The following is a 72,089-nucleotide window of genomic DNA, read 5'->3' on the forward strand; positions in this document are numbered from 1 at the left end:
ATTCTCTAAGAATATTTTTATCTTTATTCAGTCCAAATATTTTTTTATAAGTCTCTCAGGCTTCACTCTAGGGCAATTTTTTTTATAAACTCACACAATTTTATTGTAGTGATTATTTTTTTTTAATGACAGTTAGATGAAAGAACACAAGTAAAACAAATAGATACAAATTCAAAAACTCAATTAAAAAATAATTAAATTTTTTAATTAAAAGTTTTCAAAACCTAAATAAATATCTGACTACTGGTTAGTGGGTACGTTAATTTATTGACTATCGTTAAAAGAAGAGGAAAAATGATAAATTAATACAGTGGTGGACAAATATGTGGTTAGCATTAATATGTCATTTTCTTTTTGATAGAAACATTGCAGCCGCGTGTATGATGACATTTTATCATTCGATCTTAATTTAAAAGTTAAATATTCAGCTTGGGGGGCGCTATCCTTATCATATGTAGGCACCTCTGGTGTACATCTTAACCCTTTATTATACCTCCAATTTGTACCATATGGAATAGTGATATTTCTCAGAACTTTGGTCCTTCCAGGTAAAGTTCTTTGAATTGTAGCACTATATCCCCCTTTGAGTGTGATGGTATTTTTATCAAAGTATTTTTTTTTTCTTTTTTGCTTACTAATTCCGTCATAAATTTGAATGATATTGGATTAATAGGTTTGAGATCCAACCCGTAGATTATTGACTAGTATGACTGGTATATATATTAAAATATTATAAAATATATAATATAATATAATTAACAGAATGTCATCAATCTATATATTTCATATTTCAAATATAACAAATATACTTTTTTTAATAATATATTATATAAACATTGTTTCTGTCATGCATACGCTGGTTTAATGGCAATTAAGCTTCTAAGTACTAGAGGGGCCTGCCTTCGATCCCTTGCTAGACCAAAATTTCTCTCTTATTTTGAAAATTTTCAAAAAACGTGTATGGGTGTGGGCCACCGTGCAATTTTGAAAATTTTCAAAAAACGTGTATGGGTGTGGGCCACCGTGCAACCTGCAGCAACGGGTCTCTCTCAAACCTGTCGATGCCGTACGTACCTATTTTTAAAACACTATTTAAAGGATAACATATATTAGTATTGTCTCCTTAGGAGTAGTAACCTTCTTTTTATCACTCTCTTGTTTGTTTTTTCTAACTCTTTTTCTTATTTTTCTTTTTCCTCTTTTTGTAGAAGCAAAACTTCATGGTGATCCAAAGGTGTTTTGATGATAACAAAAGATGATGACAAAGGTGATGACAAAAAGCTCAAAGATCAATCAAAGAACAACTCAAGTGAATCAAAGAACAACTCAAGTGAATCAAAGATCAATCAAAGAACAACTCAAGTAAATAAAGAAGAATTCAAGACTCAAGAAGAAAGTTTAGAGTCAAGAATCAAGATTCAAGGTTCAAGATCTCAAGAATCAAGATCAAAATTCAACAATCAAGAGAAGGCTCAATCAAGATAACTATGAAAAGTTTTTTCTCAAAAATTGAATAGCACATGATTTTTCTCAAAACATGTTTACCAAAGAGTTTTTACTCTCTGGTAATCGATTACTAGATTGTTGTAATCGATTACCAGTAGCAAAATTGTTTTGAAAAAGTTTTCAAATTGAATTTACAACGTTCCAATTAATTTTAAAATGTTGTAATCGATTACAATGTTTTGGTAATCGATTACCAGTGTCTTTGAACGTTGAAATTCAAATTCAAATGTGAAGAGTCACATCCTTTCACATAAAAGCTTTGTGTAATCGATTACACTTATTTGGTAATCGATTACCAGTGACTATTTCTGAATAAATCAAAAGATGTAACTCTTCAAAAAGGTTTTGACTTTTTCAAATTGGTTTTAAGTTTTTTCTAAAAGTTATAACTCTTCTAAATGGTCTTCTTGGCCAGACATGAAGAGTCTATAAAAGCAAGGTTTTGATTTGCTTTTCAATATACTTTTCACATTCATTTGATCAATCCTTTACAAGCCTTGAATCTCTTTGAACTTCTTCTTCTTCTTTGTACCAAAAGCTTTATGAAGTTTTCTGGTTTTCCAAACCTTGAAAACTTGTGTTATTCATCTTTTCATTCTCTTCTCCCTTTGCCAAAAAGAATTCGCCAAGGACTAACCGCCTGAATTCTTTTTGTGTCTCTCTTCTCCCTTTTCCAAAAGAACAAAGGACTAACCGCCTGAATTCTTTTGTGTCTCCCTTCTCCCTTGTCAAAGAATTCAAAACGACACAGTCTGAAAATTCTTTTGATTCTTCCCATTCCCTAATACAAAAGTGTTCAAAGGACTAACCGCCTGAGAATTCTTTTGTATCCCCATTCACAAAGTATCAAAGGTTTAACAGCCTAAGATCTTTGTCTCAACACATTGGAGGGTACATCCTTTGTGGTACAAGTAGATGGTACATCTATTTGGGTTTGACTGAGAACAAGAGAGGGTACATCTCTTGTGGATCAGTTCTAGTGTAGGGTACATCCACTAGGTTCAAAGAGAACAAGGAAGGGTACATCCCTTGTGGATCTATACTTGTAAAAGGATTTTTACAAGGTTGAAAGAAATCTCAAGGACCGCAGGTCGCTTGGGGACTGGATGTAGGCACGGGTTGTTGCCGAACCAGTATAAAAACTCCTGTGTGTTTGTTTCCTTCTTCCCTACTCTTTTACTTTCCGCTGTGCATTTAATTTCCGTTTTTACTTTCTGTTAAGTTTTTCTTCTACTCCTCATTCTCTTAACATTTTAGTAAAAGCCTTAGAAGAATAATTTTTTAATTAGTAAAGGTTTAGGAATAATTAATTCAATCCCCCCCCTTCTTAATTATTCTGAGGTCACTCGATCCAACACTTCTAACTCTTTATTTTTCTTTTCACTTTTATCTTCTTCACTCCTATTCTCACTCTCATTTTCACTTATTTTTCTCTTTTTACAACATCTTTATCACTCATATTTTAACTCTCATGCCCCATATTCTTACCACTTCTTGTAACAATAGCCTTACAATCTTCATTATTGGGGTTTGTCAAGGTAAAGATTGATATCTCTCTTATGCTTCAATTAAGGCTTCATCATGCATTTGCTGAAATAATGATATGGTTGCTTTACCCCTAAGTGTTTTAGACTTTGAGAAGTATTTTTGAAGAAACTTAGCAACCACATCTTTCCATCTTGACAAGCTATTATGAGGAAAATACCTTAGCCATGCAATAGGATCACCGGTTAAAGAGAATGGGAACAACCAAAGCTTTAAAGCATCATTTGATACGCAATTAATCTTCAGGATGTTGCAAATATCTAGAATACTAGTTCCTTGGGCTTGGGGATCTAGTCCCAGTCCCACTTCCAGTGCGTCCTCGCAACTATAAAAAAAGACATTTAACAACGATTAATTGAGGCATTCAATGACGGTTATAAATCGTCTTTATATCAAACATCATTGAAAGTAAAAAAATTTAACGATGGTTATAAAACAACCGTCGTAGAAAAGTCAAACTTTCTAAGACGATTGCAGTCATCTTAGAAAATATGTTTTCTAAGACAGTTTTCATCCAAGACCCATCTTAGAATATTCACTCTCTAAGATGGTCTTGGATAAGAACTGTCTTAGAAAGTTGTTAGCCTTAGGAATGTTTGTATATTTATCTACAATATTCTCTTTAACAAAAAATCAAAGCATGTCACCAATTTCTTCCCCTTGCGCAGCCCAAGCAAAGTAGTATTATAAAATTTTAAGCAATTATTAATGAACATTTACAATGTATGCTAACTAAACTGCTACTACTAAATATTAGTAATTATTTTTAATTAGTATTATTTTTTAAGAATTCACTTGAATGTAAGATTAACCATGAATCCTTTGCTGCAACATAACAGCATTAACTCAAAGAACAATAATGGCAGCAAATAGATCCAATAAAAATGGAAAAAGACAAAAAGGAACAAAATTGATATTTTTCTTCTATAATTTAAATACTTAAAAATTAAATACCTCTTAAGTTTATTGAAAGTATGCGAGGAGTATATGAAGGGATACCTGGTTTGTGAACGAGTGGGAGAGTGAACGAGTTAAGCATGGGTGAAAACCAATTTCCTTGGTCAGTGAAATAATATGATTGGATACAAATAAGATTATTTTACAAGTACATCAAAACTAAAACCATTTATTTCTATGAATCGAAAGAGGTATGCCTAATTGTTAAAAATAATAAGAAAAAGTAATTATAAATTGTGTTCAATTCAAGTATTAAGAGTAGTTTAATTATTTAATTAATGCAGTGGTTTTCACTTTTCACATGCAGTAGGTCTTATCAATCAATGTATTGATCTAAAGAGAAATTTTCCTTTGTTGATTTTTTCCATTAATTACAAAAATGTTTTTTTAACAACAAAAAACCTAATTGACACCTAGTAAGAAAGATATAAAGATATAAATATAATAAGTAGTATATGATAAAAAGAACAGATAAAATAAATAGTGTTCAAGATTATTTTTTTAATGACCACAACATTGTGGAGTATCCATTAATTTTAATATTATTAAAAAATTTAATTTATCACCTTTAATTGAGTCTCTCTTTCTATGTCATTTATATTTTTTTATCATAAAATTTTCAAACTTGGAGGTTTGCTTAAAGAAACCAAACAATTTTACTAGAAACATTGAAAAAATACACCACTATCATAATGGATCTTCCATATGTTAGGCATATGGATAAGGTTCCAGTTCAGCCTTGAACAAAATTACATTCAATCTTGCCACCATTTTCTTGTAACAATTAGTTTCATGGTAGCCAAATGTGACCTTTATTCTCCCCTATTTCTTGTTATCACCTACTTCACTATACAAACCCTTTTTGACAATTTGGCTGAAATGTTCTTTTAGTTGAAAGGGATGATTTAGATTTTGGATGAAACCACAACTCAATGGCAACTTGCAAGTAAGACACAAAAGCAAACTTAATCAGAATTGTACCCCTTAATTTATGTTTTGTCACTTAAATATGTTTCCAAGGGAGCTTTAATTTTCTACCTTAAAAAAAAGAGCTTTAATTCTCTTTATATATATATATATATATATATATATATATCATGTGAGTTGTAACGACCCGCCTCGTCGTTACGATATAAATACTCTAATATGCGATAATTTCAATTTTTATAAAAAGAATTACCTTAATTTTGCTTATGAAAATAGAAGTAATTTTGTCACAACATACATTCATCCAACAACACGTCATTACTTAAGTGAATATACATAATTATATAGAAATAGTAACTTGGTACACATCATACACATAAATAAAAATTAAATTTGTTCATAAATATAATTAAAATCCAAGTTTTACATCTTTAACTCAACAAAATAAAACTTAAAACCAACTACGGAGGAGTTGATTATAAAACACAACTCTCTCCCAAATAATGCCAACGTCATCACGTCGGCTCGGCAGCCCCTTGCTAGAATCTTACACAACATTCATTATTCAACACTTACATCCAACAATTATTCATCATCCACATTCAACAATTACTCATCATCCAAATTCATCAATTTTTCATCATCCATCCATGGATCCAATTAAGACTGCACAAAATGATGTATGCACCTGACTCAACTCTCAGATGCAATGTGGTACGTACCAACAACCAAATCTCAAGAAATAGCCTAAGCGTATCCACACAAAACTCTCACTTAGGGAACCATGCAGAGTTCGTCGAGACCACACGCTTGTGCGCATAACTGTCCCCCTCCCATAGGTGATCAGCCTGGGAGCCCAAAGGAGTTCCCAACCAGATGACAAGCCCCCTCAGTACAAAGTACACTCTGTCACAACTACTCTATTTCCTGTGTCGTATGAGCTATGAACATGGCCAAAAGTAAGTGTCAAAGACCATGGACCAATTAAAGCGCTTAAGCATCCCCTCAAAAATGCTTAGATTCTCTAACCACGCTTGTCACTCACGTCTGGGCCATCCGACAAGGTCAGTGCACTCTACCCCCCATGACATACACTACATACGATGTATGAATGTGGCCCAAAGCAAGTGCCAAAGACCCTGGAAGGTCAGTGCACTTCGCCCCCCACAAACATACACAACATCCAACGTATGAACGTGGCCCAAAGCAAGTGCCAAAGACCCTGGAAGGTCAGTGCACTTCGCCCCCCACGAACATACACAACATGCACATGCCAATGCATTTCCAACATCAATCAACATTCCATTTCCATGTCATTCTCAACATAAATATCATCTCATCTCAATGACGTTATCAACAACAACAACAATCTCATTTCATATTCACATATTCATCAACAATAACAACAATTCATGTTGACATGGTCTTTATTAACAACGTTGTCTCAAATCAATATCATCATAATTATCATCATCATCACATATCAATTAAAATCCTCAATAGCGACATCAACAACAAATCGCATTCCGCACACATATATTTCTTTCATGCCTGAGATTCACACTCACAGGTCTTCAAACAACACAAATCAAATAAAGACAACAATATCATTCATCACAATATATATATATATATATATATATATATATATATATATATATATATATATATGTATAATATCGCATCCCATTCGTCAAAACATAGTTTTTCCTGAAAAACCAGTATGCATATCAATAACAATTTTTATCGCATCCCATTAGTTAAAAACATTGTTTTCTATAAAAGAAAAATCAGCATGCAACAGGGACAGACATTTATCTTCATAGCTAGGTTCCCTAACCCTAACTATGGTATTAAAACGGTAAATTTTATAATAAACTCCCATCACCTATTGTGAGCTACCCGCGGGTTCCTCGTCACATCACTTGGAGATTTCTTTTTCTTCTCCGCTCGTCGATTTCACGCAATCCTCTAACATACCAAAACAAAGGAGATTTAATATGGATTTTCAGAAAAACAAAGCTAATAACAATGCTCTGGGTGAAACACCCACGTCACTACATAAAAGTGCTGAGAGCATTTCGGGTTTTACAAAGGGACATCATTTGAAAATTCCAACCACGCCAATGTGACTGGGGTTCAGTGTAGGTTACGAAAATAACATGCATTTCATGAAAGGATAACGTTTACAAAGTCTCTTTGCTCTAGGGTTTTTCAAAGGAAGCGTAAGACATGCAATGGTGGTTCCAAAGTCAGAAAAGATGCAAAAACAAGTTGAAACTAACAAGAACCAAGCGTAGAACCATGGTTACCTCGAAGGAAAATGAAAGTTCATATTAGGGTTTTGTTCTCTACAGAAACCGCAAGCCAAGTTTGGATGATTTCGCTTCGTTTGAAGGGTTCCTCTCGGTGTGGGGTTTCAACGAGAACAATGGCGGTTTGTGGTGGCTAATGGTGGTTGTGGGTGATGGAGAAGGAGCTTGGAACGTTGGAAATGGTTTTGGAAGAAAGAAAGGAGAAGAAATGGCATTTTTCCTAAGCTACACGAAAGCAAAGGCTGAAACGCTCAAGTGAGCAATGCTCTCGGGAACGGAAACGTAGTGCACACGCCAGACATCTTCTCAATGATCCCAATGGTCAGATTGTGGAAAATTGTTATGTGAAGCTTCAGACTAAATTTCGAGAAGATGCAACGGTTAACGAAGGCTGGACAGTGTTTTTACCAAGGCAGCTTCATGTAGCTTCCTTGAGAAGCTTCATTAAGAGGCTTCCTCGTGGCTTCTTTAAGAAGCTTTCTCAAGAGGCTTCTTTGAGAAGCTAGATCCTTATCTACCCACACCCCTCTATTAACTAAATTAACCTCCTTGAAAATAATTATGAATAAAATAACACAACAAATATAATCAAACATTAAACATAATTACTAATAATATATAGAGATATATATCAGGGTGTTACATGAGTTGCCTTGGACATATCTAGAATGTAAGCTTAGAACTTATAGTAAATACCAAATATAGGCTTCCCATGGCCCAATTTTTTCATGTCAACACGTAAGTTCTTATCTAGACATGAATGCTTAACAATATTATTGAAAAATAAATTGCTTAATTATATTAAAGTGCAGGTTAACTTGGATTCATTTATTCTAAAAGATAATTTTCGAGATAACTTAAAAAAAATCATTTAATTCTTTCAATTGATTCCTAACCATAGCCTTGGATATACCTTTCAGTTCCCTCAGTTTTAAATTTTTTTTCCATGGCAAGTTGCCAATTCAACATGACAAATGTGGTACACCTAACACAATGAACTAATAACCATTTTGATGTAGTGAATTGTTAATTTACTTTGGTGAAAATGAGTGTACATTGGCCCAGATGTGACCCAATTGGTCCTATGGATTTCATTGTTAATTTACTTTGGTGAAAATGAGTGTACATCGGCCCAGATGTGACCCAATTGGCCCCATGGATTTCGTACTTCTTTCACTACAAAAAATTGATAATTCATTGTGGCAAGAAAAAGTAGAAATGCTTAGCTCAATTAATTACCACTTATTTTGAAGCATTTAAACCATTTTTTTCGATTCTATAGTTTGAGTTTTCTAGCCTTGGCGAGGTTTCCCTCTGCCAAGGTGAGCAATCAAAGAGAAAGTGCCAAGCTTCTATTAAAATCATTCACTATGATAAGGTGTGCCTTTGTCAAGACGAATCAACTAACAAAGCTACCTTGAGACTGAAACCCCAATTCGCTATACCGAGGTTCCCCTCCACTATGGCAAGTATTAGACATCAGAGATATTACAAGGTAAAGAGGCGATTTCACTACAACAAGGTGTCAATTCGCTGCAACGATTTCACCCATACACTCTTGTCTATGATTTGTGCAGAAATTTTTAAAAAAACTTAAAAAGGAATTAAACAACAAATTAATATCCTTGGGTTGCCTCCCAAGCAACACTTCTTTAATGTCATTAGCTTGACATGTGATAGGAAATTCAAGGATCTCCCACCACTTGGGAGCTTCCACTTTATGATTTTCCCTTCAAGGTTTGTTTGAAGGAAGATATAGCAGTTTCTCCCTTGTTTATCTTTGATCTTGAGAAATATTTATGTAGAAAGTTTGCTAACAGTTCATCCCACCTTGATAAGTTGCTTGGAGGTAAGGATCTTACCATGAGATGACATTTCTAGCTAGCAAAATTAGAAACAAATATAAGCACCAAATGTCATATGATACATGATTTATCTTTACGATACAAAATATGTGAATAAAGGTTGACAAATGTGTATATGGATTCTCATGACTATGCTTGTGAAATTGATTATTTTTAATTAAATGGATGAATGATGACTTCATCTCAATATTCACAACATTGGTGAATGCCGACCTTGTAATTTTGTTGAAGTGCAAAGTCTTGTGTAGGTAGCATGATCCTTTAGAGTTACCTTTGGAAGGATGTTCTTTACATCCCTGTTTCTTTCTTGCCTCTTCTTTACGCTTTTATTTTTCTTTAGTATCCTTTCAATCTCTAGATCAAAAATCAATTATTCCTTAGGTGTGTTGCTTCTTAATGCATAGTATATTTCATGTTACAAGCTACACATCTAAGAAACAAAGTCAATTTACAAAAAAATTATGAAATCAAAATCGCAATAATCGGTAAGAATAAAAGAATGAGTTGAATATAAGTTTAAAATAATGAAATCTAACTAACTAATAGATAAAAAAATTTCCAATTGAATAAATGTTGAGACACAAGTTCCCGACAACAATGCCAATTTCTTGTTCGTACTCTTGAGATAGCGAAGTGAACGTAGTCTGCTTGTAATAAGAAATGATAAGTATTTGAGTTATTGTATCCATAAAGACTGTGTACAACAAATAGAAAATCAACATCTGAATTTTAGAAGCATTCATGTATCAAGTTGTTAATTCGCTTTGAATGTCTCAATATTTTATGTTTTTAAGAGAGGTTTTCGCTATATCAAATTAAGAATTCACTATGACAAAAATAAATCATTTTTCATTTTTCTGAAGAAACTTTGGAGCGAAATCAAATTTGAAAGCAGAAAAAATGTTAATCAGATGAAATCCAAAGAATTTTACGTATGCAATTCGTTTGTAATTAATATCACAGTTCAATTCAACCAAGATTCAAACTAAAATGATTAATCCTAATTCCTTTGGTGTTTAATCCTTGAATTTTAAATCAAATCCCTAATTCGTTAGGTGATTTAACCTAAAACTCAAAGCTTGAACATTGAAACTCTACAATGCAAAAAGTGATTTCATTCCTAAATCCAAATCCACATAGAACATCAAAAGATGAATCATAGTTGAAGGAGAGAGAGAGAAAGAGAGAAAAAATATTGAGATTTTATTTTTGCAAGTCACAAAAATGAACTAAAAGCTTTTTTACAATGATGTTACAAGCTCTTATGTAGAAAGTTGAAATTGCATTATTTTTTTTTTGCACAAAAGATTTTCATTTGAGCAAGAATACATCTCACTACAACGAATTTACAATATTCACAAAGGACTTCTCCACTTAAATCTTCATGTTTCTAATCCTTGCTCGTTGGTGTGAGAGATTGACTCACTGTGACAAGTTTCTACTTAACTCAAAATCGTTGGCAAATCTTCACAATTTTCACTTGATCACTAGTCCTCTTTCCATTGTGACACTACTAGAATTTATAGATTTAACATCACCCGATTAATATCGGTTTTTTGAAAACCCAATGTTAAGAAGAGCATGGTGACATTTTTGTAAATAAGTTGAGTTAGTTCACATCGGTTTTGTCAAAACTGATGTTAACTACTTTAGGTTAACATCGGTTATTTAAAATAACCAATGTTAGCCTCAGATAGTTAACATCGGTTTGTTAAAAATCGATGTTAGCCTCGTATAGTTAACATTGGTTTTTTAAAAACCGATGTTAACTATCTGAGGTTAACATCGTTTTATCAAAACCTACATTAACCTCGTATGGTTAACATCGTTTTTTTTAAAAAAAAAAACCGATTTTGTTCATAAATTAAAAACCAATTTTGGCCCCCACGCGCTAAAACCCTCTTTTCCTTTCTCCCGTTTGGTTTCTCCTTTCTCCTTCCTCCCAACAGGGCTACCGCCATTGAAGCTAGCATTGTCGCTAAAGTTGTAACTACCGCAAACGAGTTCGTCTTTGCCGCGATTGATGTTGGAACTATCGCAAACGAGTTCGTCTCCTTTCTCCTTACACAAATGTTGTTTTGTTTGAGTTAAATGCGAGTTCATTTGTATTACAACTCCTAACCCCTCACCATCCTCTTCTTCTCTCTTATACATACCCCTCCATTTTCATTTGTATTCTCAGCTTTGTTAGAAGATTTTGTTTGTGGTTTTTCCCAATTCCAAAGTAGTACGAGTTCGTCGTCAGCCCTTTTATAGGTAAGCTTGACAGTTCACCCTTTTCACTTGACACCGCTTATAATTATTGGTTTGCTTATGTTTACACATAGGATTGTCAATCATTAATTTGAGTTTCATGTATTATACTTCTGTATGCCTTGTTAAATTTTATAATTTTAGTTGTTTTTTTTTAATGAAATTTCTTTGAATCTGATAGTGCAATTTTTATTTGTTGTGGTATGAATTAGGTGGTTTCAATGAACAATTATTGGTTGCAAAAGAGGCATCTTGTGTGGCGGGTACCTTTTTCTTTAATTTGTGGTTGTAAAGGGCATGGTGTGGCAGTTCTGGTGTTTCTGTGACACGAACGATGACACTCATTTCTCATATTGATATTTTCTATATTGTTTTTTGATATGTGCAATGAAGAAGTTGGCTTCGAGGACCAGTGACCTCAAAGGAAAACAAAGATAATATTCAGGAAAGGAAAATTTTCATTCATATCTTGCTTGGTTTATTACATGTTTATTTATACTATTTCCTAGTAACAGAATTGGTATGTTTTGTGCCTCAGAAATATTAGTTTGTTATGCCTGCTCCCTAGTATTCGACAAGCACCAAGCAAGGAGGATTAAGAACCATTCGTAGCTGAATTTCCCATCTCACCCTCAAACATAGTCCTTAAGGTAAGATAGTCTTGAAACTTCCCTCTTGGGCTTTTCCTTTTTTTGCACCTCTACCATTGTTCCTGCCTTTTGTGTTGTTTCTGTTTGCACCTCTACTATTGTTCCTGCATCTTCTGCTTCCTTATCATTTTTTGTTTCGCTTTGTTTTAAAATGCAACACCAGCTCACAATTATGGGCTCTGATTTTGTGATATTGTTATTTCTTGAAGGTTGCTCTGAATAATTTTGTAGGGTAGTGTTATTGTTTGTTCCTGTTCAATTTCAGGTATTTATTTAAACTTTTAAATTTTGATTATAAGTGTAGTACAATAGTTGATTTTCTTGAATTTTTTTTATTAATAATAACAATTATAGAGACAAGGTTCATTATGTTTGCATCATTGAAAACCTAACAAGGACAATCTTCTATGAACCCCACACTTAGCCACTGACTTAGCAAATACAAAGATTGACCTGATTATGCCTAGACCATCAAAAATTTAACAAGGAAACCTCTCTTTGAACCCTAGACCATTAGAATTGAGATTTCCTTTGAGAAGTATGTCATTAGATCCCTGAGATTTGACCAAACAAACATTAGGATGGAATTCAAAAAACACATAATTGTCTTTTGCAAACTAAATTACACTTAGCAGATTTTTAGAGATATTAGTGTCATGCAAGAAATTGTGAAGATTAAGACTAACATTAGAATTGAATGGAGATAAAAATGAAGATGAGTCAATAGATTTAATACGAAAACCTTAACCTTTTATGACTTAATCAAATCCTTCAAGGGGAACACAATGCTTAATGTTTTGATCAGATCCTTCATAAAGCTGTTAAGCTTAAATTTAACCTTCACTCTTTTCCTAAACCTTTCAAAAAATGACAAACTTCACTACCAAACAATATCACAATCCTGAAGCTATGATTGTTGGTTCAACTTCTGACCCATCCAACATTTGGTATCCAAACTTGGGTGGCTTTCATCATGTTACTGCCAATGTTGAGAACATTCAGCAGCGTTCTTGATTTGAGGGTCCCGATCAAGTGATTTTAGGCAATGGTCAAGGTTTGGCCGTCAAATCTATTTGTTCATCTTCCTTATAATCATTCTACTAATTTACTTGTTAATAGAATATTGCATGTTCGAACCATTTATAAAAATTTTGCAAGTGTTAGTCAATTTACAAGGGATAATTCAGTTACCCTTGAATTTCACCCTAATGTGTGCCTTGTTAAATCTCCCATCAGATGGCACGTGAAGTGGAAGACGGCCCGCTCTAAGAAAACTGGGCACATGACGTCTGAGATAGCAAAGGAAATTGTTGAGAAGATTGTAAGTCCTTTTCAATTAAGAATTGTAATTATCTTTGTTTATTCTGTGAGTGACTAAAGAAATATATGTGTTCTGTATAGGATTCTTTGGAAGAGCAGGCATCACAGGGTTCCTTTGTCCCCCATGGACGTCAGAATCTCATGACTGCTGCCATCGAGCGACTAGAACACCCTGGTCATGTGCGTGCTACTGGAGTCGGTGTGACCATGAAGCAATACTTTGGATCAGCTCCACGAACCTCTCGCACTTCTTCCTCCATGGCTCCTGAAGAACTAGAGCAGCTGACTCAACAAATCAAGGACCATCTGGAGGAGTCAATCACAAAAAAAGTGACTCGGTAGCTGATGTTATCCTTCTGCCAGATGCAGTCCCAGTTTCCATCACAGATGCAATCACAGGGACTTGCACTGCCTCCGGAGCCTGAGGTTGGTCCCTATGTTACCCGTGTCAGCACAAAGGAGAGTTGTGTTGATCCCTCAGGGAACAATCCAGACACGGGTGACTCAGACAAATGCGGGTTGTACATCGAAGAAAATTCTCCCCACCTGGTTTCCCTAGGAAGAGTTTATGAGAGATCCACAACTGTTCACAGCATTCCTTTGTTGCATGATCAAGTGAAGGTCGGAGTTGAGGAGGTTAAAGATGTAGATGCTCCAATTCCTATACCCACTAACGAGGTGATATTAGGGGGATAGGCCCTTAACACCTTCCTTGCTTGGTTGACATATCTTGTGAAGCGTTTATTAGAACAAGTATTTTTTTTGTCATTAAATGCTTCTTTTTTCAATTCAATTGTTCACTATAATTGCCTAATGTTAATTAACTCTGTTGGATAAACAGGGAGCTGTAGGACCTGCAAAACCTGGAGATAGGCCGATCATAAGGTCGATGATCCCCTATATTTGATGACATTGACAATCCCACAATGTTTTTTAAAGCCTTTACAGGTTATGTGGGATGCTACCGTGTTCAGGTAGTTTAATCCAGACTTCCCGTTGTACATAAAGCATTGAAATTGCACACGATGGTCAATGTCTCAGCATATCTGTTATACAGTTGTGGATTTTGTAAGTAAATTTAGATTTTTGTTAATTACTTAAGTTATTGTTTTAAATTCATACATAATTAACTTTGTGTTAACAACAATAGGCATCTGACTGAGACAAGTATGCGAGCAGGGAATTCCGATGTGTATGGATTCCTCAAGCCATAGTCCATCCAGAGATCTGGGCAATCGCAATTTGAATCAGAAAGTTACAAGAAGAACTGGATGCAGAATTCAAAACGCGATGTCTACCTAGGAGCCTACCTGAATGGGCAAGTAAAATAGAACAACTGAAATTAAATAATGTATAATACTACAATAACCCATATTGGTCTCCACTGCAGCACAAATAGGCAAATGGTCTTCATTTTGCCTAAGGAAAATCTTGTTGTCTGGTTTTGTTCCTTACATAATAGGCCAAACAACTATCTTAAAGGAATAATTAATAGGTCAATGTTGTTTTTCAATACATTTGCATTACCATTACTCAACAACATCAATATTTTAATGTTCCTTGTATTCAACAGTATTTTGAAAGGACTTGATGATACTCCACAACCTAAATCCAAGGCTGGTGCTAGGTGGATTGTTGTTAAAGTGAGTGATTTAAAGAAAACTTCTATTTATATATATTTTACGTGTGTGTACACTAATTGTAGTTAACGTTTAATATCTAAATTTCATTATGTATTTAGTATAATAGAGAAAAAGGAAGCACTGAGTGTGGCTATTACATGATGCACTGGATATACACTATAATCTTAGGAAGTTTCAGGAATAATTGGGAAATGATAATTGCTTATTTCAAACAAATTTGATTTTCTTATGATTGGTATTACATTATTAACTTATGTTTTATTTTATCATGCAGTATTTTAATCATGTTAGACCATTGGAAGCAGAGAGATTGAAGGCGCTTCGCATCCAATGGGCACAATATTATCTCAAAGTTAGAAATCAAACTTAGGATGTTAGGGAACTTTGTAATTTTAGTTTACTAGCTTCCTTTACATTTTTTTTACCATTGATGTTTCCTTTTAACATTGAATATTATTTATTGAGATAGTTATTAATAAATTATTTATTGATAGTTATTAATTGTAAAAAATCAAGTGATAGTTTACTAGCTAGCTTTCTGCTAAAAACTATTTCAAAGCAGAATGCAAATGATATATATGTTATGTTGTGTGGTCTGATTTGAAAAATTTACATGTTAATTTTTGGGTTTATTGAAAAAACAGACAGTCTATTAAAAAAAATGCTAATAACAACATCAGTTTTTTAAAAAACCAATGTTAATATACAAAAACAACATCAAAAACCGATGTTAACTAACAAAGTTAACATTGATTTTTGGAAAAACTGATGTTGTTTCTGTATATTAACATCAGTTTTTTACAAAACCGATATTAACTTAGTAAACCGTTTACATCGGATTTGTAAAAAAACTGATGTTAACTTCCAAAAGTTAACATCAGTTTTGTACAAAAACTTATTTTAGCTTATATAGGTAACATCGATTTTTGTAGAAAATCGATGTTAACGTTTGGAAGTTAACATCGGTTTTTATAAAAAGAAAATAATGTTAATGTATAACTTAACATCGATTTTACATAAAACCGATGTTAACATTATCAATTAACATCGGTTTTAAACTTAAATCGATGTTAACGGCCAACGCTGATATGAACATTGATACCGTTTTTTGGTGTAATTCTTATTGTATAACATCGGTTATTTAAATAATTGATGTTGTCAATTTTACGTTAACATCAGTTTTAGAAAATCAATGTTAACGATAATACTTTCAACATCGCTACTTTCAACATCAGTTAATAACCGATGTTTAAAGTCCTAAATAATCGATGTAAAAAGCTTATTTTCTAGTAGTCTGACAAGAGTAAGTCTGCAACTCATGGTTCATTTAAACACCAAATTTGTCCTTGTAACATCAAATTTATCACAAAAATGTTTAAAAATTATCTTTTTAGTTTCTAAAACTATTTTACACATTTTATTTATAAAAAACAACAATTATTAACACAAACTCTATAGAAAAACTAGGATAATTATTCACAAAAATAAGGTGTGAAAAACATATTATTAATGGTGTTATGATGCTTTTGCATATAGAATAAGTGTATTTAATTTAGTTTTAAATTTCTTTTTTATTTAAAAATTAAAAAATGAAAGGTGATGGTCCAGTGTCATGGATGTGTACATTTACTAATACTTTTTTTTATAACAATTTTCTCTCTTTTTTTAGTTTAGAAAGTGATAAATAAACTCCTTAATTTGTAAAAACAAAAAAAAAATCCAACTTTCCATTCTTTCCTAATTCATGCCACTCATATTTTTCATAGTTCATGTCATTCACATTTGTGGTTTCAAATAAAATAATTATTTGAACTTATGCTTTCTGACATTAATTTGATTAATATTTCTACCTTTAAAGTTACATGAATCATAAAACTTCCTAGAATAATAGTCATTTTCTATATGAAGCTTTTGAGCATGGAGTTTCTTTAAATAAAAAATATCAAATAACAAATGTTCTTTTTCAAAAAATAAAACTATTTTTTTTAGTAAAATAAATATTTTAATATGAAGCTATATATATTTGCACAATTAATTATATCTATCATTTTTAACAAACGTTGTAAGGTGTTAATATCCTACATAATTGTGAACATATATTTGATTAACAAATGTTGTAAGGGGTTAATACCCTACATAATCGTGAACATATATTTGATTTCAAGGATCGGTTTAAGAAAAGATTTTCTAACATTTTTCCTTTAAAATAAATATTGATGATGATTCCATTGAAAACTATCTTTGCCTTGTCACCCCGATTTTCTAATATTTTGTTGTTTGTATTTCTTTAAATCTCTAGATGCTGCACAAGTAAGTGACAGGACAAATGCAATTTCGAGTGGGCCTATAATTTTCCAATTCTTCCCAAAGCACCTTCAATTCAGTAAAATAATCAGTCACACAATGAATCTTGAAGCTATAAATTTCTTGTTGCAATTCTACTATGCGAACAAGATCATTTTGTGACCACCTTTCTTTTAGGTCTTTACATACATATGCTGCTAAATCCATATACACTATACTTTGTGCGATAGAACTAGAAATTGAACCATGAATGCACAAGATCGGTGAAAACTCATAACTATCAGGCATAGGATACTTGTGATGAAATGGTACATAGAATCCCTATTTATTGTACTCCTCAGCTTACCGGATGATAATAATAATATAGTAAAGATATATTCATAACATATTATCTTATTAAAATAATGATATCATTCTACTATAAGGCCCATGAATCTATACCAATTAAAATAGTATATATATATATATATATATATATATATATATATATATATATATATATATATATATATATGATGAAATTTGAGATAAAATAGAACTATTCATTATTATTACTCTTATCTTTACTGTATTGAGTGATATCTGACTTGAGCTTGAGAGTACTTTCGTAGATGTCTCTCTCCAGCACTTAGACAAAGGTATTGATTGAACATAGACATACAAGTCAGCACAATAAAAGAGAATTACAATTGTATCCTCAAACAAGTACTCCCCTCTGGACACTTAGAGAACGGTAATTAGGGGTGGGTAAACAGGCTCAGGTCCATGGACTGACCCATGGGGCCCGCGGTCTGTGAGGGTTACGGACCAATTTTTTTAAACGGTCCATTGTTATGTCATATTTTTGGGCCCGCCCCGCTTAACCCACGGACTATGCGGGTTTGGCCCGAGAGGTCCACGGGTTGCCCACAGCCCGCATTAGGTTTAATTTGTATGATCCTGACCCAATTATATTAGGTTTGATTTTCTCTTTTTCATTTTAAACTTTTCTTTTAAAATAATAGATAAATAAATATATTAGATAAGATAAAGATATAAAGATAAAAATAAAATATTTAAATTAAAAGATGATAAAGATAAAAAAGGATAAGATAAGAAAAATAAAAAATAACAAAAATAAAAGATTAAGATAAAAAAGATAAGTGATAACCTCCTAAAAATCTTCTTTTTTGATATTTTTTCGATCTTTTTCTCTTTTAATCTATCATTTTCATATCTGAAAGTCATAAATAATAAAAATATCAATTCTTATCATTTAAGCCAAAAATAATTGTTAAATAAATATTTTTAAAGATATTTCAATATATTTTTATCATAAAAAATAGCTCATATCATATTTAGCAGTTGTAGCAAGCTAAGAACATTTTATCTCCTCACGTGTGCTTAACAAATATCGAACTAGGCTTTTTGTTGATAACATACAAGTCTTGATATATACTAAAAATTGGTTACTAGTATTTGATATGCAGGGTTAATAATATGTAATAATTATTATCTTTTAATCACTTAACTTGACTTTATTCTAATATTTATTATTATTTTGAGTTTTAGGAAAAAAAGATGAAGATATGAAGATGGAGAAGGCTCAAGCTACTTCAAATATGGAATCATTTGTTGTTGGAGATGTTTAAATTTCATATTTTAGATTTATTACTTGAATTTTCTTTTGTTAAGACATTATTTATTTTATTGATGTAATTGACTAATTATTGAGATTTTGTTTACCTTTGTATTGAACTTAATTTGATTGTATTATATTTTTATTAAAATTAAAATTCTTTTAAAATTAGGCCCGCGGATCGGCCCGTTTGACCTACAGGGTCCGCGGGGCGGGGGCGGACCAATTTATTTGGTCCGTGTAAGAAACGGTTGCCCTAACGGTAACAAACACGGTCGCAAACATATGGCTCAACACATTAAAAAAGAATTATAGTTGTTCCCTTAGACCGGTACATTTATATCATTGGTCTCTCAGGGAATACCAAAACCCTCTTATAGCTACCTCTACAACTCACTAACAGTCACCTATTAACTATACACATATAATAAGAAGTAAGCTGGCTCCCTAACATAAACACAACAAAATAGACCTAAATTTGGACCCTTAGTAACCAGTAGGTCCTGGTTGGCACTGAAGAAAATTATGCTTGTCTAATTTAATTGGAATCGTGAAAGACAAAGAAATTAGTGCGGCAAGGAGTTAAATTCAGAAGGTGTGGATCAAAATAAAATTAGAAAAAAGCTATGATACCATGTCATGATTCAAGTGATTGGAAAGTGAAAAAAAAGAGACGGTGTTGGGAATAAATTTGTATGCCCACGATCCAAGTCATCATTTAATCAATTTTAATTTTAATAATAAATTATTATTTTATTTTCATTGTCATATTTTACTATTTGATGAAATGGTCCATTTGATAATGTCCTTGATTAAAATTAAAGACTATTTATTATAATGGAGATTATGATAATGAGAAACAAGTTTGTTCTAATTTTAATCTAAATTGTTCTTGATCATAGGATTATTGTAAATAGGATATCAATAATCCAGATAGATTAATATATATGTGATAGTATTTATTGGATAAATATTAATAAATCTCATTTATTCATTTGCATATATAGATGAGTCACATGTTGATGTGATCATTGAACTGACTCAATTGAAATTTTCTAATGGTTAAAATTTACCATAAAGTGTCAATAGAAAATTCTCAAGAAGAGGTATAATAGCTTTCATTGACCTGAGATTGTCATAATAATTAACAGATTATTTGTTGTATTTTGATTCCGGACACCTAGTGCTTTAGAGCACTTGTTGAATGGATATTGGATATGATAAAATATATGTACAATTAATGATTAATCAAGAAGGAATCCTTCAACTCTTGATAATGAGTTTGAGCTCTATGAATAAAATTATATCCTGGCCAAGAAAATTAAATGAAAGAAGAAATGAGTTTCTTAAGTCATTATGAGTTAACTCAAAAGGATTTGATAGTAATACCATACTCTAGAGTTAACCTAGAGTTGTAAAGATGGAAGAAATTATTACACTACTCTTCTAATGGTTCTTGAAAGTAAAATGTTACTTCATGTTATCCGGACGTTAAGAAGTGTTGTTAGACGCCTAACTTGATTAGTATATTAATTTGATTAATATATTACAGGCTTAGTATTGAACATACAGGATCACACACAAACGAGTGTTCTAATCTCTGCTAAAAAAATATTTTAATAATTGATGATTACTTAAATTAGAGAATTTAATATGATCAAATGATTAATTAATTTCAAAAGGTGGAATATTATTATATTTTTGCTAGCACTGAAAATATAAATAATATGAAAGATTTGGTCAATTATTATTTCAATTTTAATTGCTAAATGGTTAGCAATAAAAGGTAACAAGAAATAATATAGCGTAAAAAAAGATATTATCAATAATGATTTTGATTTGATCAAAAATTTGGTATCATTAGCGTGCTATAAATAGAGTCTTAGGCTACACGTTGAAAGGAATCCAAATATCATTTCTCTATTCTTATTTTTCCACCTCTCAAAGTTGTTGACGAATAGAGTTGTAGAGTCTTCACACTATTGAAGAATTTTTATGCTTCAAGAGCTCATCAACAAATATATTTTTAATATGTCATCTGTTTATAATATAATTTAAATACAAAATAGATCCTTTTATTCCGCAATGTGTGTTTATAAATACTTTTTTCCTTGAATTGGTATTAGAGCAAGGTTTTTTTGTATTTAAATTATATTTAACAAAAATTTGAAAAAGTTTCAATTTTTATTTACTTACACGTAATGTTGCATGTTATGATTGCATGATTACATTGTCAAATCAAATTATTTTTTTTGTGCAATTTGTAATCTTGTTACGTGGATGTTGTTTTGAATCGATGGAATGTTTGCAATTGGTTGTTAAAACAGTTCAATTATTAGAGAGAAAAAATTGTATATGCTATGTGCATAATTATATAATTGTTATACATCTAAATGATAAATAGGTTTGTCATTTGATTTATCTTACATATTAAATTGTTTAATCATAAGGAACGACCTTATTACCAGAGGACTTATAGAAGAAAAAAAAAAGAAGATAAATTGAGGCATATGATGTAATTTTTTTTTAATGATTGATAATAAGGAACGACTTGACGAACAGGAGATTTATAATTAATAATTATTTTTTTTCTCTCGCATAAGATGCATGTTTTTGAAATTAATTATATACTGAGTGCCTAGACAACCTAGGGAAGTATTAGAATTAATTTATTGATATCAATAGGATTGGCCTGACAACCAGGAACTTATTTGATATGATATTTTTTATGTTGATTTGAAAATATATATGATACATTGTCTTAGAATGTGTATGATATCAATAGGGTTGGCCTGACAACTAGGAACTTTGTGATATGATATTTCTTATTTTGATTTGAAAATGTATATGATACATTGTCTTAGAATGTGTATGAGAAACGACTTGATAACCAAGTGGTTCGCTCACAATTTTTAAGAAGCTTTATGTGATCCTCACTTGCTGCAAATGAAAAGGTTGGACCCCATGTTTTTAAGACGATTGATCTCATAGAACAACTTGAGAAGTTTGGGAAAGAGTTTTCTCAAGATTTGATTCTACAATCACTTTCTAATTCATTTTCACAATTTAGTGTGAATTTCAACATGAATAAGATGAGTTGTGACTTGCATGAGATGCTAAATTTGCTAATTGATTATGAGAATCAAATTGCTTCTGAGGATAAGAAAGAAACTATCATGGTAGTTGGCAAGAGCTCCAAGAAGAAAGGAAAAAGTACCAAAAAGGAAGCATCATGGACCTAAGGGTGGTATGACCAAACCCAAGAACAAAAGGAACAAGATTGACCAAACTGATGTTGAATGTTTCTTCTCTAAGGAGAAAGGTCACTGGAAGAGAAATTGCAAGCATCTTGATTCTTTGAAAAACAAGAAACAAGGTAAGACATTAATGAAAAATGTTTTCATGATTTCTTTCATTGTCACTGATCTTCAATGTGGGTATTAGATACAGGCAGTAGTTTTAATATTTGCAATACGTTGCAAGAGACTACAGATAACTAGATGGTTGAAGAAAGGAGAAATAAATCTACAAGTAGGGAATGGAGCAAATGTTGCCGCCTTAGCTTTAGGATCAGTCTCTTTAATAATGCCAATTGGAAAAGTACTAGTATTGGAATATTGTTATTATGTTCCGAAATTTGTTTCAAACATTATTTCAATTTCCATGTTGGACAAGCGAGGTTTTCACATTATCTTTAATAATAACATTTTCTCAATTTATCATGATGATGATTTATATGTGAATGATTATCTCCAACGCGGCATTTATGTCTTACTCGATGTGAATCATAACTCGATTATGCATGTTTCTTCTAGTTTCAAAAGAAAAAGAGATAATCAAGTAAATAAAACATATCTTTGGCATTGTAGGCTAGGTCACATTGGCAAGAAAAGAATTAACAAGTTGCACAAGGAAGGTTACCTTGATAATTATGATTATGAATCATATGAAACTTGTGAATCTTGTCTCAAAGGAAAAATGACTAAATCTCCATTTATTGGAAGTGGAGAAAGAACTTCTGAGTTATTGAGACTAATTTATACAAATGTTTGTGGGCCCATAAAGATTCAAGCCAAAAGAGGATATTTTTATTTTATCACCTTCACTGACGATATGTCTAGATATGGATTTTTGTATCTTATGAAACATAAATCTGAATCATTTGAAATGTTTGAAAGATTTTGTAGTGAAGTTGAAAAGCAAACTGGTAAGAGTATCAAAATGCTTATATCTGATAGAGGAGAAGAATATCTTAGTGATAACTTTATTGACTATCCAAAGGAGAATGAGATTCTCTCTTAGTGGACACCTCCGGGAACACCACAACACAATGGTGTATCTGAAAGAAGAAATCGAACCTTACTAGATATGGTTAGATCCATGATAGGGTTCACCGATTTTCCATTAAACTTATGGGGATATGCTTTAGAAGCATTAGCCTACTTGCTAAATAAAGTTCCTACAAAAGTAGTCTCTACAACTCCATATGAGATATGGAAAGGAAAGAAACTAAGTCTTAAACACATCAAGGTCTGGCGTTGCCTTGCTTATGTTAAAAGATTGCAAACAGATAAACTTGAGACAAGGTTTGATAAGTGTAGACTCATTGGTTATCATAAAGAAACAATGGGATATTATTTCTACCAACCTTCTAACCATAAAATGTTTGTGGCAAGAGGAGCAACCCTTTTAGAAAGATATTTTCTTGTAAAAGGAAACCATGGTAAAGAAATTGAACTTGACGAGACTCAAGTCACCAATGATAACATAACTCAAGAACATGAGATGGAAACTATGAGGCCATTCTTTGATGTTTTGAAATTAGGACAAAGCTCTTCAACCCAAACGATTATGGCTCAAGAACCAGTTATTGTTCAAGAACAAGTCGTTGTTCAAGAAGAAGTTAATGAACCAATCTTAGAACAATTGCAGCAACCTTTGAACCCAACATAAGAACCTCTTAGAAGATATACTCGAATGCATCGTGCACCTAATAAATTAAACTTAATGGTGCAAGATGACATGTCAAATGAGGTTTATCATAATGATGATGACCCTAAGAGCTATGAAGAGGCCATAAGAAGCTCAGATTGCAACAAATGGAAAAAAGCCATGGAATCTGAAATAGAATCAATGAAGATCAACAAAGTATGGACTTTAGTTGAAGCTTCAAAGGATATAAAACCATAAATGGGTTTACAAGAAAAAGATTGGAGCAGATGGAAAGGTCGAGACCTATAAAGCTCACCTTGTTGCTAAAGGATATCGTCAACATGAAGGAATAGATTATGACAAAACATTTTCTCGTGTGGCAATGCTCAAATCAATTCAGATTCTACTTGCCATAGCAGCATACTATGATTATGAGATATGGCAAATGGATGTGAAAACAACTTTCCTTAATAGTGAGTTGAAAGAGGAAGTGTACATGACACAACCTGAAGGATTCACATCATTGACTGGTTGTAATGAAGTTTGCATGTTGCAACGATTTATATATGGATTGAAACAAGCTTCTAGAAGTTGGAACATTCATTTTAATAAGACAATCGAAAAGTCCGAGTTTGTTAAATGTGAGGAAGATCCATATGTTTACAAAAAGGTCAGTGGGAGTGCAATTATTTCCTTAGTGTTATATGCAGATGACATATTACTAATTGGAAATGACATACCAACATTGCAAGGCACAAAGATTTGGCTATCAAAACAATTCTCCATGAAGGATTTAGGAGAAGTAGTCTATATTCTAGGCATAAAGATTTATAGAGATAGATCTAAAAGGTTGTTTGGACTCTCCCAATCTATGTACATTGATACTATCTTAAAGAGATATAACATGGATAATTCCAAACAAGGATATTTTCCTGTAGGTGTTGGAATTACTCTTAGTAGGGAGAATTGTCCAACAACTCCTGAAGAAAGAGAACGCATGAGTAGAGTGCCATATGCTAGTGCAGTGGGAGCTATCATGTACACCATGACTTGTACACATCCTGATGTCGCTTATGCACTAGGTGTAAAGTCGATATTAAGCAAACCCTGGTGAGGAACATTGGAAAGTGGTTAAGACCATACTTAAGTACTTAAGAAGAACTAAAGACCAATTCCTCATTTATGGAGAATGCAGCAGATCCCTTCACCAAGGCGCTTGACATAAAACAGTTTGACAAGCACGAATGGGAATTAGGAATGAAGTTCATGAATGATTGGCTCTAGGCAAGTGGGAGATTGTTGAGAATAAATTTGTATGCCCACGATCCAAGTCATCATTTAATCAATTTTAATTTTAATAATAAAGTATTATTTTATTTTCATTGTCATATTTTACTATTTGATGAAATGGTCCATTTGATAATGTCCTTGATTAAAATTAAAGACTTGTTATTATAATGGAGATTATGATAATGAGAAACAAGCTTGTTCTAATTTTAATCTAAATTGTTCTTGATCATAGGATTATTGTAAATAGGATATCAATAATCCAGATAGATTAATATATATGTGATAGTATTTATTGGATAAATATTAATAGATCTCATTTATTCATTTGCATATATAGATGAGTCACATGTTGATGTGATCATTGAACTGACTCAATTGAAATTTTCTAATGGTTAAAATTTACCATAAAGTGTCAATAGAAAATTCTCAAGAAGAGGTATAATAGCTTTCATTGACCTGAGATTGTCATAATAATTAACAGATTATTTGTTGTATTTTGATTCCGGACACCTAGTGTTTTAGAGCACTTGTTGAATGAATATTGGATATGATTAAATATATGTACAATTAATGATTAATCAAGAAGGAATCCTTCAACTCTCGATAATGAGTTTGAGCTCTATGAATAAAATTATATCCTGGCCAAGAAAATTAAATGAAAGAAGAAATGAGTTTCTTAAGTCATTATGAGTTAACTCAAAAGGATTTGATAGTAATACCATACTCTAGAGTTAACCCAGAGCTGTAAAGATGGAAGAAATTATTACACTACTCTTCTAATGGTTCTTGAAAGTAAAATACTACTTCATGCTATCCGGACGTTAAGGAGTGTTACTAAACGCCTACCTTGATTAATATATTAATTTGATTAATATATTACAGGCTTAGTATTGAACCTACGGGGTCACACACAAATGAGTGTTATAATCTCTATTACAAAATTATTTTGATATTTGATGATTAATTAAATTAGAGAATTTAATATGATCAAATGATTAATTGATTTCAACAGGTGGAATATTATTATATTTTTGCTAATACTAAATATAAATAATATGAAAGATTTGGTGAAAGATTTGGTGAAAAAGATTTGGTCAATTATTATTTCAATTTTAATTATTAAATGATTAGCAATAAAAGGTAACAAGAAATAATATAACTTTAAAAAGGATATTATCAATAATGATTTTGATTTGATCAGAAATTTAGTATCCTTAGCATCCTACAAACAGAGCCTTAGACTTCACGTTGAAAGGAATTCAAATATCACTTCTTTATTCTTATTTTTCCACATGTTAAAGTTGTTGACGAATAGAGGTCAGTCTGGATGAGGATACACGTAGAGTCTTCACACTATCGATGAATTTTTATGCTTCAAGAACTCATCAACAGATATGTTTTTGATATGTCATCTGTTTATAATATAATTTAAATATAAAAATAGATCCTTTTATTCTGCAATGTGTATTTATGAACACCTTTTTTTCCTTGAGATGGAATAAAAGAAAGTACGCTTATAAATAGAAAGAGCAAACCGAGTGTTTCAGAAGTGAATCCTAATAGCTTTGGAGCTTCTAGCTTAGTAGGCTAACTATCTTAACAATCCTATATGATATATATCGCTAACATACTCCAACACTATTATCATTTTTTCCTCCCAAAATAATATATATTTCCTATGGTAATCATATGGAACTCCTGTGCTGTTAAATTACACCAAACTTTCAGGAAAAGAGAATAATAGAAAACTACTAAAACACTTAGGCTCTGGTTGATTGGTAAAAATTTATGAAACACTACTAGATGACACAATGACATCTTTTAACCAATGTTGATTACGACAATGGTTAAAAACCGTCGTAGAAAACATCTTTTAACCGATGTAGAAACAAAAACAAAGATGGAATGCGTCCCTTTACCATATCTGTACAAATAGAATAAACCATTTATACATAACGGTAAAGGGACCCTCCTATGATCGCGGATAAGAAAAATAAAGAGAATTTGGAATCCTTACTTATCTTACCAACTGGATCTTGTTGCACCGGGCAATAAACATGCATGAACCATTTCACGAAATATGTGTCCGGATAATCCAAAGTCTCGATAATTAGCTCGCGGTCTTCCGGTCGAAAAACAACGTCGATGAAGACGTATAGGTGCACTATTACGCGGTCTTTTTCTAGTAGTGAAACTAGATAGGACAAATATTTTTGTTTGACGTTTAATTTTAAAAAAAAAATTAGAGGACAATATTCATTTTTATATTTCTTTAATAACCAAAAAATAATATCCAACTAACTTAGTTATTTAAAAAAACATTAGATCATTCTTTTTTATTTTAATATCTCTCATTTTAAAAATGAAAAAATACAAAAAAGATATTTCAGTAAACACTTTAAATTTGACAGTATTTCAATAAATTTTATATTATTTTACTTTTGTTGTCAATTATTCATCAAATGATATACAAGAAAAAAAAATTATCTTATAACTTATATGTTTTGTTCTGTTTTTCTTATCATGTGTTGTTTGTCTTGTCTGGTCCAATACCATATTTTTTAAAAATTAGCATAATCACTATCAAACTCACATCTTGAGGTTAGCCAAGTACTTTGACGACATTTCCTTCCACCACATAGTCTCATGAAACAATGGCAAGTACATGCCGACACTTCATTAGTATTAGAATTTGAGTCTTCACTATAGTAATTGAGCTTCTAGATTCTATAAAATTTGTGTTTTATACATCAACAGTTCAAGACAATATTCATTGTTGTTCTCCATAAATAGGAAAAACAGCACAAAGTATATCACATATTTAGAATATTATACCATCTGCTTCCGAGTGATAGGTAGGTATTTCACTGTCTACTGCTTTGGTTTGAGCTTAAGGGCAGCACTGCAGGAATTCCACAAGAAATAACATAAACTCTTAAAAAGGTGAAGATGTAAAATTGAAAAGGAGACACAGTTGAAGCCATTACTATTTAGGATTAATGATAAATTTTATGATTGAACTTTCATTATTTTGTGAACTTTACCCCTTAAGTTTAATTTTTATAAATTTTATCACCCAATTTTTATAATTTGAGATTTTACCACTCAAGTCCTCAACCGATGTAAAATATTATTTTTATATCGGTTATAATTACAATTGATGTCAAAATCATTCATATTTTATATAGTTTGTTTAAACCACTTAGTTTGATAAAAAGATTCTGCCCGTGGTAGTAAAATGTGCATGAAAAAAACTTAATGATAAAATTTATCAAAATAAAATTTGAGCAGTAAGATTTGTAATTAAGCATATTATTTACCTATTGATACAGAAACGTTTTCCCGTGGGTGGAGGACCATCGTCAAACACATGTCCAAGATGAGCATCACAAACAGCACAGAGAACCTCCTGGCGCGGCATGAAAATAATTGACAAATCCAACTTTGATTTCACATTTTTCCCAATTGTCTGGTAATAGGATGGCCACCCAGTTCCACTATTGAACTTAGTAGATGATCTGGAAAAGAAGACAGTGAATTAGATCAAGATGATTGAGATCAATGTAAGAAAAAATGACTTGGGAAGAATTATATTATATATGGATATATATAAAGCAGCACTTACTCGAATAAAGGTGTGTCGCAACATATGCAATGGTAAATCCCCGGGGTTTTAGTATTCCAGTACTCCCTAATAGAAACGAAACGAGTAGGGAAAAAATAATTAAAAAAGATGCCAAGCCTGAAAATACTCAAAGCCATGGGGCAATTATATAACATTTTTTTTACAGGTAGCTATGTTGGACAAAATTAGAAGAAAAACTAGTTGAAAGCTTATCAAATTAAAATTGTTCGATAAAATTAAATGTCAACGTAATTGAAAAGCGTAAAACAACTATAAATAAATAAAATCATGATTTGATTAAAAAAATAATAAATATATCAAAAGATAAAAGTAGAAGAAAATATAAAAAAATTAAAAGTTAAAAGCTACTTAAAAAACTACTAAAATAAATTTATTTATCAAACGGTCAAAAAAAAGTTTTTTAACCAATGAAAAAAACTAATTGAAATTCCTTGTCAAATATAACCAAGAACAGCAAACACAATTTCCAGTTTTGATATTAAAGCCAAATATAATTGGAGTACAACCTATCTTGCTCAGAGACAACAGATATTAAAGCCATGTGTATACTTAAGTGTTGACCATGAAATGATTCAATATTAGTGCTACATAAATGACACACTGCTCGGCAATAGATGATTAAATCTTATACAGCACTAAGAGTAGAAACTAGCAAGAGACATTTATGTCATATCTAACGACTAACGCCAAACAATTGCTCTCACATTTTGTATGACATGAGATATAATGTGAAGCAAATTTCTTTACCGAGTAGGTAAAACTATGTTCTGTCATGTAAGAATTTTAACAGAATATAACAAACAAAACCCAATTAACTAAATTGACATCAAAATAGACAGAAATAGGATAATTCATAGTAACAAGTCAGTTAAAACAAAAGGTCTAGCAAACTGATTTTGAATATATATTGCAAAGCAATTTGGCAGATGCCTCTGTACGTGAACAACTAAGCATGACTTGGAAGCATAGTGTCCTTAATTCCTAGTAGTAGTTCAATAACATACCCAGTGAAAGCTCTTTCAGTTCCCTTCTGACGAGTAATATAGAACTGTTCATTTGTGAGCCGCTTCTTCCACTCTTCATCGGTTAAAGATTTATAGTCAATAGTATCAGCTCCTGCATTAGTTAGAATTAAAAGTGGTTATTGGTTACAATCAACACATACGTGTGTATTTTCAATTTTTTTTTAACATCATATTGATATGAAGTTGTTCTTGCTTAAAGCAGTGACAAATTTTTGTTAGAGACTATGAGTAAACTCAAAGTGAATATTCTCTTTCCAACATGATTTTTTTGCATACCCAAAAGTCAATTACAATATTTTCATTTAGTGGTTTTGATCTTAAGCAACGGGGAAGAACTAATAGAGTATATACGTTGGGGAATGAATATATTAAACTTAAGAAAACAAACATCCTTCAGCATGGACACATATACGGTATGATTAACAATAACACATTGAATTCTAAAGCGTGTGAGAGAAATCACACGCACACACAAACACAAGCTTTAACAAGGTTTGGCAAGTGTGCATATGTCCTAGAGAGCAGAGCGATTTCTTTTTCTTATTAATCATCAAAGGAGTTAGATCAGGATATATATAATATACACATACATTATCTTAACATTGCATACATTATCTTAACACGCGAACATTATCATTAAGTGTTCATTATCTTTACGTGTGTATTATCTTAATCCGCATACAACATTATGTGTTCCGCGAGGGCTTTGCCCTTGCACCCCAATTCGATTCGTAACCCAACTGCAAGTTGGCCCTTACACTCCACTCCAACTTTCCCCTGCTCCTAACATATGAGCCATACACAACAATCTCTACCTTGGCAAATATTTAGCTCCTAACATATGAGCAATCCATGTTGCCAAAGATAGTTGATACAATTATGTCAATGTATGATGGAGCTTCCCCAGCTCCATGGAGGTTTAGGAGGACTTTGAGTAACTACCGATGATTCCCGAGGGAGCAAAACCATGTAGTCCAAGACATGAGGCGATAGTACAATCTTGTCAAAGATAAAGATTAACACACCATTAAGCTCGTTGTCTGATATGTGTTTGAAGAATTGGTTAAGTTAACTGCTTTTGCACTTCTCACTAGTGTTGGAGATCCTTTTATTTTTTAACAGGCTATGAACAGCTTGGAGAAAGACAGATGAATGGGTGCTATGGTGGAGGAGATTGAGTCTTCATAGAAGAATCAAACATGGGAGCTAGTTCCTATGGGCAAAAAGAGCCACAAGATGCAAATAGATGTATAAGAGGAAACCTCCATTATCATATAAAGAAGGAAAAGAGTTCAAACAGAGGGACATGCACAAAGTTTATTGTTATCAATTAAATTAATTATTTTTTTTTAATCTTTAGTAATAAATTTATCTTAAATTTATAAAAAAAATTCAAAAACTACTTTTTTTATTAATATTCGTTTTTTCTAATTATTTTTCAAAAGATTCTCTCTTCTTTAACTTATTTAAAAATAATTAATATAATAAATATTATAAATTAATTCTTATAAAAAAGAAAAAATATCATTGTCTTAGGAATGAAACCCGTATTGCATAGAGTTACAATTAACATCAACCGAGATTCTTAACTTCACCTAGTAATTCACATGTTCAACGCAGCTTTCTTTTGTAAATTGAGCAGAACAAAAAACAACAAAGCAGTCCGCAAAGAAATTAAAAGAAAAGAGAGGAAAACCCACTTCACTGTACAATCTATTACCTGCTTCAGATTCAACGCTGTCTGCATATTGTGACTGGGAGTGGGAAGAAGCGGAGGAACCCATTGCCCGAATTGAGGTAGAAATTCTTCTGGGTTTGATATGAGCACAAGAAGGCCACAACAAAAACTTGGAATCAAGCTTCCCAATTATCCTATTGTAAGGAATATGTGTTGGTGGTAAACTCAAACTTTGAGAAGCCATTCTTCTTACGCTGGCCACTCCAATTCATAACACCGACTTAATGGCTTTCCTTAAACAAATAAATCATGAGATTGTTAGTGGTTTGATTTGATGCCACGTAACCTAACATTTTATGGAATATGATGCCTCAATTTCGGAACAATTTATTTATCCGTGAAGTATAAATATAAATTAATTATGGCTTAAATACTTTTTTTAGTAATTAAAATTTAATATTTTTTATTTTCCATCTTGTAAAACTATATTTTTTTTTGTTCCAGTAAATTACATTTATTTTGTTTTATGTTCTAATAATGCTTTAGGCATCTTTTTTCATGTCCAAAATATTATATAAAATGTTTTATGGAATAAAAACAAACATAGATTATAAAAACTAAAAGTAAAAAAATATAATTTTAAACCATTAATTAAAATTAAAAGTCTAAAATGTGTTTTTAGTCTTTAATAAATTATTAAATTTTATATTTATTCTTTAATAAAAAAATTACGTTGAGTCTTGTTAAAACAATAATTATATTTTTTATTCTTGATGTTTTTTAGTTCTTATTAAATTAAAAAAATTGATCCTAAATTTTTCATTCATTTCTTATTAGTTCCTTAAATTTTGTTATTAGAAACCTTAATAAAAGGACTAATGACAAATAAACAAAATTTATTAAAAATTAAAAACATAATTCGCTTAAAGAATAAAAGATCAAAAATAAAATTATTATTTTATTAATAATTTAATAAGGAAATAATTATTAAAAATTTAATTAAAAATTAAAATATTTATTAAGGATGGAAATATATTATAATCAAATTAAAATTAGAGGGAATGATTGCATGAAGATTGACATTTCTGTGTGGTTGAGAAGTGAGAATTGAGAACCATGTGTTGGCCACGTGTACATTTATATGCCGCATAGGTCGTAAGAAAATTCTCATGTTAGTCTTTAAAATTGAATTGAATTAATTTCTTATATTTTAATTTTTTTTCTTTAATTTTTAAATAAATGGTTTTTCAGAAAATTTAACTTAATATTTACTATATCATGTAACGTATTTGAAAAAATTGCAATGTTTTGAAAAAATATTATGTAACTCTCATGTTAGTTTTCAAGTTGAATTTAAGTAAGTTATAAATTACATAATTTCTAGAATAGAATTGTTTCCTAATTTTTTAAATTACTAATGAGCTCATTGAAGATTATAATAGGTAAATGGCTATTAAGATATTTTTAGAGATAACAATATTTTTTTAAAATTGAGAGTAAATTATTACTAATACTTATTGAGAATATTTTCTTTGTTCTTGATCATTCTGGTGTAACTAACTACTCTTCTTAGATAATAATTCATTTATTTAATTCATTTTTAAAATCATATACATTACATATAAGATTTTAAATCAAAAACTTACAATGTAATTTTTCACAATAATTCTAAGCAATAAATGAGATTTCTATTTGTAGGACTTAGTATCTCAATCTCAAGGATATAGATTTATACTTATTGCATTTTCTTATATTATGAGTCTAGAACCTTTGTATAGTCTAAATGTGATATCTAGATTTGTATTAATCCTATCAAGTTAACTCTTATCCTTTTGGAAAACTAACAATTATCTACAACTTCTATGTTAACCTCAAAATATAGTTTAATCATTTATTATATCTAAAATTGAAGGGAAAATGAAATTGCTAATCTAATTCTGATAGCTTAGCCTTTGGTCACTAATGTGATCATATCTTGAGTCCTAGAAATTATTTTTTAGTGAGAACCAAAGCCCTTAGTTAATTAATATTCATGCCACATCTTTTATTAATACCACAAAGTCTAATTTCATCATTTTTTTCACTCATTTTTGCGTTCGAAGTTAACATTCATTGTCAATAAAATCAACATGTCCAAAAATCATTTATCAAATTCAATTTTATGTATATCAAAAGGACAAAACATCAAGAACATCCAACAATCAAATTCACCAAAATCGTGATAGAAATTAAGTGTTTCAAGATATTCACAACCCATCCAATAAACTATAAATATAAATCTAATACCATATCATCTGTCAATGCCCCCTTCACCACTGATACAAGAGAAGAGGAAAAGAAAACCCATTCCTTCTTACCTTGAAAGAAACAAATCCTCAACAATGTTAGACAAGCGACCTCAGATATCTTAAGAAGGGGGGTTGAATTAAGATATTACAGACTATTCCCCCCAATTAAAATTTTGTTCTTCTTTAATGATAATATCAATTGTTCCCTTATTATGAATTACTGAAATTCAATTCAAACTAAAACTTCCTTAATGCAAAAGATAAATAACAATAAATAAAGGAGTTTAAGGGAAGAGAAAGTGCAAACTCAGTTTTATACTGGTTCGGCCACACCCTTGTGCTTACGTCTAGTCCCCAAGCAACCCACTTGAGAGTTCCACTATCTTGTAAAAACCCTTTACAAGTTCTAAACCACACAGGGCAGTCCTTCCTTTGTGTTCAGATTGTTTTACAACAAGAGACTCTCGGTCTCTTAATCCCTTTTCAGAAGTATGAAGAAGAGAAGAAGAAATCTCTCTTGAAAGAGATAGATTGTACAATGAAGCACTCAAATAATTCCTTATTGAATTGCAAGTATTTTGGCCAAGGAATGTTTTAGAGGATAAAACAATTTTTGCTTTTGAGAGGATAAGACCTTTTGTTCAAAAAAACTCTAAGCAAATTCGTGTTCCAAGTCACATATATATGGATCTTTGATGGTCATTCAAAAACCATTTGAACAGATGTAACTCTTGGAAATTATTTTATGAAAATCTCCTCTGGTAATCAATTACAAGACTTGTGTAATCGATTACAGGCTTTAAAATTTGAATTAAAACGTTCAATAACTACTGGTAATCGATTACCATTCAAGTGTAATCGATTACATAGTATAAAATTTGAATTCAAATTTCTAATAGCTGTTATAAATAGTTTTAACTGCTGGTAATCGATTACAAGCCTTGTGTAATCGATTGCATGTCTTCAAAAACATTTAAAAACATTTTAAGAGTATTTTAGGAAGCATTTTGGCCACTGGTAATCGATTACATCCTCTGGTAATCGATTACCAAAGAGTAAATCTCTTGTAAAAACATTTTAACTTAAATTCTTTGGTCAAACCTCTTGTTGTTTCAACTTGGAATTTCCTTCCTGAGACTCTAGAGATTATCTTGATCATATATCTTGAATTTCTTAGATTCTTGTCTTGAATAAAACTTGAGAAGCGCATGATCCTTTGGCATCATCAAAAAATCAAAATATCTTTGCTTTTATAATCTCTCGCTTTTTGATGATGACAATTCAATTCCTGGAATCAAGATAGAATATATACAACCAAATCCCCCTTTGGCAGCATCAAAAAACCAAAGTGCACGGAGACTAATATAGCAACCAGAATCAGTCAAACATAATGTGCTAAAAAAAACTATCTTTCAACCATCCAAACATAAGTAATTTTAGCAAAACAACCAAAGTCAGAAGTCTTAATGAAAGCCAAAATACAAGGCCAAAAAATAAGTACGAAAAAACAGAAACAAAAACTTAAATAACTGGAATCTATGAATCCGCAGGAGGATTAAAGCAACGGCGAATGAAACTCATGTCGTCCTCAAGTTGTATGATGTGTGTGTCCATCCCTGCAAAGCGAGCATCAATGGCATTGATACGACCATCCAAGGAATCAAAGCGCTCACCAACATAGGAGCAGAGGCCTCGTAACTCCGAGAGAACTTCATGCATGAGGGTAGAGGAGTCATCTCTCTGAGGCGGAGGAGAAGGAGTGTGTTCGTCTTGCGGAGGTTGTCTATCCTTCTTCAACCATTGCCCATCCATGTCCTTACGGTAGCCGAAGGAGGTTACCACACCGACACCAATGGCAAAAGAACGTTTGACTTGCACAAAGGGCTCATTATCCAAGGGAATTTGAAAATGGTGAAGAAACAAAGTGACAAGTTGTGGATAAGGCAAAGGTGCATTTGACCGCAATGCCTTATGCATGCGGTATCTGATCAAATGGGCACAGTCAATCGGACGACCAGTGAGAAAAGCCCACATCAATATTAAATCCTCCTCAAAGGCTTGAGCCAAGTTTGATGATCTGGGTAGCAAAATGCGAATTGTGATGTAGTGCATGATGCGACAATCAAATGTCAATGAACCAACAAGTAGTCTACCGGTCATGTCCGCCTGGTCAATGCAAACCATGTGGCAGGCATCATGACTGGAGTAATCAAACTTCCAGTCATTAACAATGGTGCCCTCAAAAGGTGCACCTTGACTGGGTAGATGTGTCAATGAAAAGAAAACAAATTCATCAATAACCATGGAAATGCCATGCACCTCAGAAACTAATGTATTACCCTGAATTTTTAAATTCGAGTCAAAGACTTGGACTAATTCAGGATAATATGGTAATTTTAATGAGATAAAAGGAATCAAACCAGTGTTTTGAAACACTTGATAGCAATCAAATGTTTCCCCATCAAAGAATTCTAGGTCAAGATATTTGGGATCAAGAATTTGACGAGAGGAAAAGAGAGAGGAGTACTGGATACACTGTTCATTAGATGAAAACAGTGTAGAGGATGACAAAGAGGGTGGAATTGGTGCTGGGGATGCTCCGGTGACTTCGGGACATGGTGTTCTAGTTGCCGCAGCGGAGGTGGATGAACCCTTATGTTTCTTGGATGATTCTGCCATTTGGTGTAGTTATTGAAGATTTTGATCGGTTGGAATGAAAGAGAATCGAAAATGATGAAAATTGGAAGTTGTGGGAATCGATTTGCTGAAGAAACGAGTGAGATATGGTGTTTGGAAGTTTGGGAGAAAGGGGGGCATCGTAGCTCGAACGTTTCGTGACTACAGCTTCTGAAATGTGTCTATTTATAAAAGATGACGTTTTGTAATCGATTACAAGGTTTGGTAATTGATTACATGTAATCAATGTGGGACTTAAAGTGTTTTTCATGATTTAGGGTCTATTTTCTCCAAGATAGAAGTCAATTGTAACTTTTTAGCAAGCTTTCCCACAACACAAATGACACCTCAGATGGACAAGTATAACTCAAGATATGAGGTAGTCTTTATAGACTTTTTATCATAAAACTCAACACTAGAGTTAGACACTTTATAAGTTTTTAATTATAAGAACCCAATATAGCACTCCTAAAGCACCAAATATAACAACAACAACAACAATAGTTGTAGTAAGAATATAATAACAATAATAGTATTAACAATAATAATACCTAAGGTATCTTTAATCAATTAATTTAGGATAAATAGCTTATTTAGTATCTGAATTATGCATTCGCTACCAATTAGTCCCTACATTTTCAAATGACTCATTTAGTCCACAAATGTGCAAATGTTGCAAAAAAATTAGTCCAACCATTTATTATTAGCCTTGTATGTTGTGGACAAATTTGTTAGTACGTAGAATAGTTACAAGTCCACTATGACATTAAGTGTCATATTTTAAAGACCAAATTGTCAGTATGTTTAATGGATTTGACACAATATTTATACATTAGTGAACTAATTGATCATTTCAAAAATGTAGGGACTATATTGTCAGAAAATATATAATTCAAGGATTAAATAGGTCATTTACACATTAATATTATATAATATAATACAAATTGCATAATTCTAAAAGGGTGTCCTCATAGTTTTTTTAATACTCAGAATTTAGAGTGTTACAATTCTCAACTCCTTAAAATATTTTTTTCCTATAAATAAGACCAAACTATGCAAATTTGCCCCTCCACCCAATTCCCAAGAGAAACTTAGGAAAACCTAGTTATATCATATTTAATGTTAGAATGGTCTCCTGCTTTCATCCTATTAAAGGTTTTTGTAATTCTAAGGGTCATATGGTTCCTCTTTAACCTTGTTTAGGAAAATATCACTCCTAAGGATACCTAAAGTGTGATTCCAACTTTAGTATTTTGCTTTCTTATGATTGCATCTATTTCTAGACAAGGTTTATCCTTAAGAGGTTCTAGGGTCCTTCTTGGTCTTACTCAGGGGAAAGTTTGGGCTTTCAATCCACACTTAAGATGACTTGGGATTTATGCTCTCAAGTGAATTCTACTTTGGTAGATGCTTACCATAATCTCTCCCTATGAGATTTTAGTTTTCAAGGCTTGCTTAAGGCATCTATTTGTTTTTCTTAGCTTCCATAAGGTCCATCTCTCTAATGGGTTTCTAGCTTAGGCTCGACTTTAAAAAATTTATTGGCCAACCATTGATACCTAGGTAACATCACTAATTAAGTAGGTTATTATCACGACCATTCTACTTCTCAACAACCATACCTCTTAGCTTTGTTCAAGCTTTCTTTACTAATGGTCTTCTAGTCTAATTGTAAATATTTGACAGGTTGAGAATCTCTTCATAACTTCACTCAGGGTGAACCTATTCACAAGTGTTGTAAGATTCAGTGAGAAGATGAAAGAGGCGATGACCTTTGAGCATTGCCAGAGGAATGGAAGTATAAGCCATGAGAGAAGAATCGAGGATCAAAAACAAAGCTCTATGATACCGTAAATGAAACTCAAAGAGAGAGTGAGGGAAAATTGACAACAGAATTCGAGGTGAAAAGTTATAAGTTTCAACCCAATGAGAAAACAGTTACACCTCAGATTATTATATTGACAATTACCCATGTAATTGTCAAGGGTCAACTAACTCTAGTTAATTAGCTAACTAACTACAAGAGTACAAAGAACTATAGTTAAGCCTATATTGTTAGATTTCAACTTAAAATCAATTGGCACTAAGTGAAGTTTCCTAACATATATATAAGCTACACCCCAAGAACTGAGGCAGACGGTGTGGGACTTCCTAACATCCCCCCTCCACAGATGTCACCGATATAGGCGAGCCTACTAGAATAGGCAAGAACTAAGATGGGTTATAGGCTCTATTCCATGTTAGATTTCAACTTAAAACCAATTGGCACTAAGTGAAGTTGTCCAAGAGATATATAAGTTGCACCCCAAGAACTAAGGCAGGAGATGCTGGACTTCCTAACATATACACAAAAGACTTAAAGAAAGAAAGAACTATATTGAGTAAGTATACTCCTATAAATAATTTCTTTTGTATTTTAGTTTGTTTATTAGTTTTTTTGGTAATAGGGGTGTAAGCCATAGCAGGTCATCCGCGAACCCGAATTGACTCAAACCAATCCAAACAGTTTGGGTTAGATAATTTTTGTGTTTGCATCAAACCTAAACCAAACCAATCAAACCCATTGATTTTTAGATTAGGTCACAAGTTTTAATATTTGAACCTGCTAACTCGTTGATTCATTGATTTGTATTAAATTATTATTATTATTATTATTATTATTATTATTATTATTATTATTATTATATTTTTAATTTTTTTCAAAAAAAAACAAATGTTAGTTACTATTGATTACATAAATTTATCGACCCGAATTGAGTAAACATCAACACATCCTTAACCTTCAGGATCAAAGTAGTAAGGATTTTATTTATTAAAGTCACTTCAAATGGACTTTTAAAAATACTTCAAATCTATTTACAAGTAAGTCTCATAGTCCCATTGATTTTGATGGAAAACATGTTTGAAACTCATCTTCACTATGTTTATTGAAACTCTTTAACTCAAATATGATATGTTTAATTTCTCATCCCACATAATAGATAGATAGAAGTCAATGGATGAAGTGAGATTCAATAAAATTACAATTTTTTTTAATAAAAAATTTAACAAGAAACAATTGTATTTGATTTGTTTACTAAAAAATTTAATTTATAAAAAATATTATGTTTTTTAAAAAAATAAACAAAATTAAATGTTTTGACCAATTAATCCAATCCAACGCAATTAATTTACAAACGATTAGTTTGGATTGACTTTCTTTTTTTTTTAAGAAAATCAACCCGTTTAAATTTAATTAAGTTAGCTCATGAATTTGACCGTATGGAGTATAGTAGTGGTAAGGCATCAGTTTTTGGTACTGGCATGCAAATGTTCAAATCACTCCTGTTTATGAACACCCGATCGGATATGTCAAGAATGAGCAAACGACTAACGACCTTTTATAGTGGTATCACTACCAAAGACAACAATTCGGAAATTCTCATTCTCAAGATTCAACGCTATTTCTTTCACACCGCTAGCAAATTCAACCATTGCCCCAGCTTGAATATCGATCAATCCATAAACACGCACAATCTCATCTCCAACGGAGACCACTCGACCGATCAAGTCACATCAAGATGTGAAACCCTAACCCGTCTTCCCCAACTTATGTTTCCCTTCTTCCCTAATCGGGCTTCTCTTTTAGAACTAAGAAATGCACAGCCGGAGAAAAGGATGATTCCGTTGCAATTTTGGACCAATTTGCTGAAGAAAGTGGTGACCGTATATATTTGGAAGCTAGACGATGGCCTTTTCTATTTTACGGAAGATGAAAACGTGCAGCTGCTGAACCATTTTCTTAGCACAATGGACCCAGAAGCTTCCAAAAACAAATATACAATTTAGCCTATTTTATATTAGTTCTCTTAATATATTTATTTTTCATTTTATTCCCTACAATATCTTATTTTAATTTTAATTTATTCTTTTTTAAATATTTGATATCGACTAAAAATAAACGTGATGTAAAAACCAGCATTACAATGATAGGTGAACTAGCTCGTTAATCTAAGGACCAATCTTAGTAGGCTCGTGGGTGAGTCACAAACTAGACTAGAAAAACTTTTTTGTGTATGTATAATGGACACACTAAGTTCGAACTTTTGATTTCATGCATTCTAACTCAACCCCACCTTTAGGTCAATCCTCCATTTTATTAAATCTTCATTTAACTATTTTATTTCATTGTTTTCCAAATTAAACTTGAGATTAGGACAAATGAGAGCTTACCAAGTTGAATTAAATGCATAAAGTTACATAAATTACCCGAAGGAAGAAAAACAAAGAAAAGAGAATTTTTATGGTACTCAGAAATTTTTTAGGAGTTTTGATACAATCAAATTTGTAACCAATACAATTGTCATGTCACTTCCCAAAGAGGAGGTAGTACAAGTGAAAAGCTACACTAGACGGGAGCAAACATTGGGTTAATAAGAGTCACAAGATTGCAATTGTGAGAAGATGAGATATATTCTTCGGAGTGTTGCCAAATTTTTGCTAACACAAAAAGGTTAGTCTACAGTGAAGATGTTTTCACTGATCCATCAGTGCACCATATCATTTTACCTAAAATAGGTTAAGATGACTGGTTGATATATATTTTCTTTTATATATTTAAATTATTTTTTAAAGTGCTTAAATTATTCTTGTTAATTAACACTTTTTTTTTCTTTTTCCTAACCTAATTCCCCTCCATCGGACTCGATTTTTTTCTCTCCAGATCTACACCACAACTCCTCCCTCTGATTCAACATCTCAACTCTCTACCTCCTTCCTAATTGTTCCCCATATCTTCTTCACAACAACAATCTCCCCTTTTAATAAAGAATCATGCCATGTTTTGGGTTTTGTCGTGGTTTAAAACCACACTCCAAAGTTTGATTCTCAATCCACAAGTTTTTCTACAGTTTGAGAAATCGACCCCCCTAACCCCGATTTCTTATCTTCCCTTTCAGTATAAGAATAAAAGTCTATCAATTTTGAATTGTTTATTGGTGTTTGTGTTTCTCTTGTAAGTGAAGAAAGGGGAAAGAGGGGATGATAGAAGCGGCATTGCGAAGGAGGAAACGGGAAGGAAAGGCCATCATTGAAAATCGCAATGGCTGATCATAGTAAAAAAAGGAGTTACTAATGAGGGCAGAGTGTGGGGTTAAGAGAGTCGATGCAAAGAGAAGAAGAGGATGAAGCCATGTCAGATCTAAAAAAAGAAACCATGGAAAAGGGAGGAAGGAGAACATATCTCAAATATGGAAAAAGAAACCATGCCAAGGGTGAAGTTGTATCTTGGGGAGATGACATTGACAAGGAGAAGATGAAGTCACTGTCGTCAGAGTCGCAATCATCGGAGAAGAAGTCCTTGGTTGGAGATGGGAGATCATGGAGTGGATTTGGAAAAAGCTATTTTTCTGCTACTATATGTTGATGTTATGCTGATTCTTGGTAACCATCTGTGTGATGTGAATGAGTTGAAATCAATGCTGAGCAAGGAGTTTGCCGTGAAGGATTTGAATCCTACCAAGAAGATTCTTGGGCTGAAGATTCATAAGGACAGAAAATTCAAACAAATGTGGCCCTCATAGCAAAACTATGTTGATAAGGTGTTAGACAAGTTCAACATGAGCAATGCAAACCCTATGAGTACTCCATTGGCAAAACACTTTAAGCTTTATGTAGATCAATGTCCGAAAACAAATGTTGAGGTGGAGTACATGTCAAAGGTTCTCGATGTTAGTGCAGCTGTTTACTTGATGTATGTTATGGTGTGCACTAGACCGAGTTTGACATATGTTGTAAGCCAAGTTTGCAAGTTTATGTCTAACCCAAGCAAGCGACATTGGGAAGCAATGAAGTGGAGCTTAAGGTACCTAAAGGATACAGCAAGTCATGGTATTATGTTGGGTCATCAACAGGGTGATCCTTCAGTTGTGGGATACATGGATTCTGACTATGCTGGTGATTTAGATGACAAAAGATTTACAACAGGGTATGTCTTTACTCTCGCACGTAGACCTATTTGTTGGAAGTTTATTATTTAGTCTCTTCTGGCAATGTCAACAACTGAAGCAAAAAACATGGTAGTAGCATAGGTTAGCAAGGAAGTTGTGTGGTTAATAGGGCTAGTGAAGGAGTTATGCATTGAACAAGGTAGAGTTCAATTGCATTGTGATAATTAAAGTGTTATTGATTTGGCAATGAATCAGGTGCATCATGCCAAAACCTAGCATATTAATGTGAGGTTCCACAAGATTAAGGAGTTGATGACATCTGGTCAGATTTTGCTCGAAAAAGTTCACACTTCAAAGAATGCAACTAATATGTTAACCAAGGTGATCACAATTGACAAGTTCAAGCATTGCTTGGACTTGCTGAATGTTGCTTAGTGCTAGACGTGACAAAACCCCCAACCTAGGAGACCTTGGTTGATTTGCTATTTATCTTTCACGGGATTGAATATTTGCCAAGGTGGAGATTGTAAGTAAAGCTCGTGGTACGTGTGATATTATATATTGTGATGTAACCCTATTGTTTATATGTAAGAAATATAAACAATTTCTCTACTCCCAAGGACATAGGCACATTTGTTGAACTCGTTAAATCCCTTGTGTTAGCATGTATGCGTACAGTTTCTCTCAATTACTTTTAGAATTTTGATTGTTATTGCTAACACTATGTCATACATTGACACCAATAGACGATCCCGAGGAGCTACCTCAATTGTTTGAGTACTACTTATGGTGGATCCAACCAACGTAGTCGCATTACCGTCGAGCTATGCCAGTGGAGGCTATGAATGTCTCTTCACCCTCATCTTCATTGTCATCATCCATTTCTTTCTATGGACCAACGGAGGGTTCTGATGACTCTAAGTATGCAATGCTAGTCTTCTACTCCCTGTCAATTGTGGTGTTAGTAGTATAGACTGGACCTTCTAGCCTCTAACCTTAGGCATTGTCTTGACTGGGACTGAGACTAGAGTGGAGGCTTTACCATCAACAAGGTTAGAGGAGGATTCCGAACCAGAGGGGAACTTAGAGGGGAATGGGAGCCAATAAAGGGGTCTAATGATTCCTCATAGGGATCCTACTTATAGGTTTCCTGTTGAGTGACTTTATGACTGTACTTTTTTGTGTAATTCTTTGCCATGGGATTGGGTTTAGTGGTGACTGCTCTGGGACTAGGTGCTTTTCCTTTCTTTTGTATATGTACAAGCAGACCTAGGTTTCAGATATTTTGCCTGTACATTCAGTCATCAGTTTCCATTACATATACTCTAGTTTGTGTTTTCACTCTGATGTATCTAACAGTATCAAACTCAATACTTATTATATAATTATGCACTCTTCTTTATAATCATAAATTAAAAGTTTATCTCATTTCTCTTTTCTGTAATACGAAATCTATAGCTTACTTCTTTTCTCTTTCATTTTCTTCTTAAAAGTGCAGTTTATATTTCAAACATTATTTTGCATTCTTAAGAAATTTCGAAAGGTGCGTATGTTTTACGAGCGATTTACATTCTATCATAACCTTATATGTATAAAAAGAAGAAGAAAAAAAATACTCATATAACATTATTTCCACAATTGCATTAATGAACACATTTTATAAAATAAATTCATGGAGACTAAAAATGTATGTTTGTTCATACTTCATAAAGAGTTTTAGGCTGTCACATCATCAACCGCAGATGAGGATGTTGATCTCTTGGTTATCTTTCAGCACTTTTGGGAATGTTCTGTACCCTCCAATGCTCTGGTTTTTGCTCGGAGATTATTAACTTTTAGGCTACCAACGCGTGACCAACTTCATGATAGGGAGGGTTGTGTTGAGTGTGGATCTCCATCAGTCATGTGTTTTCTGTAAGGATGCAGTAGAAGATTGTCAGCACTTGTTTGTTAAGTGCCTGATAATATTCAATTTATGAGGCAGGTCCTTTACTTGGTTGGGGTTCCATTTCGTTATTCCAAATAATATTAGGAAGTTGTACTTACAAATGGGGCCATTTCAGTGGCAAGAAGGCCAGAAGGATCAAACTCAAGGTGTGGCATTCAACATGGTTGTCTATTTGGATGATGCGAAAGGGGGTTAAGGATGGTGATGGGGACCCCTCTGTTGTTATCCCAGATTCAATCCTTATCCCGGAGGTGGTTGTTGTATAGGGTGGGGGTTAAACCAGGAGTCTTTTTCTCCTCTTGGTGCACTAATTCAAGATTGTGTTTATCTTTATGAATATGGGGGGATAGAATATGATATTTTTTTGGTATTGGTGGATTAGGAATTATACCTTTTGGGAGGCCCTTTGTTGGGACCTGTAAAGTTTTGCTTTTTTGTATAGTTTGTACTACTTGTACAGACATATATATGTTCTTCACTATATATAACATGATTATTTTTCCTTCCAGAAAAAAAGGATTAAAATGGTATGTGTAGGGACTAAAATGGATTATTTTTAGCTATAGAGACTAAAAGGTAAAATTTGTAAAGTTATAAAGAATAAAAGAGTAATTAAACCTATAATTTATATCATTCATATTTTTAATATAAATCGGTTCATGCAGTGATTCACACTAGTTGAGCTAGTGACTCGTTAATTCAATACATCGATGACCGGTCTAGTTCTCATAACATAGGGTGCAACTTCCTCCACATTTCAAAAAATAAAGATGCACAAACACGGTGACAGAAAAACAAGAACAGAAATGATAACCGGCAATTTACATACCAACTCATACAATACTCGGCAATGCTGCTTTCAGTACTAGCGTGCATTACGGTTAAGCAATCCTTGAAAAGATAAGTAAAGATCTTTGTTATCTGACCCAAATATCTCATCTGCTTTTCTTAAAGTTTCCTAAAAGAACATAGAACAAGTGGAGCAATTATTAGCTACTTGGAAATAGCTTCAGTTCCAAATCCAACACTATAAATATTCAATATTTATTTACCTCCCGTGTTTGCTTCTGAGCATTTAATTCCTTTATGTTGGCAAGAAATGCACTGAACTGCTCATATGAAAGGCGACTCCTGAAAAGTGATGCATTTGATCAATTCACTCAATTTCTTAAATAAATTTAAGTAGAAAGTCACACTTTATTACGGCATGGAGAAACAAAGTCACCTGGCCTGACGAAAAAACTCCTTTCCATCAATCTTTGGAGTTCGAACTAAACAATTTTTTACAAGTTATAGGGGTAAGCAACTGAGAATATTGTAATAATGAAAGACATTGAAAAGGCACTTGCCCCTTCTTATGCTTCATATGAAACAATGTCCTAACCAGCAGCATTAGATAGATAATTAGATAGATAACATTCCAATTAAGAACTGATATGAAAGGGCTAAGAGCAAAGGAACATGACAAACTTCAAGGACCAGTATTAGTAAGATGGGAAAAAAGATCAGATTAACAATAAATCAAAAAACCCAAAAGTTGCTGCTGATGACTGCTGACTAGATGAATACCATGACAAACCTGGAAGTGATCGTCCCCATGGTGGGGAGTTTGCTGCTGATGACTGCTGACTAGATGAATACCATGATGAGAGAGATGTTCGCCCATCATATGGAAGTTTTGTAGGAGAGGTGGCACCAGAAGTTTTCTTGGGTGATCCAGCTGCAGAATATTCTCTAGGAGACCCGGCTGTTGAAATCACCTTTGGAGTTCCTGTCGGTGTAAGACGTGGTGTGATATATGGGGTCAAAGAAAACCTTTGCCCTGAATACCTGGAAGCTATAGAAGCAAAATGACAAAGAACAAAAGGGTATTATCATGCATGTCACATTAAATTTAAAACACCTGCAATCCCATTTTTCCTTATTATTGATAGTTCCTGCTATACTTTAATTGAACCCATTTTTTAAACATTTTTCCAGTTAAATTCAATTGTTCTAGATCGAAAAGTCCAAACTATTTATTTTCCAGTACAATAGCTTGTTTCCCCGTTTTTGGTTTCATTATGTAATATAATTTCAATTTTCTCTATAACCATGCCAATGAAGTATGACCAAAGGATGACAAATAATATATTCAAAAGAAAAAGTGGAAGAGAATTCATTCCCAAATGCTAAATATTGAGTATTGAAGTTTACTGTTTTTACATAATTTCTTAGGCATGATACTACTTATATCAAGAAATGTTGTTCAATTCTGATAATTGAACAGTAGTAGCATGATTTGCAATCAATGATATGTCTAGAAAATCCATCTACCTTCATCATTTGTTTTACCCACATCTGCAGGGCCATTGTATGAATGATGTACCATATAGCCACTTCCATCATCATCTGCAAGCAATACATAAAAGAAATGCATATAATAACTTCCAACAAACACTCTTATGACATTTCACATCACTGGGAAGGGATACATGCAAAATTGATAATAAAATCATCAATGAGGTATGTACTGTGGAGTACCCTTATCAGGATATGCCTTTGGAACTGATTGATCACAGGTTCCAATATCTATGGTTTCAGCATGCTGTAACAAGAGCAAAGAAAAAGCATAACAGAGAAAACAGTCTTGTTTAGGAGGATAATAATACAGGTCATTTTCAGAAACAAAATAAAGTATAAGTATATCTAAGTTAATATATTGATGTCTTACCGATGCATTGTCATCAGTTAGCGACTGCATCAGTTGTTTCTTAAATGTCTCCAACTAGAAAATAGAAAAAAGAAAAAATGTCAGGTCTACATAAAAACGAGGGAGGGGGGATACAAAAGAAATAGCATTTTGACAATCAAGTCAGTATTATATGTACTCTTACAATGAAAAATATGCATGCAGTTTAAAAGGAAAATTCAACACATGGAAATGCACTTGCACACACCAATTGTTGTGGGAGTTTGAAATCATGAAGTAAAAGAAAAAGATATATTAAACCTATTAGTGAATAAAAATAAAGATAAATTAAAATCTCCTATCCTAAAAGCTACTTCATTTAGACTTTTCTTCTTTTTGTTATGAAAATCACACCCCTTACCTTAGACACGTTAATCCAACAGTGGGAACAGAATCAGACCCACTATGATACCATGTTGGAATATATATTACATTAGCTTAAGTGTCTAAGTTCTACACGCAGTTGCATATTGTATATACAATACTCGGGGAACCTGCTCCTACTTAGGCTATTCAAAATACACAAAAAAACAGCCTTTTTGAAACCTATACAAGACTACTCTGTCAACGATAAAAGTAACTTATTATCTAACAAAAGACTTTACAATTTTATAACAACTAAAGTCCTAAAACAAAATTTTATAGGGACCAAAACCATGAGAAAATTTTCTATGGATTAGGACAGTTGAGTGAAGAAATAAGGCATGTTGCCTATAAATAAGAGGGGAGGGGAGGTGGAGAGAGAGATCTCTTGTCTAAATTTGACAGAATTGGGGACTTTGGGCATTGGGAAGTGCAGAACCTCAGTTCTGCAATTAGGGACTTATGTGATTGAGAAAGCACTGCAAGGAGTGGATCCCAGACCTCTCAAAATATCTGGAAATGGAAACAATATCTGCAAGTAGGGGCTTCTCCCTAGTTTCATTCAATAAAAGAACCGTTCTTTCTCACTATTATGATTACGACACCAGTCCTATCATCCCTAGTTTGGTTTATTTATTGCTATTAATATTAAATATTTTCTTAACTAAATGAATAGCTTTATACCTCAACCTACAGGAAATCTAGGGATCTTCTATTCACTTGCAGATATCATTCCTTAAAAATCTAAAAAACAAAGCCAGATCTAGGAAAACTAGTTGTTTTACAAGGGCATAACTAGTGCAGGACAAGATGTTGCCAACATAAGGAGGATGCTGGTTATGGCCATATTCAGAACTTGTCGACAAATTTAACTATTTGCTTGGCTTTGCACCTTTTCATGGTCATAGCTTTAGTTTGTAAATTACAATTCACTGCATAGTCATGTCTTCTGACATTGGAAATTTGGTGTAATTTACTTTGGCTCTATCAGTATAATCTGAAGCAATCAGGAACTTAGGAATATGAATTCTTCGCGGTCATGAGATTTTCCAATCCAAAGAAACATTTTTACACAAAACAAAGCAAACTTCAATACGACCCAAGAGTTTGAAGCATACACCGCACAATGATAGAATTGGAACAAAATGTTCGGGCAGATAAAATCACCGACAAGAAGTTAATATTTAATGATTGATAACAGCATTCCAATGTCTTGCAAAAATGTAAAACATAGGAAGGGATTCTAGCAGCTAAAAATAGTTCTGAACTAAATAAATAAATAAAAAAGAAGTGACCTTGGCAAAGTCTCGACTTAACTTCTTGACGGTGGCGGCCAATTGATCCCTCTCCTTGGAAAGCTTAATGTTTTCGTTGAGGGCGGTGTTGAGGGTGGAGTCGGTTTGGTGGGAGGCGCGGGTGAGGGAGGAGAGGCGGTCTTCGAGGTCGAGGATGATTCGGTCCTTTTCGAGAAGCTTCTGGCGGAGGCGAGAGGCGTCGGACTCGAGAGAAGAGACACGAGAGGCGATGGCCATGGAGGTTATCTTGCGAGCGAGATCAAGCTGCTGGTATGGGTCCGTCGGTATAACCGATAGAATCTCGTCAGGGAGGTCGAAATCCACTACTGAACCTGTGCCCTGCGACGACATCCCTGCCTGTTTGGTTGTGCTTGTTGCCTGGGTTTTCTTGATTGTGGAGGAATCAACCAGGGAAACTAAACCCTCCTCATAACGAATCAGAAATCATTTTAATGTAAAATAAATTGATAAATAAAGTTTTTAATAAATTAATCTAAGTTAAAAATTGTGATTAATCTTCTTCGTCACTGTGAGGACACTATGGTTACGAGCTGTGTCAATACTCTACCACTTTATAAAGTTATTGCATAAAGATTAGAGAAAACTAAATTATAATATTATATTATTTATTTATTTTGTTATTTTTTTATTTGTTGTATAATGATAAAAAAAAACTTATAATAATTTATGTATTTTTTTCCATCAACTTAATTTGTATAATATTTTTTATTGTTATTTGTTACAGGTTAGAGAAGATATAAATTTTTAAAAACCTATACTTCAATTTGTTTTACAATTTCAAATTTGAAAAGGTGGGACAATTTAAATAAATAAGACACGTGGTATCTTTTTCTTTTGGTGGATTTTGTGTGAAGTGCTTGTCCTCCGGTTAGGGCTTTGTTATTTTTTGCGCGTCCTTGTTTTGATTTTAATTTTGAATTGTTTCCCTCCAAATGATTTTATGCTCATTTTAAAAATTTTAGCCATTCTTTTTGTTTTTTTTATTGGTGTCATTTTTCCATTTTTATGAATTGACTCAAACTTCAAAACTTAAGTATAAATTCATTTTAAATTGGACCACTCCAAACGGACTTACTTTTTGATGAACCTATAAAAAAAATTAACCTAGAAGTTGGTTTACTTAAAATTAAAAAAATAAATATATGTATCATTAAGAAATCACATATAAAATAGGAAATAATATAATAAAAACATAGAAATATAGAAAACATACTTTTACATTAAAATAATAAAATAATACAATAAAAGTAAAACAATTTAAGTTCTTAATAATTGGATCATGACAATGAACAAAATATTAAGATGAAAGCAAAGTGAGCCAACTCAGTTCACCAAAAACAATTATTTAACACAATCCAATTTTTGCTTGGTACATCTAATATTTTTTAATATATTTATTTTACCATTCTTCTACCTTTCTCTCACCACCTTCTCTCTAGCATGAAGTTCTCTATAGTCATCCATCTAACAATATGCTCCTAAGAATACGAAGTTCAAGATCATCACAGGATCCAAACACAAATATTATATGGAGAGTGAGTTATTACATTTTTAACTAATGGAGAGAAATGAGACAACATAAATATACATATCATATAAATGAATTACAACTTACTTAAACACTGTTCATGTCATTTCACCACTTGTCATGTAACACTGCATCTCAACACAACACATCTCATTCATTTTCGCATCATTTACGTACTCAAGGGTCAAACGCAATATCACTCAACCAATCAATGTTAGTCAATGCACAAGTGTTATGCAACAAATATACTAATTCTCAATCTTATATGCAATGTGGTACCATGTCAGTGAAAAATCTTGTCAGGCGCCTAAGAGTATATGACAAGACAAACCACACACTAACAAGTCAGGTCACTCTCACTAGGTAAAATCATAGAAAGACCAGTCAGGGTCACACTGTTTTGCGAGAATGCTTCAATCATGTGAGATCGACACAAGCTTAAAGGAGCACTTAAACCGGGTGTATTTACCCTAAGGCCTAGACTCCAAAGAGTTCGTCAAGGTCTCTCCCTTCTAATTCAATTCCAACCTAGAAAACATTTTAGCACAAAGACTCTAATTATGAACTGTACAAAACACACGACTCCTCAAATGTTCTCAAAATAATGTTATCTCGTCGCGCTTGTGATTAAACTCGTCGGGTCCCCACAGTGGTTCTCATCACAATACTCGTCGCACAAAAACTCATCGTCCTTAAATGGTCTTACAATTGTGTGATTGCATAGTTCATAGCTCACAACTCAATACACACAATATCTCAATACACATGTATTTCACCATTCATCACAGGTTCAATTTGTCACTTACTTTCAATTTGAATCACAATTTCATAATCTTAATATAACAATTTATCATGTCAATCTAGAAAATCTTGTCCAAAGTACAAACAATTTATACAAAAATGTTACTCACAACATGGGGAGTAAAACCCTCAAACAACTTTACACAATCATATCAAAATCAATGAATCAAAATCATAGGTCAAAAACACGAAAATACCAAGAGCACTCAATTTTATCAACCAATTTACATTAGGGCATCAATTGGTTTATCAAACACAACAATATCGTATTTATAATCATAAAGGAAAAATTATAATTCAATAAATATCCCAAAATAAACTCAATTTAATCCTCTAAGATCTCTACATATGTTCATTCTAACCCCAATTACGATAAACTCACCCCTTCCCGCGGGCTCACGTGTGTATTCCGAAAAGATAGCGGCATCTCTAGCAGTTCCTTGAGATTTCTCTACCTTTTCCTCTAGTTGTTATGTTAAGGTTTTCAAGCGTTAGAGAGAAGGAGAAGGGATTGAAGCCTTCGTTCCACTGTCTGCATGCGATGAGGATTTCTCCCTCTATAGAAATTAATTTGAAATCCCAACGGTCACACTATGTGGAAGTGCATTTTAAACATGGTGTCAAAATTTCATGACAATATAACGATTAACGAGTTCTGGATTATAGTTTTATTGAGATTGGTTTGGGTGTATGCGAGAAAATAGAAAGTTCAGTGCGAGGGACATTTCTTCCACCACAGATATTATCTCAACAATCACAACGGTCAGTTTGTGAAACAATACGTTCCAAACCTCATGTTCAAATTTGAAGACGATCCAACGGTTAACAATTCTTATATCATCATTTTAATGAGACATATTTGGGTGTATGCGGGAAAAAGAGAGAATTTTGGAAAAATGAGAAGGGGAGACGAAATTGAGAGGAAGAGGAAGCCTAAAGACGTATCATCATCGTCAGTCTAAAAACTTATCTAATATGTCTCTATTTATTTATAGTTAGGGTACTCCCGACCTATTATTTACTTTATTTTTCTTTATTTTTATTATTTTATAAACAAGAACTCTATTTTATTTCCTATTAAATGAATAAATAAAATATCATTTTTATTTTCCTTCAAACCATTATTTTAATTAATAAAGTTATTTCTCCTTATTTATTTAATTATAAAAACCTCATCAATTTTTTAAAACTATTTATTTTTAATTAAAAATTCTTTTTAATTTATTTTACAAAAAATGGGGTGTTACAAGGTGAAGCATGGGCTGATCAACATGATTGACTGGATATAGTTCCATGGCCTACTATCAAAAGACCATGTAGTCCATATGAAGAAGTTTGTGAGGCTCGTAGACACAATTAAGAGTTCTACCAATGCTCCAAACTACATCAAATTGGTTACCTTCCTTTTTTCATTAGGGGGAAGGTTGAAGATTGGCTTAGTGACTTGCTGAGTATGATCATTACCACCTAGGATCAGTGCTCACTTGCATTCTTGAAGAAGTTCATTCTTGTAGTGAAGCCTGAGCAATTGATCCAAGAGATTGGGAACTTTGCCCAGTTTGAGCATGAGTCACATTCTAAAGTCTAGGAATCGTTCAGGGGGTTGCAAAGAAACTACAAACATCATGGCTACCCACCACAGAGGCTAGTCCACATCTTTTATGGAGAACTATCACAACACAACCGATCATGCTTGTATATTGCAACAGGGAAAACCTCATGCACAAGATGACTGAAGTAGTAGTGGAAATTATTGAGGCTATGCCCCTTAATGCATACAATGGTGTGGGTGACAGAAGAATTCTCAGGAGATCCTCTAGAGTTCATCATGTGGAAGATAATTCATTTGGTTCTTCTCTTGAACAAAAGATGGATATATTGGCTAAGCAGATGAAGATTATTGTTAGATCAAAGCTTGAAGCCCTTAGTTTTAGTTTTAGTTTGATAATTTTGCAATGCCAAACATGTTTAATAGATGTGTCATTTGTATTGAATATTTTTAGACTAGGCATGTGTGTGATATAGTCTGAGTCTTTTTCATGCTTAGTTTTGATGAAATGTGAAGTCAATGAAGTATTCTAATTCTCTAAGTTTCCTAAGTTCAAGCAATATGACTTTCTTCTACTTGAAATTTGGCTGGAACCATTGAATTAATCGATTGCCTAGCTTGATAATTGAGTATCCAAGCCAGTTTTAGAAGAAGGAAGGATATGCAGCTTAGGATAATCAATTGTCTCATTTTATAATCAATTAATTCGTTCCATTCTAATTATTTATGTTGTTTTTGTGCTTTCTAGGTAATCGATCGTTACATGTGGTAATCGATTATAAAATCACACAGAGAGATTCTCATTGTTTCCAAAAGTAGGGTAATTGATTACCACATGTAACGATCGATTACCTAGAAAGCACAAAAGCAACATAAATAATTAGAATGAAATGAATTAATTGATTACCCTTTCTAATAATTGATTATCCAGTTTTTGGAAATACAGAATAAAAGATTTTAACGAATTATTCGATTACCTAATTTTATAATCGATTAAATCTGTTTTAACTGTCAAAGTTTATTAATACCCCTAGGTGTTTTCTTTATTAGAGACTCTTGATATGTTTTGTCTTGTAGAAAAATATTTCAAAAGAGTCTTCTAAAATGGTTACATAGATTTAGTCTGAAGATTGAAGTTTATCAAAGAATTATTCATTCTACCATCATGATTTGATCATCTTATGAAAAAAGCTTGAAGATATTGAAGATCTACAGATTTAGGTGTATTCAATCCTTTTTCTTACGTTCATTTAGGTTGTGATTCTTGATTAGGGTTACCAAGAGATTCAAAGAATTGATAGGATTTCAATTCTAAATCTTTCTTTTGTGGGTTTCAAGGGAAATATTAGAATTCTTTTAGGAAATTGTGTGTGCATAATTTTGTACTTGATTCTCTAATAGTGGAAGTTTTAAGAGATCTTAAAATAACTGAATGTAGGTCCTCTATGAATTTAATTTGAATAATAAATGAATAAAATAAGATTTCATTTTATTTTTAAATATTATTATTGTTATTGTTACTTTCTACATTATGACGCTAGATTGTGAAATATGAAAATTAAATTTTGTTTAATATAATATAATAAATATTTGTTTTAAAAATATATTTACTAACATCATATTTATTATTAAAACAATAAATTATTTAAATTAAAATTGATATATAAATTCATAAAAAACAATTTGTAAAAGTAAAATATTTTGTAAGTGACTTTAAAACTATAAATGACAAGAATTTTCGTATTCGTGAATACTTACTTGAGTTTGGTCCAATTATGATTGAGAATACCCATTTAGACTAGGTATAGGTTGAGACTTGGGACCTTTATTATTGTAATAGGCTGAATTTATGTTATGATTTATTCAATTTAATGATATCTAAAATTAGTTTTAAATTTAGACAACAAATATGTAAAAATATTTTTGTTATAAAGTAGTAACCACTTCTAGTAAGTGGATATGGGGACATGACTTATATTTCCAACCCCAAATAGAGACAAGGATGAGGACAATGTTGGAAAGTAGGGACCGAGATGGGAAACGACAAATCCATCCCACCCTATTTTGTTGTCATGTTTATTCACAGTTGTTACTTATACTTTATTTTACTTAAAATAATTATATACAGTAATAAGATTATAATGTATTTTTAGTCTTTCAGTTTATTTTCTATTTTAATTTTGTTTTCTAAATTTTAAAAAATCACTTTGATTTGTTCACATATTTTTATTAGATTAATTTATCATATGACATTGTCAAGTTAATATTCCAAACCAGAATCCTGCATGAATACATTTTAATATGTTAGTAGTTTCAGTTTTTTACTTCATAATTTAATCTTTTTAAAATAATATAATAACAACATGGACCTTAATACATTGAATATATATATTAGTATTTACTTGCTTTTGAAACGTGCATAAACATGGATGGCCATGATTCATGGAGATTGAGAAAGGAATAAAGACACATAAGCATGATGACTTATATATGTGTATCTATCTCTTTCCGAATGTCCATGGTTATTTAAGCTCATCGGGAGACGTAAGCATCATATTTTGTTGTGCAAAATTTGCCTCTGCCCCTCTGTTCGTATTTGGTTCAAACTCTTGCTTATCTGATAGTATTAATCCATGATTTATAATGCAGACTATCGTTTACTTTCACCTTACTATCGATTTCTTTGCTCCTTTCATTGCCTATACTATATCATGAGGACTCCTTAATTCCTAGGCTTAGCTGTTGCATTCATCATTGGTGTTGGAGCACATTTAGGTAATGAACTTGCTACTGCTTCTTTTTTAAGCCACCATACTAATATTTTAAAGATCGCCCTTTTGGAAATTTTGTCTCTGCCTTGTGTTTGTTGTATCGGTTCAAACTCATGGTTATCTAATATATATCATTTATAGATATAAATATAATATAATCATTATTCTTTTTTCTCCTTTAATACAATTGGTACCTTATATCAATGAAAATGTTTTCTTTATCGATTTAAAACAATTTTTTTTAATTATTTGATAACATGTATAAGTGTTGGTCCCACCTATTTGTGTGTATGAAATGTTGTACTAGTTCAACATATTTAAAAACTAAAAATACGAAAAATACTTGCTATACCTGGTTGTTTTTCTTTGCGCATCAAGTACAGAGAGTACCTGACTGATCCACGAGAGCAAGTACCGACTTAGAAATAGAAAACACGAAATCAAAGAAACACGGGCCTGTTTGGTTTCATCATTTTCTATTTTCATTTTCATAGAAAATAAAAGAATTGGTGACAAAGGTATAACAGATACAACAATAATTGAGAATGATTCACTGTATCAATTAATGAAAGAATACACGAATGTATATACAAAATGATTCTGAAGAGATAAGATCAAAAACAAAAAAAAAACAAATTGTCCTTGCTCTACCTATATTTACAGCTCATACTATTCTAAAATGATTCTAGTAGATGCTATTTACAATTTGAGGTATCTACAGGCAACAATAATTGAGAATGATTCACTGTATCAATTAATGAAAGAATACACGAATGTATATACAAAATGATTCTGAAGAGATAAGATCAAAAACAAAAAAAAAACAAATTGTCCTTGCTCTACCTATATTTACAGCTCATACTATTCTAAAATGATTCTAGTAGATGCTATTTACAATTTGAGGTATCTACAGGATTTATATGGGCCAAATTATCATGGGCCTCCTCTAACGGTTTTGGGCCATTTTCTGTTAGCCCCCACAAGTTGTTGGTGTGTAGAGGTCTACCAACTCCAGCTTGGATACATTGGAGGTGAATGAGCGAGGTGGCAAGGCTTTGGTAAACATGTTTGCGAGTTGATGACAAGAAGGAACAGGGAGCAAACGCATCAGGCCTGCTTGAGACTTTTCACGGACGAGGTGACAATCAATTTCTAGGTGTTTTGTGTGCTCATGGAACACGGGATTAGCAGCTATATAAAGAGCACTTTGATTGTTGCAGTATAGAACTGCAGATTTGGTACAAGTAATCTTGAGGTCATCAAGGAGATAGGACAGCCATTGTAACTCACAAGTGTTGGTTGCAAGAGCCCTGTATTCGGCTTCTGAAGAAGAACGAGACACTGTGTTTTGTTTCTTTGTTTTCCATGAAATCAAGGAGTTGCCAAGGAAGAAGCAATAACCTGTTATGGATCTTCTAGTGTCAACACATGTTGCCCAATCGGCATCGTTAAAACCAATGAGATGTGTAGGAGAATCTCGTTTGAAGAATAGATCTTTGCTTGGACAGCTTTTGAGATATCGAAGGACTCTCCTTGCTGCACCAAGATGAGACTTAGTAGGATGAGCCATGAACTGGCTTAGCTACTGGGTTGCATAAACAATATCAGGTCTAGTTGTTGTAAGATATATTAATCTTCCAACAAGACGTCTATAAGACAAGGGATCATCAAGAAAATCACTGGAGTCATTTTGACGAAGCCTCATAGAATTGTCCACGGGTGTTGAACTTGGTTTATGGCCCATCATTCCAGAATTAGTAAGCAATTCAAGACAATACTTTCTTTGAGAAACGCAAATACCCTCATCATATTGATTCACCTCCAAGCCTAGAAAATACTTTAATGGTCCTAAGTCCTTAATTCAAAAATTAGAGCGAAGAATACTCTTAATTTGGGCCATTTCAGTAGGTGAATTACCAGTCAAGACAATGTCATCCACATATATCAATAAAGCTGTAATTGTACCATTATAATGCTTTACAAACAAACTATGATCAGAGTGAGCTTGTTGATAACCAGAGGACACAAGTAGAGTATAGAGTTTTTCGTACCATTTGCGGCTAGCTTGTTTGAGGCCGTACAAGGACTTCTTCAATTTACAACACTGAGGAGATCCATGACCTTGTAATCCTGACGGAATACTCATATACACTTCTTCTGAAAGGTCCCCATGAAGAAAAGCGTTACTGACATTCAGTTGTTGAAGATCCCAACGGTAAATGGAAGCAAGGGCCAAGATAACACGAACGGTGGTCATCTTCACAACGGGAGAAAAAGTCTCGAAGAAATCAATACCCTCTACTTGAGAAAATCCTTTGGCGACTAATCATGCTTTGTAACACTCAACGCTGCCATCAGAGTTCCTTTTAATTTTGTAAACCCATTTGCATCCAATGGGTTTGACATTAGCAAGAGTATCAACTATTTCCCATGTATTATTGAGTTTCAAAGCTGCAATTTCATCACGCATAGCATCATGCCAACACTGCTGAGAAATCGCCTCTTGATAGTTGTGGGGCTCGATCTCGGAGGAGAGGTTCATGAGATAATGGCGATCAGACTCTGAGACATGGGAATAAGACAAGGCAGACCGGATCGAATAGAGGCACGTTGACGATGATTGGCTTGGTTGATTTTGTACGCTACCGCAGATGTAATCGGCAAGACGAACGGGAGGTTGGTGAGGACGGGATGAGCGTCTAGGAACGAAAGGAATTCGGTTGTTAGGTGAAGATTGAGGTGTTGGAGAGTGAATTGGAGAAGGGTGTGAGGTGGAAAGAGGTGGAGAAATGGGGTTTGTGAATTCTGGAATGGGTGATGGTGAGAAGGAGGTTTGTTGAGAAGGAGGGGAAGATGAGGCTGCTGGAAGATGTGGATCAGCTGTATTGTGAGGTGTTGGGGTGGTGTGAAAAGGTGGGTAATCCGAATTGGGCTAAGATAAGGATGGACTATCATTACTCAAGTGGGGGGGGGGGGTTGGTATGATGGGCAAAGCATCTTTCTGGAAATCTGTTTGGACCAAGTCATTTTTAATTAAAGGAAATATGGACTCATAAAATAAAACGTTTCTAGAGACAAAAAATTTTCTTGTGTAAAAATCTAAGATGATATAACCTTTTGTTCCAATTTGAAAACCAAGAAAAACTCCTTGTTTGGACCTTGGGTCAAATTTTTGGTGTGGCCCATCCGTGGAGGCAAAACAGAGGGACCCAAAAACCTTGAGCATTGAAAAATCTGGTTTATTTTTGTGTAAAAGCTTGTATGGTGTTTGTTTTTTAATGAACGGAGAAGGGACACGATTAATAAGATAAATAGAGTGTTTAATGGCATAAGACCAATATTGTTTTGGTAATTGAGATTGAAACATTAAAGCCCGGGCAACATTTAAAATATGTTGATGCTTACGTTCAACACGTCCATTTTGTTGAGGAGTATACACGCAACTAGTGTGATGTATAATTCCTTTTGAAGAGAATAAATCTTTGAGAAAAAATTATGTGCCATTGTTTGAACGTATGCATTTTATTTTGGAATCAAATTGATTTTCTATTAGAGCAATGAAGTTTTGGACATGGGTTTTAACCTCAGATTTAGATTTCAACAGGACAACCCAAGTGTATCTACTATAATCATCCACAATGGTAAGAAAATATTTTTCACCATGAATAGAGACTTTGGAAAAAGGGCCCCAAATATCCATATGAACCAAGTCAAACACTTTAGAAGCTCTATTGCTACTGGGGCAATAAGGTAACTTTCTTTGTTTTGCAAAATGACAAATGTCACAATTTTCATTAAAATGATTTGGAATGAATGGAAATTGTTCATGTAACATATTCAAGCGATTTCCAGAAAGATGACCTAGCCTATAGTGCCAAAGATTAGAAGATGAGATGGTGCAGACAACATTTTTGTTGGTGAAGGAAGTGGTAGGTAGGATAGCCTTGGCTTCTTGATTGACATCTAATTGGTAAAGACCTTGCTTTAATCTAGCCAAACCAATCATCCGCAACGTACTCCTTTCCTGTATGGTGCAAAAGAAATCATAGAATATGAGAATGTATTTTAGAGAAAAAATCAATTTCGAAATGGACAACAAATTAAATTTGAATTCAAGCATAAATAGGACATCATGTATAATAAAATTTTGTGAAAATTTAACAGTTCCAAAAAAGTAAACTGTGACAGAGTCTCCATTGGGAAGATTGATTTTAATAGGCTTTATTTTAGAATAAGATGTGAAATAGTCTAAAGATGAAGTTATATGATCAGTGGCCCCTGAATCTATGATCCAGGGGATTAAGTGTTTGTGTGTGGTGGAAAAAAATATTATGTGTAGTGGGTGGTGCAGAAAACAAAATGACTACCACTAGTAGACTCAGAGACACGTTTTGGGCCATTTGGGATGGCATGGAGAAGGTTGGCCTGGTGTGGAGAATGGGGCCCAGTGCTATTAGAAGTTGATTTCAGCTGCATAGGTTGGATGAGTGCCATAAGAGATTGATATTGGGCCTGGGTTAAATTGATAGGGTTGGAAGAGGAGGTGCCAGAGTCAGAGCAACCGCCTTCCACCACTTCATCGACGACAACGTTGTTTGTGGAAGAAGAGGAGTTACGATTGTTGAAACTAGGGCGTCCGGGGTAGTGTGGATGTCCCGGTGGGTAACCGTGCTTTCCCCAGCAAACATCGGCGGTATGCCCGGCGCGATGACAGTACGCACACTTCTTGGAGGAGATAGCGCCTTTAACGGTTGAGGTAGCGCCATAACTGCCACAACCCTTACCTTGGAATGAATTGGCAGCAACATTCACGAAGGAGTTAGGCTCTAGTGAAGCAGAGGAAGGAATGCGAAGTTGTCGTTCCTGCTGAACCACCATCGAGAAGACACGGTTGATGGCTGGAAGCGGATCCATGAGAAGAATCTGCGAGCGGACAACGAAAAAACGGTCATCAAGCCCTTTCAATAAGCGAATGATGAAGTCCTGCTGATGGTATTTCTTAGCGTCGCAGGTACAGACCGGAAAGGGACGATAGTTGTCAAGCTCCTCCCACATGGTTTTCAACGCAGTATAAAACTCAAAGACGGTGCAATTGTTTTGAGACATGCCGTAAATTTCATCCTGGAGCTCTGCAATATGAAGAAGATCACCTTGTGAAAAACATTCACGAAGGTCATCCCAAATGTCGACGGCACACTCAAGAAATATCACACTTTGAGCAATGGAAGGAGAAATAGAGTTGAGGATCTAGGACATAATGAGAGTGTTGCATCTCTCCCAAGCAGAGTGAAGTGGGTCAGCAACAAGAGGAATAAGGAGAGTGTACCTAATATGAAAGCCATTTTGTTCTTAGAAATAAGAGCCATACGAAAAGCTTTGGACCAGGAATGTTGGTCCCGTCAAGAACCGGCGTAATGGAGACAGAAGAAGGACCCTCACTTGGGAGAATAAAATAAGGACTGGAAGGATTCAAGGTAGGGTCTGTGGTGACAGTGATAGAACCAGCATCATGCTTAGGAGAGCTGGACGATTTCTTTGGACTGATAGGAGGTGTGTCTGACATTTGGGAAGGAAAGGCAGAGCTCCAAGAGGGAGCTCTAATACCATAAAAGAATTGGTGACAAAGGTATAACAGATACGACAATAATTGAGAATGATTCACTGTATCAATTAATGAAAGAATACAAAAATGTATATACAAATGATTCTGAAGAGATAAGATAAAAATAAAACAAAAAATAAATAAATTGTCCTTACTCTACCTATATTTACAGCTCATATTATTCTATAATGATTCTAGCATATGCTATTTACAATTTGAGGTATCTATAGGATTTATATGGGCCAAATTATCATGGACCTCCTCTAACGGTTTTCGGCCATTTTCGGTTAGAAAACAAAAAAAATAAGAGAAAATAGGTTTAGTTTGATATTTTCATTTTTAATTTCAGAAAATAAAGTTATTATTTCTAAAAATACTGAAAACAACAAAAAGACGTTTTCCGCGTTTTCGCTGATCTTGCAATGACATTTTTGAAATTTTCATGACTTTATTTGGTTCCAACTGAATTTCTCTATCTTCGAAACATGAGACCGTACATTCCAGTAACTTGATCGTGGCTTTCAAGTTGTATTCTCTCCCAAATCGTCTTCTAAACTCATCCTAACCAATAATAAAGTTAAAAAATAGTTTGTAAATAAAGTTAAAAATTGGAAAATGAAAATGAAAAACAAACATATTTTGTAAATGCTGAAAACTTGAAAATGAAATCAATTTTTAGAAGTTAAAAATAAGAAATGAAAAAGAAAATATTTTCTCAAATCAAACGAGAATTATTGGATAAATAAATAGACGAATGCCAAAGTCCCTCTGTGTATAGTAGCCAATAATCCCTTTTGGTCATTAAACCAGTAAAGAACTTTATTCAATAATCCTTTCATAAAAAACTTTATTCAATAACTATGAACCAAATCAATAATATACATATCCAAACATGATAAACACAGTATAAAATTATGAGTTCAATTAGTAGGCATTTTCAATATAAAAAAGTTTTACATTTATATTCACTAATATTTTAGCACATAATTTTATGATTATAAATATAATATATAATAATATGTCAAAATATTAATAAATATATATTTTAAACTTCTTTCATAAACTGATAATAATTATGATATAATACAGAAAAATTAAATTCTAAATTTATACACTTATATTAGTAATGTAAATTCTAAATTAGTGCAAATATATGACGGAAATGTAACAGTTTATAATCAATTTGTGTGTGTGTGTGCCGGGGGAGGGGGGGGGGGGGGGGGCCTCTTGGGCCCCTAGTTCTTATTAATATCAAAACTCCATTCTTCTTTTATCTTAAATAAGACAATCAAAATTGTTCTTTTGATCATTTTTCGTTTTTTTTACCAAAATCTGTGTGAGAACTGTGTATCTGATTCCAAAAGTTCAAATGGTTCCTTAATTCCCTACCAGTTTTTCATTTTGTGATATATAATATATATATATATATATATATATATATAAAAGTCCTCTTATTCTAAAAATAAGTTTTTAACTCTCCTCTGAACAACTTATTATAAAACACACAAAATTCACAAATCCAACTGTTGAATTAGATGATATCATCTTTGATGATCATGCATCTCACATATATATACATATAGAATTTTTGTGTTTATTGTTTACATATGATTTCATGCTATCTAGCAGTAGAAAGTAACTGAAGTTTTGGGCTGTTACCCCAAAGATGAAAAAAAAAACTCTCTTAAAACAGCTTACATGACTGAACTGGGGAATTGATTTTGGAATCCATATTGCTAAGAATCAAACATATATTTGCGTTCCTCCAATTGTTGGATCTAATGCCATTAAGACTTCCTCTTTAGAACCTTCCACTTTAGAACTCCAGAACATTTAACAAAAGCAAAGCATATATATGGCTCTTGAAAAAGAAAAATCCAATGAGTTAGAACTTAGAACATAAATCAGCTATGCAATTGCAGAACCATTTAATGCACTTATAATAAAGTAAAACAAAAAGGATTCTCAACCATTACATTTTGCAAAATGCAGGCACAACCCAACATACTTAATTAATTACATTAGGCCTTTGCAATCTGCCACTTTGAATAAAACTATCAAAACACATAGAGTTCAGCCAATTCCTCCAAAGACTCAGAACTAAACTTGGGATCTGCATTTTCTAGCATCCACAATAGATGATCAAAGAGAACCACCTCACAGTTGACCACCAACACACTACTTTCATCACTGTCCTTCTTAATTTGCTTTGACTTGTTGATTAGTGCATTCAGAAGAGGATGGTTCAGATACTTTTTGCTGATTATGTACCGTTTCCTTGTGCTGCCAACAAATATAGTTTCACAATTTTCATCTTCTTGCATTCCATGTCTACCCCCCCATATGTCTTCTTTTGTGGATTTTGACCTCAGGCTGCTATAAGATGAAGATCTTCCTAGCTGCCTTGACAAACTCTTGCATTTTCGGAGTAATAGATTGATCTTCTTCATGATGCTTCTTTTTTTTTTTTGGTGTGTGTGTGTGTTTATTTCATATTTAAAGGAGGGAGAGGGTTGATTAAGAAGAACCAATATGGATGAAGAGAAAGAAAGAGGGACAAAGAGACTTAAAATACACTCACAAAAAAAGTGTGTGTGGTACTTTTACCGAGAGAAGTGGGTGCAAAGTCATTGTTTTCCGGTGCTGAATTGTGGGGTCAATTTGAAACCAAACATTTTTAGTGACACAAACAAGCCATCTTTTAATAAACTTTGAGGATATATAATAATAGTTTTAACTTGCAAGCACAACAGACAAACAGACACAAAACTGAAGCTCTTTTCATTCATCACTGATCAAGGCACCCAAGTACATAGCCCATTGTTTCTCTAAACCCTTCTAGGTCGAGCAAGGGACTTGAACTCTACTACTAGTGCCCATGTCACCCCAAAAGGAACAATTTGAATTAAATTTTTTTAAAAATGATACATAAAACAAGTCTTAGATAGAAAGGAAAAATTTTGTTCAATTGTTCATGATTTTATTCAGAAAAAATACAACAGAATATGATTTTGGCATGTATATAGACTTTGACAAATTTTAATAGTTCAGATATAGGTGTTAAGTTTTTTAAAAAGAAAATAACTTTTAACACATCGCAGACTCTAGAGAAAATTCAGTATACTAATGTATTTGTAAATGATGATTAATGCAGTAACAAGGTTGCTGCTTTAAAATGAGTATCAGTTTTTCAATTTTCATTTTTACTAATAAAACTGAGTACCAAACTTATTAGTGCACCATATAAGCAGAACTAGGAAGGCTTGATAGAATCTGAATTTCAATTTTCAGGTGAAATAGTCAGAAAGATAGACAACTATATTAAATTGATTTACTCATACTGAGAACTGAGAAATTTCATATAGGAGTTCTGACACCTGATTTAGATTTTGTTGTTAAATTTCAGAATAATCTTACTGCATTTAAGAGTAAAATCTAAGATTCATTTCAATCGTTTAATATTAATTACATGATAGAAATTAATATTCTTTCTTTAATGACAATATTTTCTTTTAATGCAATAACTGCACTATATTTTTTAGTAACTGGTGTTGGAATCCTTTGGAGATCTCAGAATTGTTTTTTTCATCCTTATCGAAAAGAAAGAATGACTCGAAGAGTTATCTATTGTGAGGGTGTCATATCAATTTTATTGTACATAACCAAGACTTTGCAAACATTTACTAAACAAGTTTTTCTTATCAGTAGAAATTCAGGAGATTTATAACATTCAAATACTCTACTCAACCAATTGAACTAGACCCCCTTAATTTACTAAACTAGTTAGGCTACAGTGTTCAGCGAACCTAGTCTTTTTGTTTTTGGGTACAAGGAACATGGTCATTCAATAGGCTCTTATTATTTCTGACATGTATTTAAAATGTGCTATTTCACAAAGATATTTTGTTTCTTTGTTCTAAATATCTGGATGCATGGTTTCATCAAAAATAGAAAAATGGGGGCCATGAGGTTAATGTTCCACAGGAATGGACCATTGACTTGATGCTGATCCGTCTTATGTGGCAGATGCTTAAAGGTGTACACGCAACTATTCGTCCCAAAACATCTCACTGTGTTCTATTCTGACACGAGGGCCTTCTGTAGTTCTGATTCTAGTTAGAACACTGTAATTTATTCTAGCCAGAAGTGGTAGGAGTGAGCAATAGGTTGCACTATTATTGAAATTTATATCAGTGCACAAGTTGCATTCACAACTCATTCAAAGCTAACACTAATACCAAATTTTGTCCAGTTCTAAAATCTATATCAATCGCAACATTGCTGGTTTAAGAATGGTTGTTTTTTTTTAACATTATTTACAGTATAAAAAAGGGTTAATTCTAGTGAACCATAAATCAGATTAAAAGTTGTCACTATGCTGTGAAGTATCATTTTAATCAATGAAAGCTCAACTTTTTGAAAAGTCTGTCTCTTCATTTATTTTTATCTGAGATATCATATATCCATCTCTACCTTATGCTAAATTCAATGTAAGGCTTCGAGATTTAAATTCTAATTAGTAATTAGTTGACTATTAAAGTACAAGTTGTTCACATGATTATGCAGATTGGATTTAGTGATCTCTCAGTAGAAATCTAGTAGCATGTAAAGCTCAGCTTGCAACTTCAACTTCAAATCAAGAATAAGATATTTACATTTTCTTCCCTATCAACACAAGATGGTGCACTTCCCTAAACAATAAAACATCAGCATCCTCTACAATCTGTGAATGACAATCAAATGGGTATCACTCCCAATTTATTTCATGTTACATCAATATCTCTGTTTTATTGGCATGTATACAATTCAAACATATAAAGGGGAAGGGAGGGGCCGGGTCAACTAGGGAAAGAAAAAATGCACAAAGCTTCACACACGAGAAATTGACTAGGGACATATAAAAAGAATTTAATGATTAAGCACTAATATTTCTATATTATCGTTCAATTATAAATCACGGTTATTATGACTTTGTAGTTATCATAAAAATTAATAAACTTATCATGTGGATTGTGATTGGATAATGGTATAAATTTTTTTGTAATGTCTGTGTATAAACCTTTTTTCTCTGTAAACAATACCTTATTTAATTTAGAATTGGCAAAATAGGTGCAAATTGCATAATCAATTAGGTGGATAAAGATATAGTTGCCAGGTAAGTCTCATGTAACAGAACAAGTTTTTGGATGACATAAACAATGGAATTTATGATGAAGGGGCATTTACAAACACTACGGAAGAGAGTCAAACAAGTAATGAGGTTTCGTTTCTCACCAAATGGGTCCCTTTTAGTCCAATCCATGGTTTTCCACATTTGGTATCTAGTTGATATTGAGCCAGCTAAGGATTGACGCAATAGAAGTAGATCAAGAACTTTAGCATTATCAATTAACAATTATCTTCAACAATAGGAAACGTATTTTAGAAACTTAAGTTAAATACTGAAATAAATTCTATTGTTTTCTGTTAATGCCTGTTTCTCATGTGTTTAAATAAATTTTCAAGTCATTATTAATTAAAACTTCTAAGGTTCTAATAATTCTAACTCAAATTGCACAAAATCTCTTCCAGTTAAGGATGTTGCTTTGTCCCAATTTTATCATACTTTTACTTTTTTTTCATGGATCCTTGGTATTTAAAAGTTATGTTGGACCAAACTAATCTAAGTCGAGTCAAGTGGATTTTTTTTACAAGAGGAAAAGCTTTTCCAACCCTTATTTTTTTCTAATTAGGAACTTGAGATTTTATGTAAAGAAAATCAAATTCCTTGCTATTCTTGTTTCTATTTTAAATTATTATTTTTTAATTATTATTTTTTGAGATTTTTTTAACATGCCATAAACAATGACGCTTTCATGAGTAAAAAAAAAAAAACAATGATGTTTTTTCATGGTTAGCTCCGCCATTGACTGCAATGTTGCCTGGTCAAAAAGTGAAAAAGAAAGTTGTAAATTTCTAGCAATCTTCTTCAAGTATGAAAATCTATTGAGATGTCCTCTATAATTGCATTATATTTTTGAAAATGATATCTCATCTTAAGTTTGATGGAGAAAAACTATCACATAACCTGTCAAATGACAACAAGATGATAAATTAATTTCCTTTTTAAACATTCAGAAACTAGTTCCATACTTGATTTTTTTTTGTTTGTAATAATAAATGAAAATACAAAAGTTTGAGATTAAAAACTTCCTGCAAACTTGTGGCTTATGTTGTACACTAAATCACTAGTTGAATGAAGTCAGTGCGTTAACGTTTCAATAGAAATTGAACATATATGAGTCCCACACGCAATGCCATTGTAGTATATTGAAGCTTAATTAGGCATGTAATATACATTTACTTAACCGCAATCACTTTGTGAAGATGAAATGATATGCATGTTTCTTGTTTATATATTTTTTTTAACCTTCCAAGGCAAATGAATTCTGAATAATACGAAATTTGACAATAAAATAAATAAAATTTAATCAAGAATTATTTCAACTAAGAATTAAATTTAAGTAGTATATGAATGATTCAACTTTAATTTTAAATTTGTGTTTAATCAATTGATTATATTTGTTGTTATATATGTATTGGTATTTAGTACACTCATTATCCTCGCATGGGCGTGGATATTATGGCCCTCATAACCACACACATCTTTGTTAGCGTGATCATCAGAGCATAAGAAACACCAGGACGAAGTAGGGTCAATTAGTAGTACTAACAGTTTTCCTAATCATAATCTTTAGATAATGATTAAGAAATTAATAAATAAAAAATTTATGAAAAATCAGTGTTGGTGTCTTGGTGATGTTATTCTTTTAATTAGGCCTCTTGAGTTTTAATTAGTCCTGTAAAGCATTACTATATATCATTATGTTTACTTGCTAATAACAACTCATAAAAGTCGTGAACAAATGATTAGGTGACATATAATTGTTTTTTTTCTACACACGGACAATTTTATTCAAAGTATTGTTTATAGGCGAGTTTAATTCTCTTATCACTTTCTTGTTGTAAAAATTGTTTTCTAAAACAATTTCACACTACTCGACAATCAATTTCTCATTCAAAATATTTTATATTTTGATAATTGTTTCTAAAACAAGTTTTAAAAGACTAAAAAACAGAAACAACTTCTCCTTTCTCTTCTATTTTCTACAAATGTTCTGTTGAAGTTTTCATTGGATAAAATTTTAAAAAATAAAGATGTTCTCAAGAACAAATACTTTTAAATATTCTCAAGAGACAAAAAAAAATATGAAGAGACAAACAAATTTTAGAAAATAGATTTTTTTTAAATAGTAAAACAAGGACAATATTTGCACCTCCATAAAAGCAAATTTGTTTAAGGAAATTTTTTCGTGAGGAAATTGATTACATACATGTTTGATTTTGCGTTTCTCATGCATGCAAGTCATTTTTTACGCAATGGACAACCAAACATGCTATAGAATATTTCTCATAAAAAAAACATTTTTTCCAAAAAAAAAAATCAAATAAAAAAATTAAATATTCATTTTAGTGCTTTATTTTATTTTTTGGGTCCAATTAGGTCTTTTAGTTTTTTTAAAATTCATTTTATTTATATTTTTAAACTAATACAAAATTATCCTTTTATCAATTTAAAATTGACTTTGTTAACATAAATTGCCATCATTGTTGTGCTTCTGCATGAATCCCTACTGATGTGGAAGTACCACAAGTGCACGATCATCAAGTGTTGTTCTTTGCACAGGGACCGTGTATTTGGATAAGTGAAATTACAATTTAAATAGAATCAAAATGGATGGAAAGATTTAAGAATTGATTTGGGGAAAATTTTAGAAAATTGTTTTAAAGATAAAGACAAGGATAAAAAAAAGTGAAAATTTGATTTTGATAAAGTTTAGATTTAGAAAATTTCAAAATGGAGGTTTCAAACCAATAATCTTGCTCAATTAATCTACCAATCTAAGGTTGTTCTTAATTTTCTTTTAATTACATTTAGTCTAAAGTAATCTTTGTTCTCTTTCAAGAAACAAAGATGTGTTTAATTTAATTCACTCTCAATTGTAGTGCTTCATTCAATTAAATCACTTAGGCTCTCTACTAATTTGTTTTACCCCCTACGATTAATCCTATTGTTGTGAATCAAAACCTAAAATCACCTCGGTTCCAATGAGTTAAGTTCACCTCTCGCACTAAAAAAACATGAATTCTCTGTAAGAAACCGCCATAAATCTTTTAATTTGTGGAAAATAATTTGGCTGCCAACAATGCCCATTAGAAATACTTACAAGTATGCTCCTTGTAACAATGGTCATGCATGCCACAATGCACCACAACCCTCATTTCTGAAGCCCAAGGAGTTTTTCTTCCTGCATCCAGCAAATCTCAAATACACCATTCCATTTTTCTTTAATTCCAAGATTGTCCTTCCTTCCGTCTTCAATTTCTTCTTACACCATCAGTTTCTTCTTCTTACTTCGTTGAGCTCATTCTTCCGTTGGCTCATGGTGGTTTGTTAGCTACATTGTTGCGATGGTTTGTTACCTGCATTGACTTCGTTGTTGTCGTGGTGAGTGTTGTGGTGGTAACGATGAAGGTAAGTTTTTTACATATGTGGAATACAGATTCGTATAATTCATACGAATTGACAATTTATATAGGTCATATGGATCGTCAATTCGTATATGCATTTAATTGTTTTTAAAAAAATTATAAGTAATTTTTTTTATAAAAAAATTAGTTAAATAACAAAAATAGGTCATATTATATAAGAAAAGTGTTATTTATTAATATATTTGTATAAATATTATTACATTAATAACATTAAATATTTTTATAAATAGTTCTTTTAAGTCTAGAAAATTTTAAAATAAATTTCTACATTGATATATATATATATAGTATTAAAATAATTATTTATAATATATTTAAAATAATAATCAAATATGGAAATTATGATATATATATATATATTACTATGTTATTATACATTTGAATATTTAAAATAATCAATGCAATATATTACTATGTTATTATACATTTGAATATTTTTTTTAGATTTATTCTAGTAACAAAAAAAAACAAATTATATATATAAAAAAAGATTTCATGTAAAAAAATAATAAAATTGTGTAATACTATATCTTAAAAAAACATATTTATTTATATATTTACATAAATGTTACAGTGGTATCTTTCATTTGTTACATTGATATTTTTTCTCAAGTGTAGAATATTTTAAAATTAATTTCTACATTGAAGTTTTTAAAAATATATAGATTTTTTTAAATATTTAGAATTAATTAAAAGTAAACAATGGATATATTTTATCTAGAGATAAATTATTATTATTTGTATATACAAATATCAATTATTATATGTCAATCTGTAGAGACTATATGTATCAAATTTCATTAGTTTTCCTTAGTTTGTCATTGATTTTTTTTTCCTTTTTAATGTTTTGTTAAGATGGATGAAGATGAATGGGTATATGAGAGCATTATGTCTGAAGAAATTAATATGAATGAAAACAGGGAAGAGAAACCTATTATGGTTGGTTGAAAATATTGATTGTTTTGATGCCTTCAGTACTTCTTAGGTATTGATATGGTTTTCTATTTGGTTAAAGTAAGTAAATAAATGTCCTAACAAGACTAAACATGTATTGTCCTTTTTGTAGGTGTTTCCTACCCGTGATGGCGTATTGTAATGGGCTCATACTATTGTGTATGATATTGGTTTTATGGCTGTGATAATGAGATATGACAGATCAACGAGAAAAAGTGGAAGAACCTCTTTTGTTTTAATTGATTGTGAGAGAAGTGCAAAGTATAGAGCATACAAAAAAGATTTAGTATGGACGGTGAAGGGTGAAGGGTGGATGATCAACTTAATATGTGAGACTCTTAATCATGCATTGGCTAATTCATTGAGTAGACATTCATATATTGGTCGATTAACTGAGGATGAAAAGATTATTCTTGGTGTATATATGACAAAGTCAATGGTCAAACCAAAGAATATTCTTCTCACTCTGAAGGACCACAATGCCAACAATTATACAAGAATGAAGCAAGTGTACAATGCAAGATATGCATATCATTTTTCTATAAGAGGCAACTGAAATGCAACAATTAAGGAAGTTACTTGAACGCGATATGTATATTCATTGACACAGACTAAAGGATGAAGATGTTGTACGTGATATTTCTTGGACAAATTAGATGCAATAAAATTAAGCAATGCATGTCATTTGGTATTCCTCATAGATAGTACATACAAAACAAATAGATACATATTGTCTTTACTTGACATTGTTGGTATGATACTTATTGGGTTGACATTTTTAGTTGCATTTGTCTATTTGGAAGACGAATGTATAAACAATATTGTCTGAACTCTTGAACGGTTTAGAGGTATTTTTATGAGAAGTGATGCACTCCCCAAGTCATCGTTACTGATAGAGATTCAACATTGATGAATGCAGTGAAAATTGTGTTCCTAGAGTATTTGGCCTTAGAAAATACATGCAAATGACACCATTTTCAACTATTTACTATACATCGTTCAATCATATATTTACAAGTTTAAATTTGATTATTTATTTTAACATTCTTTGTTTACATTAGAAATGAAATAAATAAATAAGAAGGAAAGAAATAAAAATAATAAAAGTAAAAACCAATTAATTAAATATGAATTTAAATATAATTTTAGACCTTATAAAATGAACAAAGTTTTGGTTTTAGTCTTTTTTGTATTTCTTTTTTTTTTCATCCCTCAAAATATGAAATTATTATTTTGTCCCTATTGTCACGAGACACATGTTAAATGCTCATGTATTTAATAGAAAGTCAAGTGATCATCTAGGTGACACCCACTAATATATACCTGTTACTATGTTAACATGTGATACCTTTAAATATTTTTCTAAATATCTAAAATGATTGTTATTTATTTATCTTAAAATAAATATTAAAGATAAAAAATAGTGATTTCAGATTTTAAATGGATAAAAATTGAAGAAAAATATTTTGCAAGGGACCAAAACCAAAATTAGTATACATTTTACAAGGATCTCAAATGTTATGGATGGATGAAAATCAAGTATCTTTTTTTTACAAAGACTAAATTAAA

The 72,089-nt window shown here is 32.4% G+C and overlaps 3 protein-coding genes across 4 annotated transcripts; all 3 read right to left on the reverse strand.

Moving 5' to 3' along the window:
• Nucleotides 1–27,923: 27,923 nt before the first annotated feature.
• Nucleotides 27,924–31,746, reverse strand: LOC100798757 (peptide methionine sulfoxide reductase B1, chloroplastic-like). Its single transcript, NM_001252895.2, has 5 exons — nt 31,517–31,746; nt 29,776–29,887; nt 28,751–28,816; nt 28,446–28,643; nt 27,924–28,027 (listed from the first exon to the last, which is right to left on the reverse strand). Exons 1-5 carry the CDS (start codon nt 31,716–31,718, stop codon nt 27,997–27,999), a joined length of 609 nt encoding a protein of 202 aa, NP_001239824.1. The 5' UTR covers nt 31,719–31,746; the 3' UTR covers nt 27,924–27,996.
• Nucleotides 31,747–44,003: 12,257 nt separating this feature from the next.
• LOC100799281 (uncharacterized protein At4g15545) lies at nt 44,004–49,245 on the reverse strand. Of its 2 annotated transcripts, XM_006585674.4 has the most exons (9): nt 48,703–49,245; nt 47,027–47,080; nt 46,837–46,900; nt 46,630–46,704; nt 45,893–46,150; nt 45,539–45,584; nt 45,366–45,444; nt 45,143–45,271; nt 44,004–44,277 (listed from the first exon to the last, which is right to left on the reverse strand). In XM_006585674.4, the coding sequence occupies exons 1-8, from the start codon at nt 49,051–49,053 to the stop codon at nt 45,179–45,181; spliced, it is 1,020 nt and encodes a 339-aa protein (XP_006585737.1). In that variant the 5' UTR covers nt 49,054–49,245; the 3' UTR covers nt 44,004–44,277; nt 45,143–45,178. The 2 variants fall into 2 exon arrangements, with proteins under 2 accessions (XP_006585737.1, XP_003531818.1); XM_003531770.5 differs by lacking the exon at nt 44,004–44,277 and having other exon boundaries at nt 44,923–45,271; nt 48,703–49,243.
• A 13,661-nt stretch (nt 49,246–62,906) lies between these two features.
• Nucleotides 62,907–63,512, reverse strand: LOC100500162 (uncharacterized). The gene has a single exon (NM_001250825.2). The coding sequence runs from the start codon at nt 63,422–63,424 to the stop codon at nt 63,032–63,034; it is 393 nt and encodes a 130-aa protein (NP_001237754.1). The 5' UTR covers nt 63,425–63,512; the 3' UTR covers nt 62,907–63,031.
• Between the last annotated feature and the right edge of the window lie 8,577 nt (nt 63,513–72,089).

This window comes from Glycine max, chromosome 8 (assembly GCF_000004515.6).
Source record: "Glycine max cultivar Williams 82 chromosome 8, Glycine_max_v4.0, whole genome shotgun sequence".
NCBI classification, from domain to species: Eukaryota; Viridiplantae; Streptophyta; class Magnoliopsida; order Fabales; family Fabaceae; genus Glycine; species Glycine max.

What these genes read in the sequence shown, in the direction of transcription:
- LOC100798757 (NM_001252895.2), bottom strand. Translation starts at nt 31,718, where the DNA reads ATGGCTTCTCAAAGTTTGAGTTTACCACCAACACATATTCCTTACAAT. An exon ending in CAGCGTTGAATCTGAAGCAG is followed by an intron (nt 29,888 to 31,516) that starts GTAATAGATTGT and finishes TAACTAATGCAG; the next exon opens with GAGCTGATACTATTGACTAT. An exon ending in ACTGAAAGAGCTTTCACTGG is followed by an intron (nt 28,817 to 29,775) that starts GTATGTTATTGA and finishes CGTTTCTATTAG; the next exon opens with GGAGTACTGGAATACTAAAA.
- LOC100799281 (XM_006585674.4), bottom strand. Translation starts at nt 49,053, where the DNA reads ATGTCGTCGCAGGGCACAGGTTCAGTAGTGGATTTCGACCTCCCTGAC. An exon ending in TAACTGATGACAATGCATCG is followed by an intron (nt 46,901 to 47,026) that starts GTAAGACATCAA and finishes CTCTTGTTACAG; the next exon opens with CATGCTGAAACCATAGATAT. An exon ending in CTCAGAAGCAAACACGGGAG is followed by an intron (nt 45,272 to 45,365) that starts GTAAATAAATAT and finishes ATGTTCTTTTAG; the next exon opens with GAAACTTTAAGAAAAGCAGA.
- LOC100500162 (NM_001250825.2), bottom strand. Translation starts at nt 63,424, where the DNA reads ATGAAGAAGATCAATCTATTACTCCGAAAATGCAAGAGTTTGTCAAGG.